We start from the raw sequence: 61519 nt of genomic DNA on the forward strand, positions 1-61519 counted from the left end.
TATGAATCTATGTATTTCTGTGTTGTCTGTTGTGATTTCTCCATTTTCATTTCTAATTTTGTTGATTTGATTCATCTCCCTTTTTTTCTTGATGAGTCTGGCTAATGTTTTGTCTATTTATTTATCTTCTCAAATAACCAGCTTTTAATTTTGTTGATTTTAGCTATAGTCTCCTTTGTTTCTTTTTCATTTATTTCTTCCCTAATTATTATGATTTCTTTCCTTCTACTAACCCTGGGGTTCTTCATTTCTTCTTTTTCTAGTTTCTTTAGCTGTAAAGTTAGGGTATTTATTTGATTTTTCTCTTGTTTCTTGAGGTAAGCTTGTATTGTTATGAACCTTTCCCCAGCACTGCTTTTATTGAATCCCATAGGTTTTGGGTTGTCATGTTTTTGTTTTTTTCTATGCATATTTTGATTTCTTTTTTGACTTCTTCTGTGATTTGTTGGTTATTCAGAAGCATGTTGTTTAGCCTCCATATGTTTGTATTTTTTATAGTTTTTTTTTCCCTGTAGTTGACATCTAATCTTAACACATTGTGATCAGAAAAAAATTTTTGAAATTATTTCAATTTTTTTGAATTTACCAAGGCTAGATTTATGGCCCAGGATGTGATCTATCTTGGAGAATGTTCTGTGTGCACTTGAGGAAAAGGTGAAATTTATTGTTTTGGGGTGAAATGTCTATAGATATCAATTAAGCCTAACTGGTCCATTGTGTCATTTAAAGTTTATGTTTCCTTGCTAATTTTCTGTTTAGTTGATCTATCCATAGGTGTGAGTGGGGCATTAAAGTCTCCCACTATTATTGTGTTACTGTTAATTTCCCCTTTCATACTTGTTAGTGTTTGCCTTACATATTTTGGTCCTCCTATGTTGGGTGCATATATATTTATAATTGTTATATCTTCTTCTTGGATTGATCCTTTGATCATTATGTAGTGTCCTTCTTTGTCTCTTTTCACGGCCTTTATTTCAAAGTCTATTTTATCTGACATGAGTATTGCTACTCCTGCTTTCTTTTGGTCTCCAGTTGCATGAATTGTCTTTTTCCAGCCCTTCACTTTCAGTCTGAATGTGTCCCTTATTTTGAGGTGGGTCTCTTGTAGAGAGCATATATACAGGTCTTGTTTTTGTGTCCATTCAGCCGGTCTTTGTCTTTTGGTTGGGGCATTCAACCCATTTACATTTAAGGTAATTATTGATAAGTATGATCCCATTGCCATTTACTTTGCTTTGGGTTCAAGTTTACAAACCTTTTCTATGTTTCCTATCTAGAGAAGATCCTTAAGCATTTGCTGAAGAGCTGGTTTGGTGTTGCTGAATTCTCTCAGCTTTTGCTTGTCTGTAAAGCTTTTGATTCCTCCTTCGTGGCACTAGGTTTTCTTCATGTTCAGTTTCCACCATGGGGGCTTGCGCTGAGTTGGGCTTCTGCTGTGCTTGGCCTCCATCTCGCAGGAGCCAAGCTGAGGTTGTTTCAGATAGGTTAAATTCAAGAAACAGCACCATAGATGTCAGAGGAGTGTGTAATATCCACGATTCTGTCTTGCTGCAGCAAAAATTTGAAGTGATGGATGGATTGGTGTTACAGCTCAGTTTTATTTGGAAAGCAAAGGAAAATACATCCTCAAGGAGTGAGGACAGACTGATCTAAAAGACACGAAGAGAAGAGAAGCCAGAGGCTCAGTTTTGGCTCCTCTTTTTATATGTTTTTCTCCTCCCCCTGAGCTTGCCTTGTGTAAACTGGGCTAGCTAGGAGGGCTGTTTTCTTCACCTGAGGTTCTCACTCCAGTCCTCGGAACTTCCTTTGTTCTATTTTCATGGGTTTTTTCCTTTCTTTGTCTTTTAGCCACTGCTATTTTGGACTCCTTTTTCCTATTCTAACTACTTAACACTTACATTTTGTGACAAAGGAGAGATGATTTAAATTAAAAAAAAAAAAAAAAGCCAACAACGACTCTGGAGGCCCAGGTCTGAGCTCTGCCTTCACCTTCACCCTCCGCTATGTGGACGGGGAGATCCTCCCAGACAATGCTAGGTGCTCCAGGAAGGTCAGCCACAGTCAGCGACAGTCAATGATCCAGAAACCACTGCACCATGAGTGTCTCTACGCTGAGCCCCACCAGTGCCTTGGGCAGTGTCTCAGGGCTTCTGCAAGTGATCTCCCTGCTCGGCCTGGTTCTGCCTCTGCTCAAGGCAGTACAGCTTTACCTGTGCAGACAGTGGCTGCTCAAAACCCTTCATCAGTTCCCATCTCCTCCTTCCCACTGGCTCTAGGGTCACAAGCAGGAGGTAGGATGGAGCTGTACTGGGGATTGGAAGGGCCACTAGGGGCAGGGATGTAGAGCATGGTTATGGTCAATGAGTTCATACCTTGTCCTATGCTTGTCTGGAAGCACTGACATCAATATGATGGATCAGCCCTGTGGGTTCACTGCCCGGCAGACAACAGAGAGATATCTAAGACAGTGTCAGGTCACAGGACAATAGCTCACCTGCTGGGTAGTGTTATGTCAGCTATAAGACAAACCTGCTTGCCTTGACCAGACTGAGGGATTTTGCAACTCGTGATTTCAGTTGTTGGCACACAGGAGCAAGGTTTCCAGGATGGGGCCCGGTAAAGAGAAATGACATTCGAGTTTCACCATCAACAGGGTGAGTTTGCCTGCCTGGTGTCCTTTCTCTGGATTATGAACTCTTGGAACTGAGCCTGTAATCCCCTTCACCCCCAGCACCCAGCACAGAGGGGTGTCAGACCATTGTGTGGAGGGACAGAAAGAGGAAAAGGAGCAGCTTTCAGGCTAGGAGGGGCAGTATTGCCACACTCATTGGCAGCACTGGCCTGTGAGGTGGGGGATCTCTGAGCAAAGTCAGATGGAGAGGGTTCACCAAGGGTCTATGGCTTAAACAAGTGTTTGGCGACAATCACAGATTGCAGAGAGCTGAGGCCCCTCTTTCTTGGCTGCATGATTAGCGCAGAGTGGAGACAAAGACAAGAACTGGAAACATCTAAGTCCCATGAGGGCTGGCCCAGTATCTCTCTCTCCTTCCTAATTTCCTGCACCGCAGGTTACTCAGGGTCCACCCCACCTGCCTGTGCATTCCAGCCTCTGGGAGTTGGCTCCCATGGGCCCTCTCCTTGGAAGGACCTTGTCCCTCTTTTCTATTCACCAAGGCCCAACCCCAAGCCATCTCCTCTTAGGTATTTTTCTTGGTCACCCAGGAGTGAAGAGGAAAACTCTTTGTCTTTTGCAGATCCTTCTCATAAGGCAGAGCTGACTAGATTCAGCTATTTCTATATGCAATGTCATAGCTATGAGCTCCTTCTGGGAAAGCCTGCCTCTGGTTCATCTTTGTAACCCAAAAGCATCTTGGTAGATGATGACTTGATTAATGAGCAAGTTCAGGACAAAGAGCTTTCTAAGACGGGTCTGAGTTAAGCACCCTTCCCAAAGCTTCCCTGAGGCTTCGTCTTCCCTCCATGATGAGATTCATGATGCCCTCCTGTTGTGGCCACTTGATCTCTCAGTCTGCTCCACTCCCCTGCAGGCTCCAAACAGACAAGCATCTAGAGCTGCATCCTAGTTCAGTGCTTTAAATCTGTTCCTGGCACATAGTAAATGCTCAATAAACACAAGCTTAGTGAAAGAACATGACCCACAGTAGACAAATTGCCTCAGAGCTCCTGAGTCCTGATGGGAGAAGGATGCAGGCAGAGATCAGATACAGAAGTCATTGAAGTAAAGACGATTTGACTACAGAACATGCTGGGGACCAACCGCTGATGAGAAATCCAGATGTAACAAAACAAAGCTGAGACTCCAAAGTTGAGGAGAAGCAGTTGCTCTGTGGTGAAGAGGACAGGCCACCAGCTAGAGGGAAGAACATAAGCAAAAGCCTTGAGAGTGAGCAGGTGGAGCCAGTGCAAGGAGCGCTGGCAGCAGCATCGTGGGGGCAGAGCAGTGGGTCCTGTGAAATTGCCAGCCCTACAAGGGCAACAATAGAGACAGTAAAACATAAAGGAAAGGGATTTGTGGTCCACACTCAGGAGTTTACAAAGATTCCTCTAGGCAATGGGAAGTGCACAAATATTTCTGAATATTAATAAATGATATGAGATTTAAAAATCCAACTATTTTCACAATGCTATTTCAAAACCATTTTCATATATACACCCTGAATCTGTCCCACAACTATGCACACACTCAATATGTAAAATAATATTATACACACATATAGTTTAACTTTTTTCACTTGGCCACATATATTCTAAATACCCTTTCATATTAACATTTACATGTATGCTGTGACAGTATTGAAGATATATAACAGTCAGTATGGCAAAATGAAATTAAATCATAGCTTAATTTTTTAAATATAGTCTATTTTTTCTTCTTCAAATAAACAAAATAAGACAAAACTGTTTACCAAGTGATATGAATTATCATTAATTGCTCATGCAAATTTTATCCAAATGACTTTCAAAAGTTTTGTGCACCAAGGAATCAACCCCTGATGTAGGTATCTGTGAGCAGTTTGTAGTGGTGGCCTAGGTCTACTCAACAATGGGAGAGAATCTGGTCTAAGCATCAAAGATGGACAGCCAGCAAGGTCTGGATCAGAGCCCAAGTCATAAGAAATAGTTCTAAACTCTTAGTTCTGCTGATGGATCCAGGGTAATCTCCTGATATCCTTGACACGACTCCAACCCTGGCACTGAAAGAAGGGTTTTATTGATTAGTCTTTCCTTTGCTTACGGTTCCAAGATGACAGTGAGCTGCAAGTCCTACTGAAAAGGGTAGAGAAATACCTGAGTGCATGTGTTCGCTGGCTGTAGGGGACAATGGCCATAGTTCTGATCTATGACCCTGACTATATGAAGATGGTCCTGGGGAGATCAGGTGAGAGGGAAACCCTCAGCAGGAGAAAATCTTCCCTTGAGTACATGCCCCTGGGTGTGAAATTTCAGAAGAGACTGGCCCTTCAGACATCAAAGCCTGAACTCTTTCAAACATTCTTCAACCCATGGGCCAGACTAAAAACAATATTATTTACTACTTCTAAATGCTCAAACACCTGGGTGAGGCTGCTTTCTCTTTTATTTCTTACTTTCTTTCTTATTACAGCCAAATTGAGGTGATCCCAGATCTGAAAGACAATTCCCTATCCACACTGATCAAGGTTGAGCACCTCTCACAGTTGCTTCTCCTTGGTCATGGGATGGACAAACCACCATAAATTATAGTACACCCACAGGTTCTGTCTTATTCTAAGGCATTGAACAGAGCTAATGTTTCATGACAATTCACCATTCTTGGTCCTGTGGATGTTCTGTTCCCAGAACACTGAGTCTGCTTTCCTGGGCTCACAGTGACTATCCGGACAGAGAGAGTCAGGGATGGGAGGTAAGTGGGGGGTATATTGAGACAGACTGCCATCTGACAAGCACCAGAAAGGGGAGGAAGCCCATGGCCTGGACCTCAGCTGCTCTGGGGGCTCCCTGACTTTTTTGATCCCCTCAACTTTTCTTCCTTACTTTTCAGGCCCAAAATCTCATAATATCTACAGATTCCTGATTCCCTGGATTGGTAAGTACATTTAAATACAACAATGTTCCCCCTACTAGTTAGGTTAAAAAGAGCTTCCACTTTGCATAATGGAGAACTGCTGCCAGGCACCCAGTTACCACCTCCATCTCTGAATCAAACCTATTTCTCTTCTTCCAACACAACATTCATCCTTTGTAATGGTGCTGAGAGCCCTCCTGAAGCTGAGCCTCTTCTTCATCTCTTCTCTGCTCTTTCCAATGTTCTCAGCCTGAATTTTAGATAAGTACTTCTATCACCTGCCCCACCCCCCACTACTGTTTATCCACTTCTATCTCACTGCTGTCATAATCATGTCAGCATGATTATGGGACAGACATACTGGAAATTCACATCCTTGAAATGTACTGCCTTTCCAACTCTTGCTTTTCATGAGCCTTCTCCTGACATATTTGGTTCCTCCCAAGTTGGCCCCAGTGTCCCCGATGCCCATACACACCCATCTGTGGTCCAGGGAAAGCTTTGCTGCTGTTGGAGCGGCAGACATTGTTCTAGCATTGGTGGATGCTGACCCCAGCCTTCCACTATGGCATTCTGAAGCCCTACATGGGACTCATGGCCAACTCTGTCCAAAGGATGCTGGTGAGTTCAACCCTTGTTGCCAGTACCCACTCACATTCAATAAAATTGACAAAGTTCACTTTCAGACACTTGTGTCCCTCAGACAACCATCAGATACAGTCCCCAGAATGATGAATTTAGAAATTCATAAGAGACAGTGCCCACCAAAACTGAATGGGACAGAGGAGCACTCAGGCACCAACTTGGATCCACAATTTGTTCCTCAACAAAGGAAAGGAGGTTATTCAGGGTGCACATTCCTCTCATCTCCAAGTCTTCAACACAACAGACTAGAAAAAGGACAGCAGCACAAATTGGCCATGACTGGCTTGAGCAATGACAGATTCCGTGTAAGAGTAGACTTCCCAGAATGTTACTCAGGTGGGCTCTACGTGGGTTCAGGGCTTCTTAGTAGCACTGAGTCACTCATGGGAGCAAATAAAATCAGGTCTACACTCAAAGAGTTGGGTCCTCACAAACGTCATCTCTGATCCAGACCAGGTACCACTTGGGCTCAGCTAATATTGGATAAATGAAAGGAACTGAAGTAAGTCAAGCCCCTTCCTAGGAGCCCTAAGAGAGCTTCTTAGGCTTTTCCTTGCCCTTAAATATTTGCTTACTAGTGTCAGACATCACCTGACCAACTGTTGATTTCAATTTCCCCTTTGTCCCCAAGAAACTATGCTTTTTGCTCTGCCACAAGATGTTTACCATCATAAGTTACTGCTAAAATTCAGAATTAATTCAAATATTATGAGAGAACATGTCAATTTATATAGTAAAATATTCATAGAAAACTGGCATCATATCACACACATATGTTACAGCCTCAGTTGCTAAAGCACATCTGCTTAGAGAGTGAGGAAATAACAAGCAAATAAGTAGAGACAGAGAGGGACTGGCCTTGTCAGCACAGGCCTTCTGGGAGAGCAGAGCAGAGTCAATCCACCTCCCTCCACAGGACAGGTGGGAGGAACTCATCAGACAGGACTCACATGTAGAGATCTTCAGACATGTCTCCTTGATGACCCTGGACACCATCATGAAGTGCACCTTCAGCCTCCAGGGTAGCATCAATACTGACAGGTCAGTGACAGCACTTCAACGGCAGGGTCCCATTGTCACCAGTTGGGGAGGACTTATCTGAGAGCCAGTAAGGTCAGCAGGGATGTTTCTCAGCACAAAAATTAATGTAGAGAAGCATGGATCATGGTCAAATACCACTTAGACTGTTTTTTACTCAGTCACAGGTCTCTGATTCCTACACAGGGAAAAGCCTGGCCCCTCAGGACTCTTGTAAATACTGAGGATTTTCAAGGGTAAGACAGAAATGACAATGCCTCAGTGTTGCCTGTCCCTACTGACTGAGGAGTCCTCGATCCAGAGCCCTAATCCCTCTTCAGGTCAGAGGCCCCTCAACTCCAGTCTCTTCTACATCCTCTCCCTTCAGGAATTCCCAGTCCTACTTCCAGGCCATCAGGGATCTCAACAATCTGATATTTTGATATATATTGAACTCAACAGTTCTGATATTCCAAATGAAAAATATACTCCACCAAAACGACTTCATCTACAGGCTGACCCCTGAAAGCTGGAACCATCAGGTCTGCCAGCTCGCCCATCAACACGCAGGTTCTTCTCCTTCTCATGGGCTGTTCCACACACCTTCATCAGGCACATGTGAAAGGGCCTGGGCTTGACCCCTCAGGCAGAGCCCAGACTCCTGCTTCCTCTTCAGGAGTTGACACACACCTGCATGCTGCAGGGACCGGGAACCCAGAGGTCAGGGTGTCAGGTATTGAATAGGGAGTTCCAGGAGTTACCATGTTGGTGATGACTGAGATCCCCTCCCAGCAGCATTCTGACAGAGCATCCATGGGCTGTGTTACTGCAGGGATTGCTGCCTGGAGTAGATGATGCTGGAGTTCTCAGTCCTGACATGCTCACCCAGTCCCACCCTCACCCATATCGACCTGGCACCCAGATTGGGCCTGAGGGGCAGATGGGTCTATGGGGATGGCAGATGGCATATGGTCCCCCAGAGTCCTCAATTCTGGCTGGGAACCACTGTTCTGGGACAGACACAGTGATCAAGGAGAAGAAGGCTCACCTGTAGAAGGAGGGAGAGCTGGAGATAGTGAGGAGCAGGAGGCACTTGGACTTCCTGGACATCCTCCTCTTTGCCAGAGTGAGTGTGGGCAGGAGAGGCCTGAGCCTTTGGGCAGAAGTACACAGGAAGGGCAGACCCTGCACTCTGGCCCTGCCTCCACAGATGGAGAATGGGAGCAGCTTGTCTGATGAGGACCTCTGTGCCAAAGTGGACACGTTCATGTTCAAGGGTAACAGCACTACAGCCAGTGACATTTCCTGGATCCTCTATACGCTGGCTTCCCACCCTGTGCATCAGCAGAGGTGCCAAGAAGAGAGCCAGAGCCTCCTGGGGGATGGTGCTTCCATCACCTGGTGAGTGTCTAGGAGATGGAAGAACACTGTCCCACCTGAGCTAGGGAGAATCCCTGGTTGTCCTATCCTGTCCACCCATAGATGCATTTCTTTTCAGGGACCACCTGGACTAGATGCCCTATACCACCATGTGCATCAAGAAGGCACTGAGACTCTATCCACCAGTGCCCAGCACAGCCGGAGAGTTGAGCAAGCCCATCACCTTCCCTGATGGACTGATGGACGCTCTTTACCTGCAGGTATGAACTTCACCTCACCACTCACCTAAGTCCACTCCAAGATCACACAGGACCTCAGAGCCCCACATGGGCTCTTCCAGTTCTGGAATGGCATGACTGTGTTTTTGTCTCAAGATAGTTAATATTTGCTTTGAAGTATGGACGACTTTTGAAAAGTGCTTGATGCAGAATCTGAAGCAGCAAATGCTCAATAAGCAACTGATGGACTTTGAATGCGGTCTTGTAATGGAGTCCTAGAGTTCTAATTCCTTGAGTTGTAAAGGCTTGAAGCAAAAGCAGAGAGAAACAGGTGGAGATTGTTTTTTCCATATGGGGTCTAAGGAGGGAGTTCAGTGAAATCACCGCCAGGGGTCACACGGACTTCTTTTTGAGGCCTTCCTGTGGATGGTAGAGAGCATCTGATGATCTGCCATGGCTGGAGGCCAACCATCAGCTCCCCTCCCAGTGGGCCTGAATCCCAGCCCTGCCACTTCCTAACTATGAGATCATAGACACATCCGTTAACTTCTCAAGGCTCAGGTGCTTCTTCTCCACCTGGGGATAAGATGGCCTTCCTTGAGGGCTGTGTGAGTACTAAATGAGCTACTGCACATTTCCAAAGGGTCGTGATGGCACTTGATAAATGTGACTTGTCATCTGAGTTGCTCTTGTATGTAAGTCTCCAATTCTTTAACTTCTCAGTCCTGGGTCCTGGTTACCTACTCCTAATCAGTGATCATGTGATTTGTCACGCCCAGCCCACCAGTCTTGCAAGAGCATCATTTCATTCAGAGTGATGGAGAGTGATCCCAGACACTTTGTGCCATCGCAAGTCCGCTGTTCCATGGGGACCATCAGGTTTCTCTCTCTCCTCCCTTCCCCACAGGATTCATACTGATCCTCTCCTTTTATGGGTTTCATCACAACCCAAAGGTGTAGTCAAACCTGGAGGTAAGATGATAGCGGGAGGAGTGAATGGGATGCTCTCTCCACACCAACCCCTTCTCCTGCTCCTCCTCTGGGATTCTTGTCCCCTGGTAGATTGAGGCAAGGAGCTTGACCCCATCTGCCCTGGCCCCGGTGCTCTCTCTGCAGATGTTTGACCCATCCTGGTTTGCACCAGGTTCTACTTGACACAGCCATGCCTTCCTGTCCTTCTCAGGAGCATCCAGGTGAGGCCTCTCTACTTGTGGAAGCAGTTGTCACTGGTTGCTACCCAGTATGTGTGACTGTCTACATTCAGATGTGGTGCATGAAGTTTTGTCCTTGTATGTTGATGTGTTGAGAAGGAGGCATGGGTCTCCAGGTATAAGAAGGCTTTCAGGACCCGCCACAATGACTTTAATCTCCTGACTTCTGCAATGACTGGCTACATTTCCATGTCAGTGCTGTTTCAAAGTATTCTGGGGATTTCCTCACTTTAGGAGGATCACTTTTCAGCATCAGAAGTTTTCATGAAAGTTAATCTTCAGATGCTTATTCCTTTGCAATATCAGTTACCTTAAAAGGTAGATGACTCTTCTCTCTTCCCACATTCCTAGTCAGAGCACTACCTTTTCTGCTTAAATCACCAATCAGCCTCTCATTGTATATATTATCTTTTTTTTTTTTATCATGGGTAACTAGTGGACCATACTGAGCAGATGTAATTCTAGTCAAAAGCAAATAAATTTTGTTTTGGTTAACATGCAGCTATAGATACTTAAGGGCTTCCCTGGTGGCTCAGACAGTAAAGAATTCATCTGTAATTCAGGAGACACGGATTCAATCCCTGGGTTGGGAAGATCCCCTAGAGAAGGGAATGGCTACCCACTCCAGTAGTCTTGCCTGGAGAATTCTCTGAACAGGGGATCCTGGTGGGCTACAGTCCCTGGGGTCATAAAGAGTCGACATGACTGAGAAATGAACACAAAGGTGCTTAAGATGAATAAACTGAGTTTATTGAGATACTGAGATGGATGTTCAATCTCTATACTTGTACTCCGTTTATGAACACATCATTGTACTTGGACTAAGTTGTTTTTTAAGAAAATATATTTACATTTATTTGACTACATCATGTCTTCATTGTGGCATGTGGGACCTTTAGCTGCAGCATGCAAAACTCTTCAGTTGCCAAATATGGGATCTAGTTCACCAGTCAGGGATCAGACCTGGGTTCCCTGCACTGGGAGCACTGAGTCTTAGCCACTGGCCCACCAAGTCCCCGGACTAGGTTTTATTTTATTTTTTTTATGTTTCCATGGATTTGGACTCCCAGCTGTCTTCCTTCTTCCCAGCTGTCCTGGGGGTTCAAATCATATTAGTGATCAGTTACAATTGCCCTTTGAAGAAAGTTACACAGTCAGTGTGTTCTCTATTTCTGTGGGGGACCCTAACAAATCTTTGACTAAATATTCATATAAATGTGATACCTTTTCAAGTTTCTCAAATTCTTTATATGTATGGTGGGTTATACACTGCACTCCCAAATTATACAGTGTCTAACGTTGGCAAAAAGCATAAAGTGGAGGACAAGTAAGTAACTGTGAGAGAAAAACCCACTATTTTGTATTTAACACAAGCATTTGAAAATTTTTTGCATGTAAATACAAAGCACACTTTAAATGATAGTTAAGGTGAATGACACATCCAGAATAACTATGGTGAAACTTATAACTTCATCCCCTGAAGCAGTAACTTTCATAACGCAACTTCTTAGCAAGAACCAGTTTTTTCTTTTTTTCTGAATCTAAAGTTCTGTGAAATTTAAATTGGTGAATCAACCTTCACAGAACAGGTTTGAAGCCACTGTCTTCCTGAATTGGTTCTAGGATTTTATTTAAACCAGCGTCCAGCCCTTCCTTGTAGACATGACTGCATGTCATGCAGTTGCCACTAGAGGGCAGGAGGGACTCAGCAGCTTGATTCCTAGGTCAGAATTAATACATAACATATTGTCACTCCGTTTAGGTTGTTTTCAATTCAATTCAGTTCAGTTCAGTTCAGTCGCTCCGTCACGTCCGACTCTTTGCGACCCCATGAACCGCAGCACGCCAGGCATCCCTGTCCATCACCAACTCTCAGAGCTTACCCAAACTCATCTCCACTGAGTCAGTGATGCCATCAAACCATCTCATCCTCTGTCATCCCCTTCTCTTTCTGCCTTCAATCTTTCCCAACATCAGGGTCTGTTCAAATGAGTCAGCTCTTCACATCAGGTGGCCAAAATATTGGAGTTTCAGTTTCAACATCAGTCCTTCCAATGAACACCCAGGACTGATTTCCTTTAAATTTTGTTTAAATATGAAAGTATGTATTAAGCATGTCTCCGTGTGCCAAGACCTGTGCTAGGAGATGGGAACACAGAGATGATAACGCTGTCCTCCCTCAGAGCTCACTATCAAGACAGACATCATTCACACATCCACTCTTTCACTCATTCATTCATTGAGCAGACTGTAGAAGGTTCGAAGATCTTGGCACTGTGCTAGGCACTGGATGTGATATGTCCTTGAGTTAACACTAATGGTGCCTTGAGGTGCCTTGTGGAGGGGAGAGGTGCAGTGAGCAGAGGTGGTGAAGGTGGTGGTCACTGGATTGAGCCTTGAGCATGTGGTCTGTGGAGGTGGGGGAAGGAACCACAAGAGAAGCTGAGTTGAGGAAGAGGAGTTGTGATAGCTTACAGTAAACTGTATTGGATTCGTGATCTCTGAGGGAGAGAATTTCGTTTTGAGACCAGAGAGGTGGCTTCAGTCACTCAGAGCTTTGTGTGGCAAAAGTTTTATTACTCTCACAAGGGACAGAGAAAGCTTTTGACATAGACATCAGAAGAAGGCAGAGAGTGTTGCTAGTCTTAACAAGGGATTTATATACTTTTTCAAAAGAATGTCTCAAGGTTGTAGAGGTCTTATCAGACCCACTTCCACAACATATATCTTAAGATAATAGGATTAGTCAGAAGGTTCCTGTTAAGAAGGAGAAACATGTTCTGGAACAAGATACATTGTGTTATGCAATCATTAGTACAAGCTTAAGGAAAAACACCCTTGAGCAAGATTTGGCCACCTTGTGAAGAGTTGACTCACTGGAAAAGACCCTGATGCTGGGAGGGATTGGGGGCAGGAGGAAAAGGGGACGACAGAGGGTGAGATGGCTGGATGGCATCACCAGCTCAATGGACATGAGTTTGAGTAAACTCCGGGAGTTGGTGATGGACAGGGAGGCCTGGCATGCTGAGGTTCATGGGGTTGCAAAAAGTCTGACACGACTGAGCAACTGAACTGCCTGACGACTGAGCAAGACGTGTTTTGTTTTGTTTTGTTTTCTGTAATCTTTAGCTCTGGGCTTAAAGAAATTTAGTCTTAGGCAATTTAGATTGTTACCATAACAACTCAGAGCTTTAAAAAAATGTCTTATGTAACTAAGATGAAGGAATGTAAGGGGAAAAAAGAGGTCTGTCCCTTTCTCCTCCTCCTTAAGGGCCCTGGTATCCTTATCAACCTGCGTAAGAAGTTGTTTCCGCTGGACAGGACCCAGATGAGTAAGGAGCAATGCAGAGAGAGCTGTGATGCAGCTGTGGCACTGGGTGGTGTCCTCCTTGTGATGGGGCACAGAGCAGGCCTGGAGCTGCTGTGACTTCAGTAGAGAGAAGGGATGCAGGGAGGCTGAAAAGGTCAGGTAAGGAGACCAAAGGATGGTTAGGGGGTCACTTCTAGGGTAGAATAGGAAGATTCCAGAACAAATTGACTGAAGGGCTGAGGGGAGACAGGAGACCAGTCCATTAATTAACTGGGAGGCAAATGGTCCAGCAGGTTCAGGGTCACTAATTCGTGTCCCAACAAGGAAGTTGTCTGTTGCCATTCTGATTCCTTGCACAATCCTCTCTTGTCCTCTCTGGAAATGGGAACCCCTATTTGTCTGCTATAGAAGGTAAGGACCTGAGCATGCAGCCCACCCGGCCCCATAGAGTGGCCTGGCCTGGCCTAAAACCAGAAACTGCCTGTGAACCAGTGAACAAAGTTCTAATTCACATTTCCTGACTTGCTTGACTTGATTCTGTGCTTAGAGCACAGGTGCTCCCCAACAGGATTTCCTGCTGAGAGCAGAAAGAGCTAGTATTTAGAGAGGTGGGCTTTGTCAGAAGACAGGGGGAGAGTGTGGGCCAAGGCCTAGGTGGCAAGTTCAGTGTGACCTATAGGGAAGGGATCACGGCTTGGTCATGTGGAAGACAGCCCTGAATCCCTGTCTCCAGCAGGGGTCAGAAGCCTCTGCTCACTTCCTTTTCCCATCCTGACCCAGAAACTGCATCGCGAAGCAGTTTGCCATGAATGAGTTGAAGGTGGCTGCGGCCCTTTGGTTTGAACTGGGACCAGATCCCTCAAGAGTCCCAGTGCCCATTCAAAAAACTTGTGTTGAAGTCTAAAAATGGGATCCACTTGTGGCTCAGGAAGATCCTCTGATCCTTTTGTGGACAGCACAAGCTCTGAGGGCCCCTCCTGCCAGCCTGCCCTGCTGTCTCTCTCTCCTGTCCTTGCCTCTTTGCCCACTTCCTGCTTCCATCTGCCCACCTACCAGCCCACCTCATCTCCTGTTTCCTGCCCAGAAGATTTTCTGCCCTTCTCCTCTCACTTTTCTGTAGGCTCCCTATCTGCTTATCTCTCTGTCTGTCTCTGACCCCCTGTATCTCTCACTGTCCACCTGAATCCCAATCATCAGCCCTCCTCCATTCTGTCTACTTTCTCCCTGCGTTTCTCCCCTTCAGCCTGCCTATCTGTCCCTGTATTCATTTCCTTTTGCTGATAAAATAATGTATCACTGCCTCGGGGAATAGGCTCTGACAGCTCTGGAGTGAGATATCTGAAATAGGTTGACCTTGAATAACCAAGATGTTGGCGGGCCCTCTCTCCAGGGATCTAGGACAGGGTCCCACTCTTTGCCTTTTCTGCATTGGGAGCTGTCATCCTTGCATTCCTTGGCTCCTGGGCCCTCCTCCACATTCAAATCCAGCAGCATCTTCAAATGTCCCTCTGCTTCTGTCTTCGCATCATGATCTCTTTAATCATGAATTTGTGATTAGATGAACAATTCAGATAAGACAGGCTTGTTCTCCTGATCTGGGGTTGAGGACAAGGACATCTGGGCAGCTGTTGCTGGACCTGCAAAGTCCTATGTGACTACCATCGGCCTGTCCCCCGCTCTCTCCCATGTGTGATGAGTCTTCCCATGTATCACTCATATGGCTTCCCCTCTCTCGCCCTCCCTGGATAAAGTTCACAATGTCATATGGAGTGTGTGTGTCTTCTCTGAAAGGAGCTGGGAAGGGAGAGGGAAAGGATAGGGAAAGGGAGGGAAAATAGCGGAGAGGACGAGGGGAGATAACACCTACTCTGTGGGACTGGAACCCCAGCAGGGAGAGTATGTCTGACCCCCCTGCAGCCTCTCACTCTGGGTTCCCTCATGCCCCACACCCTGCCCAGCATCTGAGGCTTCTGTGACAGCTGAGTCAGGAGAAAATTCTCATCTTCAAAGGCTCAGAGGGAAGATGATCACACCAGCACCTGTCGGGGAAGGAACCACCCTGCTCTTCTGTGGTAGCTTTCTCACCACATCTGTAGAGGGGCCCAGCCAGCACCCACCCTGTGCTGAGCAGGGAAGACTTTACAGACTTGTCCAGGCACAAAGATCTCCACCCCAGAAGAGATTTGAAAAGAGCCCAGCCTGGCCATGTCACCAGCCCCCTGGCAGCCTTACCTCACAGGCAGAACCTCAGGTTCCTCAGAGGCCACAAGTGATGGGGGCATGTGTGTACTGGACGGCCTGGGAGGAACCAGGTGGGCACAAGTGTTGGCTGCTGGGAGAGGATGTCCGATCCAAATCCAGGACAGCTGGTGGTACCTCCCACACAGGAGAGCACCTTGGAGTCTCTGGTCTTTCTCCTCAGCCACCATGATGGAGGAGGGCCTTCTTCAGCCCTGGTATTTCCAGAGACTAGGAGGGGGTAGTCCTCCTGACACAGGCACTGACCAGAACAAGGCCCGTGCACTCCTCCTCCAGCCTCTCTGCACCCAGCCCTGCTCTCTTCTGGCTCTGTACCCAGGTCCTCCTCCCACCCACCCCTGCCCTTCCTAGCCCAGGGCCCTGGTGCCAGAGGAGACTTCCTGAAGCCCTGGGGCTGCGCTGCTATGGTGCCATGTGCCCCTTGAAGGGGTCTCTCCCCAGCCAGTGCCTGAAGCTGGAACCCTCAGACCAGTTTCCCTTTTCCCCCACTCGCCCCAGGCCCTAGGGCTCAGCGCTAGTTCTTCTGCTGCAAGAATGGGCCAGATGGACATTCTGGGCTAGGTGGAGCATAGGGCAGGAGAGTTGACTGGGAGGGTCCTAGACAAGAAGCTTCTCAGGCCCCCTGGTGTCAGGAGGCACAGAGGGGCTTTAGTTGGTCACTCTGAGAGCACATGACAATGGACTCACTCTCCTTTCTGTTCTTAGGGCTGAATCAAGATGCCGAACCAATAAAGGAAAATCTAGTCACTTAGAGTGTGGGGAGGAAGAGCTTCAGAACCTTGAGAGGAACCCAGGACAAGGAGGGGATGGATGGGCTGGGAGGGGGTTGAATGTAAGTGGTTACCCGCCCCTGAACTTTAGTTTGGACAAGCCCCCAAAATGTGGCTCCATAGGTTGTACATGAACCACCTATCAGGAGATCAGGCATTCAAGGAGAGTGTTTGGGTCAGAGTTACATAGGGTGGAAGAACAGGTCAAGAGGAATCTTAAGGCTCCTGAGAGAGCTGGCTTCCAAGTAGATTTCATGGAAATCTTTGGTGTTTTACTTGGAATTGTAGGCATTGGATTTGATCTTAACGGAGAGAATTATGAAATAGTGATATAAGTCACTAAAGATGAAACTTCCCTCACCCCTTCCTATTTTGCATCTGATCTCCATCTCTTTTCAGTACCCACTGCTCTAAAAGCACTCTCTACTTGTTGAACTCTTATTCACCCTTAAATGCCCCATTCTTTTTTGGTCAGGGGAGCAGGTCAGTGTTTATTCCTGGATCACAAGAATTATTTTTATTGTACTAGGGTAAGTTTCTACCTTTAATACAGCCTGTGAGCTCAAGAAATATTTGATGAGTGAATGAATGACTGAAAGACCATTCCTGGGAGGTATGTAGGAAATAAATTAGTATCCCACCTTTCAAAATAGAAGCTGAGGCTCAGAGAGGACAAGTCACTAGCTTCATAAGTAGTAAAATTGCCCTGGGACTGGGCCTTCTGGATCCAAGGCCAGTGCTCCGTCCACTGGCACAGTCATCCAGGACACACTCCATAGTGGACGGGACAAGCCCTGGGAAACTATTCAGAGGAGCTGAGGTGGGCAGTTGAGATCCAACAGAGAAGGATTTCAATTTCACCGAGGTCTCTCAGAGTCTGTTTTCTGCTGACAACATCACTTTTCCTCTCTGAAGTTAGTTTTTCTCTCTGAAATGGGGATGATAATAAAACAAACCACATCTACTGAAAGTCTGCCAAACCAAACTGTGACTGACTAGTTTCAAGTCAGCTCTACTTGCAGCTGTGTCTCAGCACCAGACAGATAACATGGCACATTGCAGCTTCTCATTAAATATTTGGTAAGAAATAAGGAGAAGGAAAAGTGGGGGTATGCCTGGCCATTGTCACTGTCAGCTATGAAAGCTTTTCTCCCACTCTTCCCCAAAGTGTATCCTGCACAATCAACTCTGGAGTCCCAGGTCTGAGCTCTGCCTTCACCTTCACCCTCCCCCAGGTGGGTGGGGAGATTCTCCAGACTGGGTGTTCAGGGAAAATCAACCACAGTCAGGGAGAGTCAACAATCCAGAAGCCACTGCACCATGAGTGTCTCTGCACTGAGCCCCACCAGAGGAGCCCTGGGCGATGTCTCTGGGCTCCTGCAGGTGGTCTCCCTGTTCGGCCTAGTTTTGCTTCTGCTCAAGGCAACACAGCTCTACCTGCACAGACAGTGGCTACTTAAAGCCCTTCGTCAGTTCCCATCTCCTTCTTCCCACTGGTTCTATGGGCACAAGCAGGAGGTAGGATAGAGCTGGACCAGGGATTGGGAGGGCCGGGAGGAGCGGGGCTCTAGGACACGGTCATGGTCAGTTAGTCCATGGGACAAAGGCTTGCTGTGTGACCAGCACATGACTCCATGAAATAACCCAGCTAACCTCTCAGGTCTTGGCTCCTCACCCAGTCCTGGGGGCTCATTCCTCCCAGGCCCTGTGCTGGTGTCCACGCATCTGTCAGACACTGCCTCCTCAGGGAGATCTCAGGCTGTCCTGGCAACCCTGCCCTTTGAGGACAACGGCTGTTCCTTCCTGAGTCTCCCCGTTCTCCAGGCTGAGCACCTTCAGGTGTTCTCACAGGCTTCCAGATACTTCCCTGCCCCATCCCTCAATCCCACCCTCCCTGCCTGGCCCTGAGCTTGCCTGGGAGCACAAATGTTAGTCTGACAGATCAGCCCTGTGGGTTCACTGTGTGTGGAGACAACAGACAGGAATCTAAGACAGTGTCATGTTTCAGGAAAAGAGGCTCACTTGCTGGGTGGGGAATTATATCAGCTATAGAGACAAACCAGGTCAGTTTGTTCAGACTGAGGGATTATACGGTCTCATGATATCAGTGCCTAAACCCTGACATGTTCCTAGCACAGAAGAGTGAAGCTTCCCAGGATGGGGCCAGGTGAGAAGAACTGAAATTTGAGTTGCCTGCCTGGTGTCCTGTCTCTGGACCATGAGCTCTTGGAACTGAGCCTGTAATCCCCCTCACCCTGAGCACCCAGCACAGAGCCTGCATAGAGGGGTGTCAGTCCATTGTGTGGAGGGACGGGAAGGAGGGAAAGCAGCAGCTTATAGGCTGCGAGGGCCAAGCAGCTCCCCACCCAGCACTGGCACCACTAGCCTGGGGGTTGGGAAGCTCAGAGCAAAGATAGAAGCCACGTGGAGAGGGGTCGCCAAGGATGTGTGGCTTAAACAAGTGTTAGGAGACAGTCAGGAGTTGCAGAGAGCTGAGACCTCTCTTTCTCTGCAGCACGATTAGAACAGAGTGGAGCCAGAGACAGGAGCCCAAACCCCATGCGGCCTGACCCAGTACCTCTCTCCTTCCTAATCTCCAGCACCCTAGGTTACTCAAGATCCTCCCCACCTGCCTATGCATTCCAGCTTCTGAGACTCTGATCTCATGGGCCCTTTCCCTGGAATCCTGTTGTCCCTCATGTCCATCTACCAAGGCCCAACCCCAAGCCATCTCCTCCAAGATGGGTCACTCACAAATGGAGAGGACAACTCTTTTTTTCCCTTGCACGTCCTTCTCCTAAATCAGCAATAACCAGATTTAGTTATTTTAGTCTTCAGTCCTCTAAAGACTATTTTAATCTTTAATCTTCAGTCTTCAATACTATGAGCTTCTTCTGGGAGAGCCTGCCTCTGGTTAAACTTTGTAACCCAAAAGCATCTTGGTAAATGATGAGTCAAAGAATGAGCAAGTGGAGGAAAAAGAGCTTTCTAATGTCCAAGTCTGAGTTGGGCCCCCTTCCCCAAAGCTTCCCCAATAGGCTCTGTCTTCCTTCCATCACACATTCATGACCCCCCTCCTATTATGACTGCTTAATTTCTCAGTCTCCTCCTCTAGCCTGCAGACTCCAAACAGATTAGCCACATCTTAATTCTGTGCCTTAAATTAAAGTCTGGCACAGAGTAAATGCTCGGTAAACACAAGCTTAGTGAAGGTACATGACCCACAGTAGACAGATTGCCTCAGAGCTCCTGAGTCCTGATGGGAGAAGGATGCAGGCAGGGATGAGATACCAAAGTGCAGAGGGTTGCTCTGAGTTACACAGAAAACACTGAAATAAAGATGATGTGACTACACGGAACATGCCTGGGACCAAATGTTGGTGAGAAATCCAGAGGTGACCAAATAAAGCTGAGTCTCCAAAGTTGAGGAGAGACAGTTGCTCTCTGGCAAAGAGGACGGGCCACCAGGTAGAGGGAAGAACGTGAGCAAAGACCTGGAAGATGAGCCAGTGAACCCAGTGCAAGAAGCGCTGGCAGCAGCATCTTGGGGGCAGAGCAATGGGTCCTGTGGAATCGCCAGCCTGTCAGGGCAAGAATAGAGAGAGTAAAATCAGAAAGGAAAGGGCTTGGTGGTCAACATTCACGGGTGTACAAAGATTCCACTACAAGATGGGAAGTGCACATAAATTTCTGGGTATTAGTAAATTAAAATGAGGCCAAAAGTTCACATATCAAAATCTTAGTTCAATACAATTTTTATACGTGTACATCCAGAAACTGTCCTGCAACTGTGTACATACTCAATTAGCAAAATAACATTATATAGATACAATTTAGTACTTATTTTTTAAAGTAGCCATATACATTCCAAACATTCTTTCATATGAACAAATGTTTACATACATACTGGGATAATATTGAAGATATATAACAATTAATATTGAATTTAAATATGAATTTAAATCATAAGTTTAAGTTTGCCATTTCTTCCTCCACGGAATCATCCCAACCCAGGGATAGAATCCACGTCTCCTGTGTCTCCTACACTGCAGGCAGATTCATTACCTGCTGAACCATCAGGGAAGCCCTTTAAAATATAACCTATTTTATAATCTAAATAAAATTATATGACAAAACTACTGACCAAGTGATATGTTTTATCATAAATTGCTCATGCAAATGTTGTAAAAATAACTTCCAAAAGTTTTGTACACCAGGGGTTTTCCTGGTGTAAGTTTCTGTAGGTAATTTGTAGTGCTGGCCCATAGGTCGACCAGACAGTGGGACAGAATCTGGTCTGAGGACAAGGATTTCAGGTGAGAAGAAACAGTTCTAAACTCTTAGTTCTGCTGGTGCATCCAGAGTGATCATCTAGTACCCTCCTGCCCTTCACCCCCACTCCAGCTCTGGCAGTGAAATAAGGGTTTTATTGACTTGTTTTTCCCTTGGTGACAGTTCCAAGAGGAGATCAAGCTGCAACCCCTACTCATACTGCAAAGGGTAAAGAAATACCTCAGAGCCTGTGCTCACTGGATGTGAGGAACTAACGCCCTGACTAAATGAAAGTGGCCCTAGGAGATCAGGCGAGATGGAAACCCACATCCAAGCAGGAGTAAGTCTCCCCTCTTGGGTACAAGCCACTGGGTATGAAATTCTACAAGAGACTGGCACTTGAGACATCAAGGTCTGAACTCTTCTTTTATTAGCTATGTGTAAAGCCTCCTCAGACAACCACTTTGCTTTCTTGCATTTCTTTTTCTTTGGGATGGCACTGGTCATTGCCTCCTGTACAAGATTACAAACCTCCACCCATAGTTCTTCAGACAATAGAGTGTCTAATCCTTTGAATCTATTCATCATTTCCACTGTATAAGGGATTTGATTTAGGTCATATCTGAATGGCCTAGTGGTTTTCCCTACTTTCTTCAATTTAAGCCTGAATTTGGCAATAAAGAACTAATGATCTGAGCCCCAGTCAGCTCCAGGTCTTGTTTTTCCTGACTGTATAGAGCCTCTCCATCTTCGACTGCAAAGAATATAATCAATCTGATTTAGGTATGGCCATTTAGTGATGTCCATGTGTAGAGTTGTCTCTTGTGCTGTTGGAAAAGGCTGTTTGCAATGACCAGCAAGTTCTCTTAACAAAACTCTGTTAACTTTTTCCCTGCTTCATTTTGTACTCTAAGGTCAAACTTGCCTGTTACTCCAGTATCTCTTAACTTCCTACTTTTGGATTCCAGTACCCTATGATGAAAAGGACATCTTTTTTGTGTGTGTGTGTGTGTGTGTTAATTCTAGAAGGTCTTGTAGGTCTTCATAGAATCAGTCAATTTCAGCTTCTTTGGCATTAGTGGTTGGGGCATAGACTTGGATTACTATGGTGTTGAATGGTTTGCCTTGGAACAAGCCAAGATCATTCTCATTTTTGAGACTGTACCCAAGTACTTCCTTTTGGACTTGTTTGTTGGTTATGAGGGCTACTCCATTTCTTCTAAAGGATTCTTTCCCACAGTAGTAGATATAATGGTCATCTTACTTAAATTCACCTATTCACATCCATTATAGTTCACTGATTCCTCAGATGTAAATGTTCACTTATGCCAGCTCCTCTTTGACTACATCCAACTTACCTTGATTCATGGACCTAACATTTCAGGTTCCTGTGTAATATTGTTCTTTAGAGCACTGTACTTAACTTTCACCACCAGATATATCCAAAATTGAGTGTCATTTTTGCTTTGGCCCAGCCACTTGATTCTTTCTGGACCTATTGCCCTCCACTCTTCTCCAGTAGCACATTGGACATCTTCCTACCTGGGGGGTTCATCTTCGGGTGTCATATTTTTTTGCATTATCATACTGTTCATGGGGTTCTTGCAGCAAAAGTACTGGAGTGGCTTGCCATCCCCTCCTCCGGTGTATCACATTTTGTCAGAACTCTCCCCTGTAACTCATCCATCTTGGGTGGCCCTGCGTGGCATGGTTCATAGCTTCATTGATTATAAAAGCCCCTTCAACACAACAAGGCTGTTATCCATGAAGGGAAGATATCTGCTCAGTTCAGTTCAGTCGCTCAGTCGTGTCCGACTCTTTGCAACCCCAGGAATCACAGCACGCCAGGCTTCCCTTTCCACTGCTACATACTGCCAAATAAAATTCAAGATTATCAACTTATATGAGAGATCTGAGAACAAGGAAATACTTACCAAACTCATTTGGACTCTCCGAGGAGTGAGACAGGCACAAGAAGCCTCTGCTGATCCCTTGGCTCCAGTTCCTCATAGCTTTAAGGCAAAGAAGAGAAGCCCACTCTGGGTCCTTTGTGGTCACCATCAACTTAAAAAGTGCACAACATAAAAGCTGCGAGTTAAGTTTTGTCTGGATCAAAATGAGGACTGCAGCACAGGAGAAAGCACCTCAGATAGCTCTGAGAAAGTGCTCCAGGGAAGCATGGTGGGGAGCTATATATATATATATCAGAAAGTTTCTGGTAGTTACAAGGAACAGTCATTACCCAGAAGGGCTTTAGTGCTTTTCTAAATATGAGGAGACACAACAATCGAGCTCATAAAATCAGCTCCTGAAAATATGTAACTATCTGATGATCTGTTCTACCAGTTTTTCCCCAAGTACAGAGTTCTTCATTTCTTCTGTCTACCCTGAACTATTTTCAGGGGATACTGAAGATCAGCAGCTGTGGGAGCACATGATTTAACCCCTGTAGAAGAAGATGGCAAGTGCCAATGACACAGGCCAGTTTGCAGTTGACAATATAAATACATATATGACACCTTTTCTAGTTGTCATAATTTTTTTAAATTAAAAAAAATTTAGACTGTAATGAGCTGACTGCAGGATTTTAGTTTCCCACCAGGGATGAATCTAATAGACAGAGTGCCTGAAGAACTGTGGATGGAGGTTTGTGACATTGTACAGGAGGTGGCGATCAAAAGCATCCCCAAGAAAAAGAAATGCAAAAAGGCAAAATGATTGTCTGAGGAGGCCTTACAAATAGCTGAGAAAAGAAGAGAAGTGAAAGGCAAAGGAGAAAAGGAAAGATATACCCATCTGAATGCAGAGTTCCAAAGAATAGCAAGGAGCAATAAGAACGCCTTTTTAAGTGATCAGTGCAAAGAAATAGAGGAAAACAATAGCATGAGAAAGACTAGAGATCTCTTCAAGAAAATTAGAGATACCAAGGGCACATTTCATGCAAAGATGGGCCCAATAAAGGACAGAAACAGCGTGGATGTAACAGAAGCAGAAGATATTAAGAAGAGGTAGGAAGAATACACAGAAGAATTAAACAAAAGAGATCTTCATGACCCAGATAACCACCATGGTGTGACCACTCACCTAGAGCCAGACATCCTGGAGTACAAAGTCAAGTGAGCCTTAGGAAACATCACTGTGAACAAAGCTAGTGGAGATGATGGAAATAGCTGAGCTATTTCAAGTCCTGAAAGATGATGCTGTTAAAGTGCTACACTCAATATGCTAGCAAATTTGGAAAACTCAGCAGTGGCCACAGGACTGGAAAAGGTCAGTTTTCATTCCAATCCCAAAGAAATGCATGCCAAAGAATGTTCAAACTACTGCATAATTGCTCTCATCTCACATGCTAGCAAAGTAATGCTCAAAATTCTCCAAGCAAGGATTCAATAGTAAGTGAACTGAGAACGTCCAGATGTTCAAGTTGGATATAGAAAAGGCAGAGGAACCAGAGATCAAATTGCCAACATCCATTGACTCATAGAAAAATCAAGAGAATTTCAGAAAAACATCTGCTTCATTGACTACACTAAAGCCTTTGACTGTGTGGATCACAGCAAACTGTTGAAAATTCTTCAAAAGATGGGAATACCAGATCACCTTACCTGCCTCCTGAGAAACCTGCATGCATGTCAAGAAGCAACAGTTAGAACCGGACATGGAACAACTGACTGGTTCCAAACTGGGAAAGGAATATGTCAAAGCTGTATATTGTCAATCTGCTTATTTAACTTATATGCAGAGTACATCATGTGAAATGCCAGGCTGGATAAAGCACAACCTGGAATTATTAAGATTGCCAAGAGAAATATCAATAAACTCAGATACACAGATGACACCACCCGTAGGCCAGAAAGCCAAGAGGAACTAAAGAGCCTCTTGATGAAAGTGAAAGAGGAGAGTGAAAAAGCTGGCTTAAAACTCAGTATTCAAAAAACAAAGATCATGGCATACTGTCCCGTCACTTTATGACAAACAGATGGGGCAAAAATGGAAACAGTGACAGACTTCATTTTGGGGAGCTCCAAAATCACTGCTGGAGAAGGAAATGGCAACCCACTCCAGTATTCTTGCCTGGAGAATCCCAGGGACAGAGGAGAGCCTGGTGGGCTGCCATCTGTGGGATCGCACAGAGTTGGACACAACTGAAGTGACTTAGCAGCAGCAGCAGCAGCAGCAGCAAAATCACTGCAGATGGTGACTGCAGCCACAAAATTAAAAGATGCTCGATTCTTGGAAGAAAAGTTATGATCAACCTAGACAGCATAATAAAAAGCAGAGACATTGCAAAACAAAGCTTTGTTTAGTCAAAGCTATGTTTTTTCCAGTACTCATGTTTAGATGTGAGAGTTGGACCATAAACAAGGCTGAGTGTCAAAGAATTGATGCTTTTGAACTGTTCTGTTCAAGAGTCCCTTGGACTGCAAGGAGATCAAACCAGTCCATCCTAAAGGAAATCAGTCCTGAATATTCACTGGAAGGACTGATGCTGAAGCTGAGGCTCCAACCCTTTGGCCATCTGATGCAAAGAACTAACTCATTGGAAAAGATACTGATGCTGGGAAAGATGTAAGGCAGAAGGAGAAGGAGATGACAGAGGATGAGATGGTTGCATGGCATCACTGACTCAATGGACATGAGTTTGAGCAAGCTCCAGGAGATGGTGAAGGACAGGGAAGCCTGGTGTGCTGCAGTCCATGGGGTATGCACAAAGAGTGGGACACAACTGAGAGACTGAACAACAACAGCAGGAGTTCGAACCTGTACCCCTTGCATTGAGAGCACAGACTCTTAACCACTGAGCCACCTGGGAAATCCCATGTCATTATCCCAGGATCTGGAGTCTAATCTTGGCAGAGAAAGAATAAAATGGAGGGATACCAAGCGCTTTAGAGAGACTATTTTGTATTTGACACATGTATTTGAAAAGTTAGTGGCATGTAAGATACAAAGCACACTTTAAATAACTGTTGTGCAGAGTGATACACTCCAAAATGACTGCTGTGAAAGTCTTCAAGGGCTACAGATACTCCCTGAAACAGTCATTTCCATAACTTTGTAACTACTTACTAAAACAAGCTTTTTCTGAGTCTATAATTCTGTGAAATTTTCCGTTGGTGAATCAATCTTCACAGAACAGGCTTAAAGCAGTTTCCCAGAATTTGCTTTAGGATTTGGTTTCTACCAAGGTTGTGTTCTTCCTTGTAGACACTGGTTGCAAATCAGGCAGCTGCCACTTGAGAACAGGGGATATTACATAACTCAGTTCCTAGGGCACAATTAATATTTAATTTTTTTCAATTCATTTTGTTCAAATATAAAGCTATTTATTAAGCCTGTCTCTGTATGCCAAGTCCTTTCTTAAGAGATGTGGGGGGTGGGGGGGGGGGGATGAAAGGCATTTTCCCTGCTTTGAAGAGCTCACAATCAAGAGACAAATACTGCTATCTAAGACAGATAGGCAGCATTCTCATGTTGTAGAGGTTCTACCTTATAAGACAGAAATCATATGTTCATGACTTCTTTACTCTTTCATTCACTAAGCAGATTGTAGAAGGTTCCATGTTTCTGGCACTGTCCTGGACACTGCATGGTGATGTGGCCTTGAGTTAACACTAATGGTGTTTGGGGTCCAGGAAGGATGAGGTGCAGCCAACAGAGGGGATGGGAGTGGGTGGTCACTGGCTTGGGCTTTGTGCATATATGGCTGGCAGAGGTCAGGGGAGGGGACCTTAATGGCAGTTGAGTCAGGAAGAGGAGCTGGGCAGACCCCAGGTGAATGAGGAACAATCCAGATAAGGCTGTGATGCAGCTAGGCACTGGGATGTGTCCTCTCTGTGATGGAGGGCATGGGAGGCCTGGAGCCACTATGGCTTCAGTAGAAGGTAATGAGGCAAGGAGACTGAAAAGGACAGATGAGGAGACCAAGGGATGGCTAGGGGGTCATTTCCAGAATAGAATAGGAAGACTCCAGAGGCAGATTGACCGAGGAGGCCAAACCATTAATTGGGAGGCAAATGGTCCAGCAGGTTCAAGGTCACTAACCCGTGCCCTCTCCAGAAAGTCTCGTAGTTGCCATTCTGATTCCTTACCTAGCCCACTCTTGTTTTCTCAGGGGATTTGGAACCCTGTTGGTCTGCCTTCGATGGTGACAGCCTGGAAATGTGGCACTTCTTACCCCCTACACTGCCCTGCCCGGCCTGAAACCAGAAACTGCCTGTGGGCGAGTGAACAGAGCTCTGATTCACATTTCCTGATTCACCTGACTTGCCTCTGTGACCTAGTGTGCTGATCCTCTCCAAAAGGATTCCCTGCTGCTGAGATCGGAAGTAGGAGTTAGGAGTCCTCAGAGACATAGGTATTGTCAAAGGTCACAGGGGAGTGTGGACCAAGGCTTGGGTGGCGAGTTCAGTGTAGTCAATAAGAAAGGGATCAGGGCTGGTCCACATGGAGGACAGCCCTGAATGCCCTGTTTCTGGTCAGTGGCCAATGCCTACCTAACTCAGAACAGGGTTTGAGACCACTTCTCATTTCATTTACCCTGCTGGCCCAGGAACTGCCCTGGAAAGCAGTTTGCCATCAATGAGATGAAGGTGGCCATGGCCCTGACCTTGCTTCACTTTGAGCTGTTACCAGATCGCTCCAGGGCCCATGTTCATTCAAAGACTTGTATTGAAGTCTAAAAATGGGATCAACTTGCAGCTCAGGAAGCTCCTCTAATCCTTGTAGGAACAAGGACAATCTCAGAGGGCCCCGGCCTGCCATCCTGTCTTGCTGTCACTCTCTCCTGTCCTTGCCTCGTTGCCCACTTCCTGCTTTGATCTGCCCGCCACCAGTGCGCCTCATCTTCTGCCTCCTGCCCAGCTGACTTTCTGTCCTCCTCTCACCTTTCTGGAGGCTCCCTATCTGCTCATCTCTCCATCTGTCTCTGACCCTCTGTATCTGACCCACTGTCCACCTGTATCCTGATTGTCTGCTCTCCTCCAGTCTGTCTAGTCTTTCCTGTGTTTCTCCCCTTCTCCCTGCCCGTCTGTCCCTGTATTCACTTCCTTTTGCTGATAAAATAATTTGCCACTGCCTTAGGGACTTAGAACAACACAAAGTTATTCTCTGTTGGCTCTGGAGTGAGAAGTCTGAAAGGCGTTTCCCTGGACAAAATAACATGTTGGTGGGGCCCCTCTCCAGGGATCTAGGACAGGATACCGCTCCTTGCCCTTTCTGCATCTAAAACTACAATCCTTGCATTCCTTGACTCCTGGACCCTCCTCCCTACATGAATCCAGCAACATCTTCAAAGGTCCCTTTGCTTCTGTCTTCACATCACCTTCTCTTTCATCAGGACCTTTGTGATTAGATGAACAACTCAGATAAGACAGGCTTGTTCTCCTGATCTGGGGATGAGAACGAGGACACCTGGGCAGCCGTCGCTGGACCTGCTAAGTCCTGTGACCACCATCAGCCTGTCCCCCACTCTTTCCCGTGTGTGATGGGTCTTCCTGTGTGTCAGTCACGTGGCTTCCCCTCTCTTGCCCTCCCTGGATATAGACTGTGTGTGTCTTCTCTGAAAGAGCTGGATGAAACAGAAGAGAGAGGAGGGGAGGGAAGACAGTGGAGAAGAGAAAGGGAGATGACATCTGGGGATGTCCTGGCCCCCCTGCAGCCTCACACTCTGGGGTCTCTCATGCCCCACACCCTGCCTGGTATCTGAGGCCCCCGTGACAGCTGAGTCAGGAGAAAGGGCTCGTCTCCAAAGGCTCAGAGGGAAGATGCTCACACCAGCACCTGTCAGGGCAGGAGCCTCCTGCTCTTCCGTGGTGGCTTCCTCACCACATCTGTAGAGGGGCCCAGCCAACACCCACCCTGTGCTGAGCAGGGAAAACTTTACAGACTTGGCCAGGTACAAGGGTCTCCTTCACCCCAGAAGAGATTTGAGCAGAGCTCAGCCTGGCCAGGTCACCAGTCCCCTTCCTCACAGGCAGGGCCTGATTCCTCTGAGGACAAGAGTGGGTGGCTAAATTGGAAGGCCTGGGAGGAACCAGCTGGGCACAAGGCTTGGCTGTTGGGAGCAGATGTCAGATCCAAATCCAGGACAGCTGGTGGCACCTCCCCCCACAGGACAGCACCTTGGAGTCCCTGGCATGCGGCCTGGCCACTCTGAGTGAGGACATGCTTCTTCAGCTCTGCCATTCCTGGAGACCATGTTGGGGCCTGTCCTCCTGACCCTGGGCACTGACCAGAACCAGGCCCCCTGAACTCCTCCTCCAGCCTTTCTGTACCCAGCCCTGCTCTCTTCTGGTTCTGCACACAGGTCCTCCTCCCTCCCACCCCTGCCCTTCCTAGACCAGGGCCCTGGTGCCAGAGGAGACCTCCCAGCAGCACTGTGCTGCGCAGTGACATTGCCATGTGCCTCCTGATGGGGCCTCTCCCCAGCCAGCGCCTGCAGCCGGGACCTTCAGACCAGTAATCCTCTCCCCATCTCCAGGTTCCTAGGTCTCCAGGCTAGCTTATTCTGCTTCTAGAAGTGACCAGGGGAAGGCTTCCTTCTTCAACAGGGTTGGATCACACTCTCGCTTGCTCTCTTTCTATGCCCATCTTGGTTCTGCACTCCCCATACAAAACACCCAGTGAAGCCACAGAAAACGTCCCTGCCCTAGAGCAGGAGTTGCCACAGTCCCAGGCTGAGACAAGGTCTGGAACAGAAACCAGAGCTTGAGAAACAGGATTCTATGCAAGCAACCACACAAGCCCAGCTGGCAGCAGCAGCTGAAACTGATGAACCAGTCAGTAAAGCAAAACAGAACTGGAGTGAAAAGAAGGCATGGAAGGCTATGTCAAAACTAGGTCTTCACCAGGTACAGGGGTTACTAGAGTGACTAGCCAGACATCTAAGAATATCCTTTTTGTCATCAAGAAACCAGATGTGTACAAGAGCCCAGGTTTGAATACTTAGTTTTGAGGGAAGCCAAGATCGAGGATTTATCTCAGCAAGCACAACTAGCAGCTGCTGAGAAATTCAACATTCAAAGTGAAGCTGTTTCCAAAATTCAGGAAAACACACAGATTCTAACTGTATAAGAGGAGAGTGAAGAGGAAGAGGTTGATGAAACAGGTGTGGAAGTTAAGGACATAGAATTGGTCGTGTCACAAGCAAATGTGTCAAGAACAAAGGCAGTCTGAACCCTGAAGAACAACAGTAATGATATGGTAAGTGCTATTATGGAATTAACAATAACCATCTGAATAAAGGACCTTTTTTGGTGCTTCAAAAGAGTAACTTCAGCTGACTTTGAAGTTTGTCCTGTTTCTAACATTAATAAAGTTAAAGATTCTTGTTGAATGAAAAAAAAAAAAAAAAAAAGTAGCCAGTTAGACACTGTGTTTGACCAGGAATGGAGCTGTAGAGTTAGCTGGGTATGCCCTAGACAGGAAGTTTGACGGGTCCCCTGGAGCGAAGTGGCACAGAAGGGGTCAGGTTTGTCACTCTCAGAGCATGGGGCAACAGGAAATTTTTCTTCTATGTGGCCAGCCATGAACATGAATTGTAAACACAGGATTTTACAGGAGCTGAAGAGAATGACTAAGAAGAGACCCAGCTTGTTCCAGGCAGTAGGAAAGACCCCAGTTGCATCCATACTCCTACGTGCATCTGCCAGGAGTATGGATACAACTGGGGTTGTACATGTCATATACATGTATCAACTGGGGTTGTACATACACAGACATCCCTGTGCAACCTCAAGCTATATGTGCCCCTTACACATTCCACACTCTGCTCACACACACGTGCACAAACCCTGGAGCCTATGAGGCAGCAGGATCTCTTTGGAGAGCTGGTAGGATTAAATGGAATTCACCTTTGGTGCCCACTGGTCCCCCAGCTCACCTCTCACAGAGACCTTCCCCATTCCCTCTGACTCCAGAGCTCTCAGGGGCATGTGCCCTCAGAGAGAGATGCAATTCTACCCATAGAGTCTTAGTCAAAAGAGGGCAGAGTCAGGTTCTTTCCCTTAGTGTTTAAGTGGGATAACAAGTTCTTCTAGCCCTGCCTGACTGGCCTCCTGGCAATCCAGGGATCAGAGGAGTAGATGCACCTTAGACTTGAGTTCCACACATGGGTCAGATATGGATGGTACGCTGAGCTCTGCTCCCCAGGGATGCCTACTGAAACCATTTCTTCACTCGTGCAGAGAGTTCTATCCAGGGCCAGGACAGAGGGGAAAGTGGGTGGCATGGGAGACACTCTGGTGAGGCCTCAGCATCCCAGCCTCAGGTAAGCAAGGAGATCTGAGTTTTGACAAGGCTTTGTAGGAGTGAGCATGAGGCCCATGGCCCAACTCCCAAGGCTGTGACCTTCTTCTCAGACCTTCTTCATCAGCAGCAGGAAGGATGTGTCTCCAGATGGTCTATCCTCAGGGCAATATAAAGATATCCTCAAGTCCCAGGGCCAGAATTCCCCCTCTCTTGCCTCTCCCCTAAAGCTCAGTTCCCTTCCTTCCACACCTGTCCAGTTCCTGGACTGAAGCCCACTAATGGCTTTAGACTTGAACCCTAGAGGTGTATATGCCCCCAGCCATCAGGCAGGGACTACTTTGGGAACAGTGCTAATTCCCCACATGGTCCCAGCCTGAGTCCTTCTCCAAAAGTCCCTCTTTGCATCCTCATACCTCACCCTGCCTTAAAGTCTGATTCAAGCACCATCTCTTCCAGGAAGTCACCCTTTAATGTCACTCTGCCACCTTCCCCAGCCAAAACTGACATGCCCAGGGCACCAGGCAACAGTGATACAGATGCTGATGATGGCAGGCGTGCACCAGAGACCCATCTCAGAAGGGGCAGAATTTACAACCATGAAACCATAGTCCATATTCCTCAACCTCAACAGTGGTTACCAGGGAGTTTTCTCTAAAAATTCATTCTTATGTAATTTTGGTTTAAGCAGTTTTTCCTTATGTCTATTATATTCCAGACACATACATACAAAGTTAAACAAAGAAACAGATCTCGGTGAAGGGGGCAAGCCCTGAAAGCCATCTGTCTATCATGTGGAGTGGATGAGTGTCTGATCATAACCACCAGTCCCAAGGCACAGATTCCATGTGAATGCTGTGTAAATTTTAGAAAGATGGACAATTATGGGAGATCAATAAAGAATCTAGAAGCAAGTAGGTATTCAGCATGTTTGTTAAATGAATGAGTGAGCTCTGGAACACATGTGCAGTAAGCATTTATAGACATACATGTTTACATGGCATTGCCTTTGAGGTGATTGTCTATCAGATGCCTATTCTGCTTCTAGTCCACAAGCCTACAGCAGAGAGGGGAACACAACTACTCTACAACCAGCTTGGAGAGGGCAGCGTCCAGGAAGAGGCCACAGATTGGGCTCTCTGGGGTCCTCATCTCAGCAGAGCTACTTCTCAGAGCCCGGGCTCAGCGGCTTCAGGTGGAGGTGGATGCCATTCTTGGAGCGTAGGACCAGTTGGGGCATCTGGATGGGTAGCCTCGAGGGATCCGGGGCAAACTCAAAACGGAGCAAGCAGAGGGCTATGACCACCTTTACCTCGTTCATAGCAAACTGCTGGCCAATGCAGTTCCTGCAATGAGCAGCACAAAATGACATCAGGCTATGAGATGGCCAGAGTGATGAAAACTAGCGCTCTAAGTGTCCAACAGAAATCAGTCAGTATGGATGAATCATTGGCTGATCGACTGATTGGCCTGGACTTCAGAAGCAGATCTTGGGGGCATAGTGAGGGTCCCAGACTAGGTAGGTTCACTAGGTGGGTTGTGACTTAGGGGTCTCTCTTGGAATGACTCACCCACCCCACCTGCCAAAGACAAGAGTATGCTAATGATAGGAAGAGGGTCCCTTAAACTTCCCTCACATCAGGGTCACCACACACGTGGCATGGCCCTCCTCATCCCAGAGTTCCCCCAAAGGATGTTCCATGACATCCTCCATCCTCACCTCTGGACAGGGACATTGGGCTCTCCTTACCTGGGCCCAGCAGAGAAGGGAATGAAGGCAAAGCTGTGGCGTCCGGCCACATTCTCAGGAGAAAAGCGCAAGGGGTCGAAGACCTGAGGGGACCAGACTTGCTTGAATAACCTGCCAAGTCCCAGGGCAGGCTGACCCCGCAGAAGCACACCCCCTCCCGAACTCCGAGCCCAGGGATGGCATACCTCAGGGTCAGGCCACACTGTATTATTCCTATGGAGGGCATAGATGTGCAGAGAAATCAGGCTGCCTGTGGGCAGAGCAGAAGCCTGGTGACCAGACAGTCCTGGGACAGCCAGGCCCACCTCCTCACAGGGTCAGAATCCCCTAACTGGTGCCCCTAACTAAGCACCAGTCCCTCCCTTAGCACTGCCAGTGACAGAAAGTTCATAACCATCCTCAACACATCAAAGTGTGTTGATCAACAGCACACCTACTTCCTATAGCCCCAGTACCAGGTGTAGGACCTGACACAGACATTTGTAGAACAGAAAAGGAAAAGAGGACTGAACCCACCCTACCATGAGGAAGGACAGGCAAGGATTATTACCCACTTTCTACTTTCCATTGACTGACTCTCAAGGGAAGTAGTTATTCATAATATTATGCCATCAGCAGTAACAACTACCATTCATTGGGTGCTTATTATGTGTCAGATCCAGAGTCAAACACTCCTTACGAAACTACCACACACGATTGTACAGCTTGTACATTGCCCAGCATTATAGTCTAAGTGAATGACTCCTCCTGAAGCTGTTCCAGGCACAATCTGCTTGGTGGCACATGACAGCCCTGATGAATACTGTCTCTTTAATCCTGACAACAGCCCTGTATGGCAAGGACCCTTCTCACCCCCAGTTCCTAGGAGACAGAGCAGAGGTGGAGAGGTTGGTGGATTTACCCACACACTGTGGAGCTAGGACTTTGATGCTGGCCGAGCACAAAGCCTGATCTCCTCCCCTCTGGTACATGGGTAGAGAGAGCACCCACAAGGACTCTGGTTCCACCCTGAAATCTGCCCCATCCCACCTGCAGGCAGAGAGCGACCATCCACAAAGTCGACAGGCTTGCTGAGCTGGCGGTACACCTGGGGCACAGGCGGGTACAGGCGGAAGCTCTCCTTGATGCACATGGTCAGGTAGGTCATCTCCGCCAGATCATCCCTGCCAGCAACACAAGCAGGTCTTTGTGGACTGGGGAGCAGCACAGTCCTGCAGGAAGGCAGGCCCAGCCAGAATCCCCACTTCACCGCCATCACACGTCAGGGAGTCAGAGGGACACAAGCACTCCAAGTGCCCAGGCCAGACATGGAGTGGACGCTCAGGTGCAGGGGCCTGGCTCCACTTTTCTCCATTCCTCCCTCATCTTCCCTGCTAGGAAGGGAAAGCAGAGGATCCTAGGGGTGTATGTGCACCTGGCCATCAAAGGCAAGGTCACTCTTTCAGTGTCCCACAGAAACCCCACAAGGGACAGTTCTTTAGGTTCTGCTTCATTCCCCATGGAGCTGGAATGGAAAGGGGTAGGGGCTGACATACATTGACTGAATGAAGTGATAAATGCCAAACAATAACGAGCTTGGAGGGGGTGAGTAACTACATATAAATAGATAGATGGATAGATAGATAGACAGATGGATAGATATTTCTCTCTTGCCACTAGGAAGTTCAGACCTCAAATGTGCTCCAGCTATAATGACTGTGCAACAGCTTACTACAGAGCCCCAAATTCTAGGGTTTATTCCCCCAGTCCTCATTTTTTATTTGTGTTCTACATTTAATTGAATGTGTCCTTTAAGTTGCTTCAAGATTGAGATGGAATAAAATGAAAATTAAATAAATGTTTCAACTCCCTCCCTTCAGGCTGTGTTCACACTGTTCCCCAACCCAGAGCACCCCGAGCACCCAACTCTCGCCCTTGGCCTTTCTGAGCTTCACACATCTCTTTAGAAAGCCAACTTGGGCCCACCACTTTTGACTCCTCTGTTCTGAACATGGGGCTGCTCAATCTTACCCCACTCTGTGGTTTTCTCTAGCTTTTTGGTTCTGCAAGTTTGTCCTTCTAAAAACTCCCCCAGGGCAGTATTGGCCACTCACCCTCAACCCCCACACTCCTAACAGCATCTGGCACTAGGCTGGACACCCTAGGATGCTTCCAACCTCTGACCAGTAAAACCACATCCTTCAAATCCCAGATCCTGGAATTCTAAGTCAGTCTCCCTCAGTGAATCTAAAGTTTCTCCCCTCAACTGAGCATTTTCTGTGGCCCCTGCTGTGTCCTGTCCCTGGGCTGCAGGTAACACAGGACTCGAAAGCCCAAGGGGAAGAGGCAGGCAGAGGTGGGGCAGAGGGCACAGGCAGGAGGGGGGCCAGTCAAAATTGCCAAAGATCATTCTCCAGAGAGAGGTCAGCATAAATCAGTGTCATGATAGTGAGGTCAAGCTTGAACAAAGAAACAAAATAGTTGTAAGTTTCTAAGTGATGAAGTTTGGGCAACAGCCTTTTCTTCTTCATCAGAGGAGTCTAGAGGCTGCACATGGCCATCCAAAAGCAGGTGGGAGGGAATCAGCTCTTCCTGCTACCCCAGCTCTGTTCATCCTCAGTTTTCAAATCCTTTCCAGTGCTCCCTGGGAACCCAGAAGGGTAGCCAGGTTCTGCCACCAGAGGGAGCCAACCCAAAAGTCAACCTCTTGACCACCTTTATAAGACACATCTGAAAATGGTCTGAGGTGAGAGAAAGGGCTCGGGGCTGTGTCCACGCATAGCTTCCCCCCAAAAGCCACAGTCTGGACGGGAAAATGACAAGGGCTAACTGCCCTCGCCTGGTTTCCAGGATGGTCCTGTAGGCGCAGCTCTTCCCTCGGACCGACTGGGCTCACCCACAGCCTCACTCACCACTTCAAGGAGTCCCGGTCCCCAAGAATCTCTTGAATCTCTTCCCGACAACGACGCTGGTGCTCGGGATACAGGGACATGCAGTAGAGAACCCATGAGATGGCACTGGTGGTGGTATCATGGCCTGCGAACATGAATGTGTTCACCTCGGCCCGGAGGTCTTCATCTGACAGCTTGATGCCTTCTTCATCCTGGGTCAGGAAAGCACAATGGGACAGCCCAAGGCATGTGAGGTAGGTTCCAACAAGGCCTCACAAGAGTAGCTGTCAAATGAAGGTCTGGGAGAGGGAAGGAAATTCCTTTTCAGACTAGGGGTTCGAACCATCCTCTTGATTCCTATCTGTTCTCCCAAGGCCAGCTTGGATGATTCCTACTCCAGGAAGCCTTCTTTGATCCCTCTGGCCAAATGACTTGTGACCTTACCCAGTCCTATCAATTTGGCTCACCTGACACACACAATGCCTTCTGGAGGAGGAAGAGGTCTTTGTCAACATCTACCTCCTGTCCCTGCCACCTGTGAGAGTCAGGAGGCCAGGGCTAGGGCTTTCTCAGTGTCTGCATCCCTAGCATGAGAACTAATGCAGAGTAGGGCTCAGTGAGCTTGTGGAGTGAAAGGACCAACTGAATGAGTGAATAAATAAATGTTGCTGCAGGTGCTCAGTCACTTCAGTCATGTCCGACTCTGTGCGACCCTATGGACTCTAGCCCCACCCAGGCTCCTCTGTCCATGAGATTCTCCAGGCAAGGGTACTGTAGTGGGTTGCCATGACCAACTCGAATGAATGAATGAGTAATGTATAAAGTCTAAGGTTCTAGGTTGCTAAGATTCTTCACAGTCTTCGAAGGCTGGAATTGGTCTTCTGTTTCATGTAGACCCAGTCTCCCTGCCACTACATCTCTCCCCAGCACCACACCAGTCACCTTCCCACCTCTGAGCCTTTGCTGATATATACCACGGGACAAGGGCTTCCCAGGTAGCTCAGCTGGTAAAGAATCTGCCTGCAATGCAGGAGACTCCAGTTCGATTCCTGGGTCAGGAAGATCCCTTGGAGAAAGGATAGGCTACCCACTCCAGTATTCTTGGGCTTCCCTGGTGGCTCAGACAATAAGGAATTCACCTGCAATGCTGGAGATCTGGGTCCAAGCCCTGGGTTGGGAAGATCCCCTGGAGGAGGGCATGGCAACCCACTCTAGTATTGTTGCCTGGAGAATCCCCCACAGACAGAGGAGCCTGGCAGGCTACAGTCCATGGGGTTGTAAAGAGTTGGGCATGGCTGAGTGACAGAGCACAGCCCAGCACCACAGGACAAGAAACAGGTCATATTTGCTGGGGAAAGAGGGAAAAGATGCTTAACAGCCCCTGCTGCTGTCCAAGGAGCCCTGTCCCAGGAGGACAGCCTGAAGACCCGTGTCAGGGACACTTTCTTAGGCAAGGGTGGGTGACTGCACACTCACCCGGACTCCCAAGAGAATGTCCAAGAAGTCTAGGTGCCTCTTGCTCTGTATCTTCTCCCGCTCTTTCTTGTTCTGGAGAGCTGCTTTCCGTTCCCTGATGACCTGGTCTGGGCCGGGAGCACAGGGTGTCACTGCCTGGGAACCCACCCTCTGCTCAAGAGGGGAACAGAGGTCTTGCAATGGGAGGGGTCCCCCTGGGGCTGGGAGGAGCTAGACCAGGACCTAGGCCTCCTGTGGGAGGGCGGTGCAGGAAAGGCCCACCTGTGTGGTCATGGGCCACCTGGCAGGCCCGCAGGAAGCGGCGGCCATGCGGGGTGAGAAAGTAGATGAAGTCATTGTGGTACTGGAAGGAATCGATGCGCTGCTGCATCAGCAGTGTGAGTTCACTGACTGCCAGGTAGTAGTTACTGTCCCTACACAGTGGAGGGAGGGAGAGATGCTGAGACCCTGACCCACAGCAGAGCCCCCGAGCGAGTGGAATCCAGTTCCAAGCACTGCACTCTCTGCCCGTCCTCTCCCCACCTCCCATGAAGCCCCATCAAGCCTCCCATGAAAGCCATGGGAAAGGCCCAGCTCCACCTGAGCTGGGGCTCCCTAGAGCAGGACCCCCCTCTCCTCTCAGACCAGGAGTCCTGTCACCTCATACGCCCACTGAGCCGACCCGGGTAGAGACCGTGGTCAGCCCCCAGGGCCCCCTGACCTGTCGTTCAGGCCGCTGGTTCCTTTGCCAAAGGTGCATTTCATGAGTGAGTCCAGCGCCATGTGGCCCACATCACAGAAGATGTCAAAGCTCTTTTGCTCACGAGCCTTTTTCTCCCATTTGTCCTAGGGCCCAGAGATGGAAGGTGATGTAGGGGAGGGAGCCCGCCAGGCTGGGTGTCCCACCTTGCCCGTAGGACCCACCACTGTCCTCCCCACACACGCTCCGTGTCCCTGGCTTGGCCTCCATCCTGCTCTTATGGGTGGGGAGTGGGGGGTGGTTCAGGCTCAGAGGGCAGAACCCGCAGGCAGCCTCACCCAGCACACACAGCCAGGGCAGCTGTGTATGAGGGAAGAGGAGGGCCAAGAGGTGGTAAGCTCCCCAGCACAGTCTGTGTGCGTCAGGCCTGCAGTGATGCTGGGGGGTCAGGAAGGGGGTAGTCTCTCGCAAGCGGAAAGGCTAGCCCAGGTAATCTCGCGGATTATCCAGCTGTGAGGCTCTGAGCCTAACTCCTGACCCCTGACCCCCAGCATCCATTTCAGAGTTACTCTTGACAATATTTCAGGCAGTTGTGCTAGGCCAAGGATGAGGAGACACATTTTAGATATGAAAGGTCTTCCTAATATTCTCAAACACAGGCAGCCCTCCAGTCTGCTACAGTAGGAGCTTTCTTAGGGGTCTTGCAGAGGCCCTTTGATGTGGGAAGAGGAAGTGCTGGTCTCCCGGTGGAGACAAAAGCTGGGGCTGTCGGGCAGCCTGGGGCGTCAGCACGTTGTCAGCACACAGCAGGCAGTAGGTATCAGGCAGAGCAAGGCTCATACTGCTGCTGCAGGCAGAACAGGGCCTCGGGCCTCAGCAGTTCTCCTCACTGCCCTCTCCCAGGAGAAAGTGGGGGCGGGGGGCTGGCCCTGCAGCACAGCCTCCAGGATCCTGGCACAGAGAGCTCACCAGCATGACATGTGCGGACTCGGCGAACACAGCCACGTAGGGCTTCAGCACGTCATAGTGGAAGCCAGGTGTGAGCAGCTTGCGATGCTGGAACCACTTAGGCCCTTGGAGAACCAGCAAGCCTTTCCCTGGGGAAGGCGTGGGAGAGGGACTGCTGGTCAGTTCACACAATCCTGCCCCACCCCTGGCAACCTGGGATCAAGCACATGCCACCCCGCCTAACCCTACTCCCATCCTCCTGATCAGCCTGGCATCCAAACCCAGGTCTGCCTTTCAGTCACCCAGCCTCACGGCCTCTGGTGACATCAGCCTGGGTCCTGTCTTTCCACGCTCCTTTCCCCAGGCCCTTGCCCCAGCCAGCACCACCAGTAAAATCTCCTCCAATCACCTGCAGTGCCACCTCCTCCAGGAAGCTGTTCCTCACACTAAAACATTGCCCAGAGCCTTTGCCCTGCCTGCCCAGGAAAGAGGACACCCTGGCAGGACAAGTTGCCTGAGCTCCACCTCTCAGGCAGCCCGGAGTTCTCCTGCCTCCTCTGCTATTTCCTACTAAGAAGCTGAGCTTAGGGTGGCAACGTGGGGCCAGGTGGTCTGGTGGATGGAGTAACCGTAAGAGTGGACACTGGGCAAGGAGGGATCAGGCAGGGATGGCTCCTGGTCACCCAGCACCAAGGACAGGGAGGGCAAGTGCCTACTCACCAATCCACTGGAGAAAGAAGTCATACAAATCTGGGGCCTTAGGGTCTATAACAGAAAGAGAAGTTTGGTCAAATGGGGACTGGGGGATTCCTGGAGGATGTTTGGTGATTTATAGGGTAGGGACCTCACCTGCCCAGACTTAAGGTGCAGGCCCAGGACCCCTCCCCACATGGCGTCCTGAGCCCTCTGCTCTCAGGAAGCTCCAAATTCTCCCAGGAGTCCTCACCTCCTCGACTGTATACAGCTTTGGCATAGTCAGGATCATAGATGTTCAGGAAGCCAAGAAACTGTCCAAGCCAGAGTTGGTGGGCGTAAGGGAACTGGTGAGTCCAGGACACCACCTTGTCCAAACTCCCGGTCTTCTGGATCTGAAATAGCAACAGAAGGCCAGGCCACTCAGGAACCCAGCATCACCAGCCAGGCCAGCAGGGAAGAGAGGAGCCTGCCTGGGAAGGTGCAGGGAGCACCTCTCCCTCCTCCTGCAGGCCTTCCCTTCCAGCCAGTCACAGTCCTACACATCTCTGGGCTCAGTCCTCTCTCCAGCCCCAGAGCCACTGCTCTAAGTTCAAGCCATGCTTTATTGCCCCTGGGTGAGCACAGTAACCCCAAACTGGTCAGCTTACTTCCATCTGGTACCTGCCACCAACCTATCTCCACTGCAGCCAAAAAGAGGTTTCTTTCCGCATCAAAGTTTTCATTAGAAAGAGAATTCCATCTTGTTGTTCGATACACCTCAAAATCACCTCGGTTCCACCCCTAAATCATGGGGCACTTTTTTTTTTTAATTGAGGACATACTATGTGCAGAGCACTGACTAGATGTCTCAGGGAAATGAGATAAACATAGTCCTTCCCATTCACTCTAGGCGGGGGAAGAGTGGTAATAAACAAGTCAGCAACAAAGTAAAATGACTGCAGACAGTAGTAAGTACTTAACAAGGAAATAAGCGCAGTGCTGGGAGAGAGACTTAACAGGCAGACCCTACTGAAATAGAGGAACCCAGGAGGGACTCTTGTTGGAGAGGACATTCAAGGTCACACTGAAGGACGATACTGGAGCTGACCGTGTGAAGAGTAAGGGAGAGCACTCTGAGGCAGAGGGAGCAGCAAGCAGTGTCTAGAGTAGGAAAAAGTGTGGTGTGTCCCAGGAGCTGCCACTAGATGGGGCAGTGGCCAGAGACGAGGCGCGAGAGACCAACTTTGGAGGTTTTTCTGACCACATCTACTCACCCAGAGCTGCCTTATGTGAGTGCGGTATATGATAAACACCTTTCCAAGACATGCCTTTTTTATTTAAGATATTTGATGGCTCAGACGGTAAAGCATCTGCCTACAATGAGGGAGGCCCGGGTTCGATCCCTGGGTTGGAAAGATCCTCTGGAGAAGGAAATGGCAACCCACTCCAGTACTTTTGCCTGGAAAATCCCATGGATGGAGGAGCGTGATAGGCTTCGGTCTATGGGGTCGCAAAGAGTCGCACACGACTGAACGACTTCACTTTTTTCACAGTGTTTCCAACAACTGCCTAGTATTCCACTTCAGGGGTATACCATTATGTATTTATCCATTTTCCCCTATTTTGAAGGAGCCTTTTAGAAGTACACTTTAAACTCTCCAGTGGCCTGCCCATGGGTTAGTGCCATAGTTTGGGAGACAGTATAGTAACAACTTATCTTCATTAAGCACCTGCCGTGTGCCAGGCCTTCTTTTAAGCACCTTACAACTTGACTCATCACATCCTCAAAGCCATTCTTCCCATTTCAGGGAAAAGTGAAGCTTTTCAGTCCAACTGTGTCCAACTCTTTGTGACCCCATGGACCATATCCCACCAGGCTACACTGTCCAAGGGATTTTCCAGGCAAGAATACTGGAGTGGGTTGCCATTTTCTTCTCCAGGGGATCTTTCTGATCTAGGAATTGAACCCAGGTCTCCCGCATTGTAGGCAGACGCTTTACCATCTGAGCCACCAAGGAAGTAAGAGGAGCCTGAGTACAGAGATCTGAGGTTGCTTCCCAAGAACTCACAGCAATCTTTGGAGCCTGACAGACCTGGGTTTGAATACTGATTTCCCCTATTTTTCAGATGTGTGAACTTGGGCAAGTCACTGTGGCATTAATGAACACACAGGCAGGCATGTCATTAGTTGAGGTCATGTGGATCCTGGGCAAGGGAAGCCCTTGACTGACCAGAAGTTTCCTCTCCTTCAAACCTTCCCTCCCATTCCCAGTATCTTCCTCCAAGCCTCATCCCTGCATCTCCTGCACACATCCTCCTCCTCAATGCCCCTAAATTGCACTAAAGAGTATGGTCTGAACATGCCCTGAGGTACTTCCAACTGTGTGTAAAGCATTCACCAAACTTTGTCTCATGTTACAAGGTAAACTGACCCTTGAGTTACACTCTCCAACCCATTCCCCCGGAAACTTGACAACTGTAGAACATCAGCTGTGTTGCTAGGCAACACAGCTACGGCCAAATGAACCCTGGGATGTAAATAACATCTGGACTTGGAAGAACCATGAACACCTGATGAGAGCACCATGCTTTGGGCTTCTCTGAGTGTGGTGACTCTGGTAATGTGCATGACCTTGCAGGACACTTGGGACTGCTAGTGGACACAGGGATTCGGTTGGACTTGGAGATTCAAAAACAAGCTTGACCCACATCCAGGATGGGGAGCTTTTCTCCCTGCCTTTGGCTGGCCCCTGAGGAGCAGACAGTGGCTGATGGCTATGAGGAGGTTGTGAGGAATGCCTGATGTCGCCTTGCTGGCTGGCTGCCCATATCCTTGGAGGAGATGGATGCTAACTGTGCCTCTGGTAGCCTTCTGAGTCTGAGTACTTGAAATTAAGTTGACCTCTTGGGGTGTGGCATCATCTCTGAGCATTTGTTACATACCATTCCTCGCTCTTCGTACACCCTCTACCCAAGAAAGCCCGTTGATGTTCTGTCTGTACCTTGGCATCCAGTCTGAATGACCTCTCCAGGGACCTCTCTAACCTTCCACCAGCTGACATCTCTGCCTCCTCTGGACCTCTCCAGCCCTACTAGGGCCTTACCCGTATTCTGCCTTGCTTTTTATCTAAGACCCAAAAAATTTAATAAAACTAACATTTGGCATTCACTGAGTATTTGATGTGTTCAGATACTGAGCTAATGCTGCATGCAAATTCTTTTATTTAACTCTCAGGAAATTCTATAAGGTAGGCACCATCATAATCCCTACTTCAGAGTTGAGAACAAGTCAACTATGAGAAGCTTAGTCACACAGCTGGTTCTCAATAGACCTGTGATTCATACCCAGGACCCCTGACCTGACCCCACCTGTGGGCCGTGAGTTTTGCAGGAGCAAAGATCATGTGTGGGGCATCCTTGGGTCACTATGGAGCTCGGCAGGGGGCTCCGGATACAGAATATACTTGATAAACAGTGTGCTGGATGAACAGAATGAAAAAGGAGCTGACAAAGAAGACCAGAAAGGAGGGAGAAAGCATACAAAACATCTGGCTAGTCTAAACATTGGCCAGAGATAGCCCATCTCATGAAGAATCAATCCAAGTCTCACTCAATCTGGGGAGTCAAAGAAGAAAGGCCACCATTAGCACTTCCTGTGTGGTAAACAGTACTGCAGATTTTTGTTTGTTTGTTTTCCCAGATGAACCTAGCCTGCCTACCCTGGCTAAAGTCCAGATTCACTGTTCATTTCCACATTCTTTCTCACGAAATAGGGGATGGGAGGGGACAGATATTATTGTGTATCTCCCATAAGTCAGGTGCTACAGGAGTGAATTCATAGATCAATTCAGGTACCTAATACAGAGCAATTATTCCCATCTTACAGATGAGAAAACTGAGGCTCAGAGGTGTGAACTGACTTACATTTTGCTTGTAGGTTAGTAGTACTCTGACTCGGGTTAGAGACCCACGTTCTCCTCCCCATACTGAAACCTGTCAGGGTTGGGTTGCTGTGTTCAGCTATATAAACTGTACACTGCACAATCCTAGGGTGTGCCGTTCATGACAAGGTCTGTGCAAGGACTGGCCCAGCTTTTCCTCCTTGTAAAGTTTCTTTTCATAGTCCTCACCCACTCAATTAATCTATGTTGTATCTTCCAGGAAACAACCGTGAAGAACACAGGACATTTGAAAATTTAGCCCCAGGAATCCTTGTCTAGACCAAGCCGCTTCTCCCAAAGGGGGACTGGGCTTGGCTACTTTGGCCTCCAGCCAATCATCTGTGGTTTTTCTAGGGTTCCTCTCCTTCCAGGCCCTCTGTAGAGTCCTGTGTAATCTCCCCATTGAGCCTTTCCCCCTCTGCCTCTGAACTCATTATTCTGAGTTCAACCCAAGGGAGTTTTAAGAATTTCACTGCCCTGGTGAACACAATGTCCAAAAGATTACAAGTGAGCAACATAATCTCTGCCTATCAGTAAAAGGGAACCTTCCTTCTGGTGTCCCTGACCTCTTTCTTGCTTCCCTCTTGTTTGGTATCCCTGGAAATAATCCCTTCCTCCCGTGTCCCTCTTATTTTTCCATCTGTGCTCCTGGGTTTTCCTTGCTGACTTTTTGATTACCGTGACAGTGTCCTTTCTCTCCATCCCTCTCAAGTTCAATTGACAGGGGACAAAGAGAGGCTTAAATCACAAATTCAGACTCACAGAATCTCAGGGTTGGAAGGAACCCTTGGCTGATCTGGTTCATCTGTGCCTCATGTTTCTCTTCATTAGCTGTGAGTATCCCCCTGGCCCGCAGCATCCCCACCCAGGACGGAAGATTTGACCTCATGCTGACACATAGCACACACAGCACATACACAGCCTGAGCAAGCTCTGCCTCCTCACACCCAGATTTCTTCTGCATGCCCTTGATCACCCCAGGAGCCTTGCAGGAGTGAGGATAGCTCTTGGTACCTGGCCCCACTAGTGGAGCGGTTGCCCCATCAAAAGGGCTGGGGCTTCCTCTCTCAAGGGGTTATGGCTGCTTGGCTAGCTTCTCTGGCTTACATAACTGGACATCTCAGATCAGTCCTCAGATGACCCAAGTTGGGACGCCTACAGGACTCTGAGGTCTAGGCCAGCTTGTTTTTCTCCAAAAGGAAGGAAGCAGGAAAAGAGCAAGTCATGGAGATAATTCACTGACCCTAGCTCCAGAGCCACATGACACTCATTCTCACATTTGCAGCCATTGTAGACATCACCAAGAATAAACAGGAGAGAATGGGAAGAGCAAGCATGGGCACCACTTTCTTCTCTACCTCCTCAGAACTGGAGGAAGTTTTGCTCTGAGGAGTAGATCTGAAAGAGACCTCAACATTGCCACACCACAGTCCTTCTTTATGGGTGGGAATGGTACATTCCAAAGACAAAGATGACCATTCCACAGGAGTTAGGCCAACTGGGATTCTGACAGAGGCACTTTCTGCTCCCCCTCCTTTTAATGAGCCTGCCCAAGTCGTCAGTCAGTTGAGCCAAATCTCAGAGGGTGAGTGTTCAAGAAACAAGAAACCCGCTTAGCCAGTCTGCTGCAGCCACAGCTCTCCCATGGGGAACAAACAAATCTGTTCACAAAATGGGGTAGCAGTTCAGAAAAACAAATTGTTAAGGAGGGGAGGGGATGGGCTTTCCTCTTCCTCAGCCTGCGTGACTCCCTTGAGGCAGGTCATGCTGATCTCCAGTTCCCAGAACCCAGAGTTGCCTGGCCCAGCTCCTTCACCATGTGGGAATTTCTGCCCCCAGAACTTGAACATCTCAAGCAACCAAGAACTTACAGCTTTTCAAAATGTAGTAGTCCCAACCATCTCTGGATCATCTTAATTCTTACTTCCCTGGCAGTCCACTGCTTAAGACTCCCCACTCCCAGTGCAGAGGGCACGGGTTCAATCCATGGCCAGGGATCTAGGCTCCCCCATGCCACACAGTGTGGCAAAAAAAAAAAAGAAAGAAAGAAAAAGATTAAAAAATTAAATAAAATAAAAATTAAAAAAGACTCCTTAGTCACCGAACTAAAAGCTGCCAGCTTGTGGCCTTCCCCATGAGTGTGCAGTCTGCTCTCTGGGGCTACACAGGATTCTACTGTCACTTGGGAGTTGGGGGCCAAATCCTCCTGGGTATGCTCTCCTCCAGTATGGACATTCCTAGATGCCCTAGGGTGCTATAGTCTTCCCCACTCCATGCACCCTGCCCCGCCCCCCACACACACCAGATTCATGAGCACTCAGCATGTTTGTGAGCCCCAGGCAGTGTCAACGACAGCAAATCTGTGTAGTCAAAGCCAGAGATGTTGTGAGTGCTTGACAAGAAGCAAAAATTGAGATGAGGCAGCATCCCTGAAAAAAACATGAAAATCAGTGAGAAAAAAAAAGACTCAATTTACACAAACTCTTTGGAGATTCAGCTATGAGAATGAGCAGGGAGCCATGGGGAGCTTGGAGGAAGGGATCTATGCGTGATGCTCCAAGGAGCAGAGAAATGGTTTCCCCCAACTCTAGAGACAAGTAAGTGACTTTATCCTCCGTCTTCCCTTTCAGAGACAAGTATACTACTGCACACGTATCTGTGAATGTATGTGAATGCATAACACATGGCAGCAACTCCTGGCTCAACAGAAGGAGCTTGGGAAGCTTTGGATGAGGTTGACACAGGTCACCTCGACTCTTCTAGCACCACATATTGGCTGGGAAGTATGGTGGGCCTTGCCCAGTAGCACACAACTCTCAAGTCTAGGTTTTTCAGTCCCAAAGCCTGCGTATGCTTGACCTCCAACACCTGTCTCTGTCTTCAGCACCAAAGATGAACTCCAGCACCAGGAATAACCAGGTTGGAGCTTCGAGGCCCCCAGATAGGAAAAAAAAAAAAAGAGAGAGGCCAAAAAGGCAGGCCCTAAAAAATATCAGTGCGCTTACTGCAAAGAACGGGAGCACTGGAAAAAGGAGTGCCCTAAGAGGGACCTGAAGAGAGAGAATTTCCCCTAGAACTCGAGTTCTATATGCGGACTAGGGGAGTCAAGACTCGACACCCCTCCCCGAGTACTAGGTAACCATACATGTAGAGGGGAAACCCGTTGGCTTCATGGTGGACACTGGCCCCCAACACTCTGTTTTAAATCAAAAACTGGGACCAATGTCTAAAAAAAAAACCAGCTTGGTGAAGGGAGCCACGGGGACAAACAGATATTTTGGACCACAGAATGGAAAGCAAATCTGGGGACCCATCAGGTGTCCCATTCGTTTTTGGTGATACCAGAATGCCCAGTCCCTCTACTTGGACAGGACTTGTTGACTAAAGTTAATGCTCAGATCCATTTTGACGTTGGGAAAATGTCAGTCACGGATGGACTTATACATGTCTTGTCTCTAGCTTTAAGAGATGAATACAAACTTTTTGTGCCTAAGCCCTCAGAGGTTACAACACCAGATATACAACCGTGGGTCCACAAATACCCGTTGGCATGGACAGAAACAGCAGGAATGGGACTGGCTAAGCAGAGACATCCGGTCGTCATCAAACTAAAAGCCGAGGCGACTCCTGTGAGGATGAGACAATACCCTATAAGCCAGGAGGCTCAGCGGGGGATCACTCCCCATGTTTGATGGCTCATGGATGCCAGAATTCTCAAGTGGTGCCAATCCCCTTGGAACACCCCCTTACTACCGGTGAAGAAGCCAGGGAGTACGGATTACAGACCTGTCCAGGACCTACGAGAAGTCAACAAGCGGGTGAGTGACATACACCCTACTGTCGCCAACCCGTATACCCTCCTGAGCAGTCTACTGCCTGAGTACACTTGGTACACTGTGTTGGACTTAAAAGATGCTTTTTTCAGCCTACCCCTGGTGGCCCAGAGCCAAGAAATATTTGCCCTTGAGTGGACTGAGGGAGAAGTCCAACCGGTAGTACAACTAACTTAGACCCGCCTCCCACAAGGATTCAAAAACTCCCCTACCTTGTTTAATGAGGCTTTGAGTGAAGACCTCTATGAATATCGGACTCGCCACCCAGAGGTCATCCTGCTGCAATATGTGGATGACCTTATGTTGGCTGGAACCACAGAGGAGGCATGCAGCTGTGCCACCGGTGACCTCTTACAGACTCTATGCACCTTGGGATATCGTGCTAGCGCAAAGAAGGCGCAAATATCCTGGCAAGAGGTCACTTATTTGGGGTATAAGATCAGGCAGGGGCAAAGGTGGCTAACTCAAGCCATGAAAGAAACAATATTGCAGATACCAGAGCCCAAGACCCCCCGCCAGGTGAGAGAGTTTTTGGGGACTGTTGGATATTGCAGACTGTGGATCATGGGGTTTGCTGAGAAGACCCGGCCCTTGTATGAGAAAAGTAAAGAGACCCCAAACTGGACTTGGACTGAGCCAATGAGACAGGCTTTCCAGACACTCACACGGGCCCTACTAGAAGCCCCAGCCCTTGCCCTGCCTAACCCAAATAAGCCATTCCAGCTGTTTGTAGATGAAAAGCAAGGAATAGGAAAGGGGGTCTTGACGCAACAATGGAGACCATGGAAGTGGCCGGTAGCATACCTTTCAAAGCGATTGGACCCAGTGACCTCTGGGTGGCCCCCTTGCCTCCGCATCATTGCAGCCACTGCCCTCCTCGTCCACGACGCCGACAAGCTGACATATGCACAGCAACTCTGGGTTTACACCCCCCATGCCATCGAAGGGGTTCTAAAGCAGCCGCCAGATCAACGAGGATACCACCCTCCAGAAGGATGACAAAGATAGATGGTATCGAGATCAAAACAACAACCTGATATTGCCTGCCATCCTGGTCGTCACCTATGTGAACACCTGCACACAACTACACACTTGGGAGAGAAAAAGACCTTGACTCTTCTCCAGACAGCCTACCTGAGGTTCCCTCGACAGAGAAAAGGCAACACACTGGAACGAGGTACCGAGGGGAAGAGCCAGGGCAACACTGGGAGATAGATTTCACTGAGGTAAGACCAGGCAAGTACAGGTATCGCTATCTGTTGGTTCTGGTAGATACCTTCTCAGAATGGGTAGAAGCCTTCCCCACTAAGGGAGAGACAGCAACAGTGGTTGCTAAAAAGATCTTAGAGGAGATAGTGCCTAGGTACGGGCTGCCAGTGACTATGGGCTCTGATAACGGACCTGCCTTTGTGAGCCAGATTGTACAAGGGCTGGTCCAAGCTCTGGGGACAAAATAGAAGTTACATTGTGAATATAATCCCCAGAGCTCAGGACAGGTTGAGAGAATGAATCAGACCCTAAAAGAAACTTTGACAAAGTTGGCAATAGAGACTGGCGGGGACTGGGTGACCCTCCTTCCCTTCGTGCTCTTTCAAGTGCATAACACCCCTTATAAACTGAATCTTACCCCTTTGAGAGTCTGTATGAAAGACCCCCTCCTGTGTGTCCTATATTCGAGGGAAAATGCCTACCACCCCCTACCTTGGGACAATTCCAGCAATCACTGATGGCATTAAGCAAGGGGCATAGCCATGTTTGGAAATTAATTCGAGAGATACACAAAGGTCCAAGCAAGGGGACCATCTCCTCACATAATATTGGCCCGGGTGATTGGGTTTGGGTAAAACGACACCAATCTAAAGCATTAGAACCTAAATGGAAAGGCCCTTATGTTGTTCTCCTTACCACTCCTACTGCTGTTAAGGTCGACGTGATCGGGCCCTAGGTTCACTGCAATCACGTGCGGCAAGCCACTCCAGAAGAACAGGAAAAGATGCAAGCAGAATGGGAGGCAAGACCTCACCCGTCAAACCCTTTGAAACTGAAACTCGTACGACGGGAGCCCTCTTAACTTTCCTGCTGATGACAGTTTTCATCGGCCCAGGAGCAACCAGCCACAGCCCCCATCAGCCGGCTAACCTGACTTGGGTGATCTACAACCCTGAGACTGGAAAAGTGCTTAATTCGAGCTCCAACGTGGACCCCAAAGAGACATGGTGGCCAGTACTGACCTTTGATTTGTGCGTGCTGGCGGCTGACAGTAATGGATTTGGTCCCCACCAACTGACCAAGTTCTTTGCCCACGGCTCTTTCGGTCTGTTCACCCGTAACTGTGAGCAAAAAGGCCCACAGTACTATGAACAGGTGCATGTCTATGTCTGCCCGGGGGGAAAAAGGGATCGGAACCAAATTGAGAAGTGTGAGAGAGTTGACTCTTTTTATTGCGCCGCTTGGGGTTGCAAAACTATGGGAACAGTCCATTTCGCACCTCCAAGAATCCTTGAGCTTCTTGGCTGAAGTAGTGTTACAGAATAAGAGAGGTTTAGATTTGTTGTTTCTGCAACAAGGAAAATTATGTATAGCACTGGGAGAAAAATGCTGTTTCTATATTGACCATTCAGGGGTGGTACAAAAATCTCTCCAAAAAGTAAGAGAGGGACTAGCCCAGCGAAAGAGAGAACGAAAAGCCCAACAAGGCTGGTTTAAATCTTGGTTTCAGTGCTCCCCCTGGTTGACCACTTTGATTTCCACCCTCCTGGGTCCACTTATAGTATTAATATTGTTACTGACCTTTGGTCCATGCATTTTAAACCGTCTGGCCTCATTTATTAGGTAGCACCTAAATACCATCCAAATTATGGTATTGAGACAACAATATCAGTCAATTTCACAGGGTGACGAGAAAGATTCCTCTACAAAAGTATAAAGACAGGGGGGAAATGTGAGGCTGTCACGGCTAACGTCATGACAGGCAGCCTAGAGTAGGAGTAGGCCTGGTTTCCCGGGGTAACATAATTATCAGGCCTCCTGGAGCCAGCCAATCAACATATGCCTAGCCAGAAGAAAGGGAACCTATCAGGGGAAAGCTGAAAGCCCCACGTAGGGCCAACAAAAATTACCTTGCAACTGTGTAACCAATCCGCTTATGCCAACTACCCACTGTGTAACCAATCCGATTGCGCCAACTACCTGCTGCTTGTTTTGACCTAATAAATACCCGAGAGAACTGGGGCTCAGAGCCTTTCGTCCTCACACACCTGGTGAGGGCGGGAGGCCCTAGCTCGAGTCAGTAATGAATTCCCCTATTGCGAGTTGCATTGTTTCGAGGAGTCTTCTTTCCCGACCGGGGACTCGGACTACGGGCAGAACACTCCTACCTCTCCCGATGCCCCATCTCAGCAGCTCCTCACCTATCATTTGTTAATCAAAAACTGAGGCTTCCCAAAGTCCAGCCTCTAGTCTGCTCCCAAGCTGCACCTTCTCCCTGAAGTTTCTCACCTACTTCCATTGCCTCCTCTGGCATCTACCTGACTGGTTCCTAAATGGATCTATCATCCCAGCTTACCTTTCTCCTGAGTTCCAGAAACATGACCAGTCACCCCCTCAATATTTCTGCATAACATCCTCCAGGCCCCTCAAGCTCAGCATTTCTGAATGTGAACACAGCATGTTTGCCCCCCAAATCTGCCCCTCCTCCCGTACCTACGGATGGAAACACCATCCATGCTGATACCAACCAGAAACAAGGAATGATGTTTTCTCTGAGATTTATATTAATACTGAGGGAGACGCCCTGTGGAAGCTGCCCCTCTCCCCTGCAGATCCACGAAGAGACTTATACATTGGAATCAGCTAACCAGAATTCAGAGAACCAAATGTAGCTCTTCTGGGGTTGGGGGCTGGTGTGGGGAGGAGGGAGGTCCTGCCAAGAAACACCCCAAATCCAGAACCTAAGGTTCCCATATCCAGACACTGACAGGTGCTGTCAACCCCTAAGCCCCTGCTTCCTGGGTCTCAGATCCCCACATTTCTACACGTAGACAGACACAGAAATTGATTCCTCAAGGCTACATAGCAGTCTTGTGGCTCAGGGGTCCTTTCTCTCTTTAGGTTACTTTGCCAAATTCTGCTCTGAGTCAGCTGTGTTGATGCCACAGTCTAACAAAGCTGCCAGAGCAATCCTATGTCCCCCTTCTCCTGGTACATGAAGGGAGTCTCCCTTACATCTCATATTTGGCCACGGTGAAGGTGTCAATGCCTCCTCTCCCCCCATGCCCACAACACCAAGACAGCCTGCTCTGCCTCTCATTTCCCTCATCCAGCTGGCTCACGCCATCAACATTACCCCATCCTCCACCCTGCTCTCCCTGCCAATCTAGTCTTCACCCAGAAGCTAAAGTTTATCTTTCTACCACACAAATCTGAGCTCTTCACTCCCTTGCATTAGTCCACTCCTTTCTTCCTTGTTGTGCTCACAATAAAGCCTTTTGACCTGGCCTGTGAGGTCCCATGTGATCTGTCTCCAACCCCACTCCAGTTTTATTTTCTCCTCTTTGCCCTCTCTCTCACCCCTCCAGAAGCACAAAACTACCCACGCAGGCACATAGAAGACTTTGAAAGACAAACATTTGTTAAATAAACTAATTTCTTAAACAAACAGTGCTCCTTGTGGCCTCTCCCTTTGGTATCATTATAGGTATCATCTTCCTCCCTTCCTTCCGCACTTTCATGGACTGCTATGTCCAGATTCTTCTCAGTCTCAGCACAGCAACCCCTCCCTGGGCCCTAGGATCTGGAACACTGTGCTGTGTTATCTCTCTCTTGCAGACCGGGTTCCCCTAGGGCCCAGCTCCAGTCTTGTTCCTTCCTCCTCTGGCCTCAACATAGGGCCAGACCCAGAGTAATTGGTCAGATAATGCTAGCTGCTTGGGAACAAAAGGACCTTATCTGGCTCCCGAAGACTGGGTTGATTTAGGAGGAAGGAAGAGGATGAAGAAAGCAAGTGCTTCCTTGTGTTTTGCAGCAGAGTCTGCCTATGGTGACTGACACATGATGTCTATCTGCCCAGCAGTTTGCAGGGTGAAGTCACTCAGTCGTGTCCGACTCTTTGCGACCCCATGGACTGTAGCCTACCAGGCTCCTCTGTCCATGGGATTCTCCAGGCAAGAATACTGGAGTGGGTTACCATTTCCTTCTACCTATACTTTATCTCTGTCGATCCTCTTTCAACCCAGCAAGGTAAAAAGGCTTTTCTCAATGTGGAGAAAAGGAAATGGAAGCACAGAGAGGAAGCATGGTGAAGGCCCATGATCAATGTCTTTTGAGTGAAAATAAGCCACATCCCCAGGCCAGCGCTCTTCACTAACCTGAACATGGTCAAGGGGACCGTCCCAGCATTGAGCAGGACCAGGGAAGAAGGCTTTTACAGTCTCAGGAAATCACCTGCCCTGGGCTTGGAGTTGGCATTCTCCTTTCTCTCCTTCCAACATAGATTAGAGCCTTGGGCCTCTCCCAGGGGCCCCAACTTCCAGTCAACAATATGGCTGAGCACCTATTATGTGCTGGATCCTCTCTGGGCCCCGGAGTGGAATGAGGTAGACCCTGAAAGAATCCCCCTGCCTCAAGGTGATGCATTCTAAGAATTGAGGGGGCTGACGGGTAGAGGACAGACTATAACTGGCAGCCAAGAGGGGAGAAGTGAATCCTGATGGACATCTCTTCCCAGCCCCTGGGGCCCTTCCTTTTACCACCAGTCCTCCTCTTTCCTTTCCTACTTCCGTCACCACGAGGCCCGAGAATCAAACATGCAGTTACTCTGTACAGACTGACCATGTCCTGATCAGTCATGGATTGATCAGCAGACAAGTTCATTCAGCTGAGAGCAGAGGTGCCAAGCCCTGGAAGAATGCAGGGGTGTTGAACCTGCCATGGTTCCCCAGGAAATAATTGTTGTGTCTGAGAGAAACCACCCCTCCAGGCCTTGCCCACCCTTCCTGGCGCCAAGGCCCTTCAGATACTTGTGTGAGAGCCAAGACGCCAAAGCTAAGTTGTGTTCCAGGTCCTTAATACATTCTCAAGGTGAGGGCAGGAACATCCAGGGGAAAGAGGGCAGACAGCACTGATATGAGGTTCACGGAGCAAGGTCTCTGTCCTAGGAAAGCCCACAGGCTGTTGGCAAATCCAGCTTTGATGGAGGCAAGGAGAAAAGGAGGAGACATGAGTGCAAAGGGATTGAAGGTCTCTCTAAATGCTTCTCTTTTCCGCATTAGGGTCATACCTCAACCTTCCCATGAAGAGAACATCCCTGTACTTAAACAGCCCCCCCAGATAACTCCTGGCCCCTCCACTTGTCTTCTCCATCATTGTCTCCTCTGTTGATACCCTGCCCTACTCACCTATGTTCACTGTCTGTTCATACAGTGATACCTGCTTTGGGGAGGCTTGTGCTGTACCCTGAGGGGACAGGGAAGAATCAGACCAAATCTCCATGGTCAAGTGAGGATGATGAACAAGCAAACAGAAGATGACAACCATACAGGACAAGCACTGAAATACCAAACCCGGGGCTGATGCAAAACACTGGTGAGGCACCCCAGCCCCTAGGAGCCTGGTGGCAGCAAAGGCTCTGGTGTCTGTTTTCCCTCTAGAGAATAAGCTCTTTGAGAGCAGAGCCTGGGTCTGATTCATCTTCCAGACCTTTCTGTCCTTTTCTGGGTGTGTCTAGGATGCAGGTATGTTACTAGGCCATCCTAAGATGACAGTTATTTGTAGAGACTTCTTACCTGGCCTTCCCCACTGGTTCAACAGTAAAGAAACTGCCTGTCAGTGCAGGAGACGCAGGTTTGATCCCTGGATTGGAATGGTCCCCTGGAGGAGGGCATGGCAACCCACTCCAGTATTCTTGCCTGCAGAATCCTATGGAAAGGGGAGCCTGGCAGGCTGCAGACCATAGGGCCACAAAGAATCAGACACAACTGAGCGACTGATCACATTCTTGATCCCACCCGGAGGTAAGGCTTATCCTGAGTGTCAATCATGAAGGAAAGGCATTTCCCTAGACTCCTTCTGGGAAAAGTTTACTCAGGACATAGTAGAAGTCTATATTCCTCCCTCAAAACCTTAACTTCTGGCAGCTATACCTACTTTCCCAAGCCTGGCTGCAGATCAAAACACTTGGGGACATTTTTTAACTCAGACCCCTAGCTCCAAAATGTTAGAGTCGTCAGGGCTCAGGGGCCAAGGAATCTGCTTCTCCCAGTTGATTCCAATGCAGCTGGCCCTTTCTGTGTGTTCAGAAACCTCTACTCTAGATCCTCATGGAGGTAGGAACTAAGAGCTCTTCCTGACAAGGGGTGCTAAGGGTCCCCACCGCCCTGAGATAACTGGGAAGGATGAGTCAGAATCTGAACCCAGGAAGTTGCCTAGCCCCTGACCCAGTTCATAGGCATGGCAGAGAGAACTCCACCTCTGGGGGCACCAACTTTTTAAATGGTTCAGGAGGTCTCTCAGAGGAGAGCACTTGTCCCATCTTCACTTCTATTTTCTGCCCTCAAAAGGGAAATATTTACAGTGTACAGAACAAGAGGATACTGGTTAAGCTCTAAACGAGATTGCCTAGTTGGATCAGACTATCTGGGGAATTTTTTCCCAGATTATCCCTGAGTCCTTAGCAGAGCTCTCTCTGAACCTTGGGCCTCAAAATGATGGGGAGGAGTCTGTGGCCCTTCTGGATTCCAGCTTTTAAATGCCACCCCCCATTCCCTACCCCCACCTGAGGCCAGCTTGGAAAGTGAGAGTGAGGGGGAGACCCAGTGGGAAAGGTGAATTGGAATCACGGCTCACAGAACCCCATTCCTCTGCCCAAGCATAGGATCTCCTTCCATGGCCCCCAGCAGCTTAGGCCAGACTCCCAGACGGGAAGGAGGCTGGTTTCTTTCTCTATCCTCCGCCCAGTCACTTACCTCAAGGGCATGCCCAAACAGCCAGTGGGTGGGGGGCCCTGAGAATCTGTCCATAGCCCTGGCTAGCATCTGCCTCCGCAGCAGCAGGCGAATGAGCTTAAGGAAGACTAAGACCGAGACCAGTCCAAAAGCCCACAGGCTCAGGTGGGAGAGACTCAGGGAGAGCAAAACAGGCACCATGGCTGGAGTTGCAGTCGCGCAGGTTTCTGCCTGCCTCCTACTGTCCTCAAGTTCCCTTATACTATGAGCCCAGGCACCCTGCCAGCTCCCACTCCAGCCACACCCTGCAATCAGAGACAGCCCAGGCTGGGCTGAGCTCCACAGGGCAGAGACAACAGTCCCCAAATTCACAGACAACAGAGGAGACAGCCTGGCTGATTTTTACCAAAACTCAAATGAAGAAAACTAGATAATGGGCTTCAAAGAAACGAGGCAATGTGTTCCTTAGAGGAACAAAGAGAAGGCAATGCTTGGTATGATCACTGGCATGATAATGACTACCTTTTCATGTAAGCCACCTTGGATGTTTCAGGTACTTGCCACACACTATCTCATTTAACCCAAACAAGGTCAGAAATGTTTGTACACACAAGTTTGTATTATGATCTTGGGAGTGGAGTTGGCCTTTCTCTGACCTAGGCTCTCCCTTCTGGGGCTTGAACCTTGCCCCTGAAGATGACTCAACGAAACAAAAAACAAAAAGGACTTAAAGCATCATGAGCCTGGTGTAAATGCAAGCTCTCCCAACAGTCCATGTTCAAAGGGAATAATGGAAGCTCTCTTGCAAGAAATAACAGGCAAGCCGAGCCTCAGTTTCATTATCTGGAAAATGAGTTTAAAAAGCAAGTACTGATGACCTTCTTGTTTGAGTTAAATGAGATAGTGTGTAACATTCAAGGTAACTTGTGTGAAAATGTGGTCATTATTATGCCGATGGCTACACAACTCGTCACATATCCTGCTGTTCACACAGTAGCTGAAATATGGCAACCATCCTCACTTCTAGCACCAGAGAGAGGTCACCACATTGCCAGAATCTGAGACTCGCCAGCATTTAATTCCTAGGCCCTGATCCTACCAGTTACCCCTTGAGCTACCTTGGCAGTGTGATTCTTGAAACCAAAATGTGCCTTCCTGGAGCTTTCACTGGCTATGCCCTCAAGGACCCAGTAGAAAATGTCAACTGCAAAGAAAAACTTAGAGATAACCTCCAATCCAGTGGTTACCTGGGTTAAGGAGATAGAGACATTGAGCCTCTGCCTTTACCCAAATGCTTTCCAAAAGCTCTTCTCCTCCAGAAAATCTTCCTTCACACCCTTCCTCCATTTCAGAAACACAAACTAGAGCCAGTCTTCTAACCATTTGCAACTCTTCTTGGGTTTGTTCACATTTTGCCTTGCAGCAATTGTCTTATCTAGAATGCTTGTCTTAGCCTCAAATCTCCCCATTCTACTGCGTCAGAAACATCTGATATCCTCAATGGATCCCCACCTCTGAGCTCACCTGCATCTGTCTTCTGCTCACATGACCTTCTTCATGGGGCTGTGGTGAGGATCCTGAGAGCGTGACAATGGTCTGTGCTCATTGCTGGTTTTCTCTGCTAGTCAGAGCCCAAAGTGAGTTGGGGGAGGTGGGGGGGGGGGGGAGGCAAGGGGGATGGCTCCTCTACCTGTCATCTGGGACTCCCAGATCTGTGTGGTCAGCCCAGGTCCTTCCACTTGTGCTATGTTTGCTCACGAGCATTCCCAACCAGCTCTGGCCAAGTATCTTGGTCCTGAAAGTGTGAGATATAGGGGAGGCAAGTGTGAAGCGTGTGGATGGGGAAGGCAAGAGGAATGTGACAGGGTTGGGCTGGATCAAAGTTGGTTGTTCCGCAGGCTCTGTTCAGAGAGAGGTGAGGTTATTCCAAGGTGTTCTGATCCACCCAAAGATGGCTTTGTCACAAGGACAGCTAAGGATGCAGCATATTGGAGGAAGACTTGGCTTAGAACCCCTGATCTTCCCAGGACGCCAGACCCTAGACCTTTCACCTAAAACAGTATGGTAATTTAGGTTCTGGGTAAAACAGAGAGCTGTGTAATGTTCTGAAACAAAACAAATGAATAAGAGATGCCTCAACCTTGGGAAAGATAGATACAGTGTTGGCAAATAAGAGAAAGAGAGGTGGGGGAGCAGAACAAATAAAACTCAGCAGACACAAGTTACACACAGCAAATGAACCTGTTGGTGCCTGAGAAGATAAACATCAAAGAGGAGATCAGCAGACAAGAGGAGCCAAGAATGGTGCTAGTTTTCTCTGATCAGTCATCAAACTGATTCATTTGTTTTCCGACAGGTATATATTGAGTACCTTCTATGGGCAGATATTTCACTAGGTACTCAAATGATAAACAAAACAAACAAGGAGCTCACATTCTAACATTGTTCTGCCAAAAAAAATAAATAAAGACTTTTCCCAATATTCCCAAGAGCCTGGGTCCAGAACTCAATTCCCTTGTCTGCCAAGTGACCCTATTCCTGGGAAGATGGCTTCTAGGAAGCCCAGTAAACTGAAGATTCTTGAGAGAGAGTCAGGAAAAATGAGTTTTGGTTTTAATTCTGTCTGTGGGTCACTGAGTGACCTCAAATGAAACCCCACTGCCCTTGGTGACTCTGTTGCCCCCTGTCATTGCATTAGATGGTGTCTGGGGGTTTGTGGGGGTGTGGTGAAGATCCTGAGATAATCACAATGCTCAGTGCTCTCCAGAGGACAAGTGATGGTACCTCTGCTCCAGCAGTTTGTTTGTTTTTTTTTTTCATTTATTTTTATTAGTTGGAGGCTAATTACTTTACAATATTGTAGTGGTTTTTGTCATACATTGACATGAATCAGCCATGGATTTACATGTATTCCCCATCCTGATCCCCCCTCCCACCTCCCTCTCCACCCGATTCCTCTGGGTCTTCACAGTGCACCAGGCCTGAGCATTTGTCTCATGCATCCAGCCTGGGCTGGTGATCTGTTTCACCCTAGATAATATACATGTTTCAATGCTGTTCTCTCAAAACATCCCACCCTCGCCTTCTCGCACAGAGTCCAAAATTCTGTTCTGTACATCTGTGTCTCTTTTTCTGTTTTGCATATAGGGTTATCGTTACCATCTTTCTAAATTCCATATATATGCATTAGTATACTGTATTGGTCTTTATCTTTCTGGCTTACTTCACTCTGTATAATGGGCTCCAGTTTCATCCATCTCATTAGAACTGATTCAAATGAATTCCTTTTAATGGCTGAGTAATATTTCATGGTGTATATGTACCACAGCTTCCTTATCCATTCGTCTGCTGATAGTCATCTAGGTTGCTTCCATGTCCTGGCTATTATAAACAGTGCTGCGATGAACACTGGGGTGCACAAGTCTCTTTCCAGCAGTTTTTATAAGCCATCTCACTGCCTCTCTGCCTGCCAGTATGCTCTGACCATTTCTACAGCAGCCAGCTGCACACATATGTAACCTGTTGGCACCTCACCTCTTTCTCATATCTCTCATTTTCTGTTCTTAAATCTGCCAAGTGAGACACCTGGTGGGGGTCTGTGCAGTCGTGCCATCACAGGTGCACACACCTGTTTGGACCAGACAGCTAACCCTGGGGCAAACCTTGACTATGGGGGAAGGAGAACCTTCCCCCCAAACACACACCCATCTTGAGTTCTTGTGGCTAGACTAATAATAAAATTGATGCAAGACAGATTAACAGGAAAAAAAGAAACCAATTTGATTTCTGTGTTCAGAGGTCTCATAGAAATAGAACCTGAGAAGTGACCAAAGCAGGCAGCTTTTCTGATATTTAGACATAGAAACAATAGATTTGAGAGGAATTTGCAGGAAAGAAACTTAGGTTTGGGTGCTTAACTAGCAAGGAATTTCAGCAAAGTTTGGGCTTGGGTATAAAACTGAGCAGGATCCTATGGGGCCTTCCTGGGACAGGCCTTTCCCCCATATCCTCTGCTTTAGCTCCTCTCTGAAGTACCTGGATAGCAGTATTTGATGCACATTTCCTGAATTGTTTTACGGATGTGAAAAGCCCCCACCAGGGGCTTTCCAGATGGCTCAGTGATTAAGAATCCATCTGCTAATGCAGGAGACATGGGTTCAATCCCTGGTGCAAGAAGACCCCTCATGCCATGGAGCAACTAAGCTCTTGTGCCATAACTATTGAGCCTGTGCTCCAGAGTCTGGGAAGCACAATGACTGAGTCCACGTGCCACAACTACTGAGACCGTAAGCCCTGGAACATGAGCTCTGCAACAAGAAGCCAGTGGACCACAATTGGAGAGGGGCACCCACTCACAGCAACTAGAGAAAAGCCCTTGAAGCAATGGAAACTCGACACAGCCAAAAATTAATTAATTAATTAATTTTAAAAAACAAACAAACAAATCCAACCAAATGGAAGATGTTAATTTCTTGATGCCTAAGGACTGGTAAGGTTAACCTCTGTGACACCACCCTGTTCCCTCACCATCAGCCAGAGAGCTGTGTAAGCTGATCCCTTACCCTGTGACACCACCCCACCCCCCACCGCCTTTTCACCTGGCTTTTAAAATTGCTTTTCCAAAACCCTTCGGGGAGCTTTGGGCTTGTGAGAACCTGAGCCACCCATGTCCTTGCTTGCCTCTGCAATAAACCTTTCTCTGCTCCAAACTCTGAGTTTCAGTTTGTTTGGCCTCACTGAGTGTCAGGCACATGAACTTGGGCTAATCATTTTGGCAAGCCAGCCTAGGAATCAATCCTAGCTAGGGACAGCATCTTCCCTGACTGAGCCTCCAGCAGCTGCCCATGCCCATTTCACTCCAAGGATCTCAGAAGAACTATCCCCAACAGGTGCCAGCCATCCAGGACACGAGGCAGTTTGGAGTTGAGAAATATCCAGAGCTGTGGTCCATATTAGGTGTCATTGGGTGAGTTGCTCCAGCTTTCCCAGGCTGGGAATTCTCTCCATTCCATCAGGGCGGCTTCCCTTTCAGGAATTGAGCCACTTGGTCTGTTCTCTTTCAAGAGCCCGCCCAGTGTGTTTGGAGGCCTCTGTCTGGGAGTAGGAGTGGAATTTCAGACTATATTACCCCTGAATTCCTGTCTGTGTGCCTGTAGCTGAGTTGTTGTTTGTGTTCTTGTGTGTATCATTTTGAGGTGAGCCACCTGTGGTCCATTCTCTTTCAGGAGCCAGGCCACTCTGGGCCTCCGTCTGGGAATGAAAGTGGAAATTCTGGACTATGCCTTGTCTGATCCTCTGTTTTGGGACCTTATGTTTGTTGTTTGTGTGTGTGTTAGTACTAGCACTGACCAGTTGAGACATCTTTGGTAAATAAGGGGCTCGTGAATGACGAAGCCAGAGTATGTTCTCCATTGCATTGATTTTGCCTTTGGAGGAGCAATGGTTGGGAATTTTTTCCCTTTTGAACTAGCCTTGGTCATTCATTCAGCTTCATCTCCAATGCGGGGATTGGTTGGGGTTCTTCTCTTTTGGACTGATGGGGCACTGGTTGGGAATCTTTCTTTTGGGGGCTTGGAAACTGTGACCCCAAAAGAAAAATTTGGATTGCCATTTACTTGACATTTTATAAAATGGCTGTGAATAATTGTGAGTGATCAGAACTCTGTTCCCTCTTATAGCCCCTGGGAAGTCTTTGCAAAACTAGGAGCTCTATATGGGCTTCCCAGGTGGCTCAGATGGTAAAGAATCTGCCTGCAAATACAGGGAACCCGGGTTTGATCTCTGGGTCAAGAAGATCCTCTGGAGAAGGAAATGGCAATCCAGTATTCTTGCCTGGAGAATTCCATGCACAGAGGAGCCTGGCGGGATACTGTCCATGGGGTCGCAAAGAGTCGGACACAACTGAGCAACTAACACACACACACACACACACACACACACACACACACACACACAGGAGCTCTTTAGCTATGCTCCCTAAACAAAAGAAAATGCCTCAATACTCCCCAAGATCTGGAGAGCAAAGGTCCCTAACAGCTTGATTTTTAATCGAAGTGGGTCTTTTGTAATTGCTTTTATCTTGAGGCTTGGATTACCATGATATTGAATGGTTTGCCTTGGAAATGAACAGAGATCATTCTGTTGTTTTTGAGATTGCATCCAAGTACTGCATTTCGGACTCTTTTGTTGACCATGATGGCTACTCCATTTCTTCTAAGGGATTCCTGCCCTCAGTAGTAGATATAATGGTCATCTGAGTTATATTCACCCATTCCAGTCCATTTTAGTTCACTGATTCCTAGAATGTCGACATTCACTCTTGCCATCTCCTGTTTGACCATTTCCAATTTGCCTTGATTCATGGACCTAACATTCCAGGTTCCTATGCAATATTGCTCTTTACAGCGTCGGACCTTGCTTCTATCACCAGTCACATCCACAACTGGGTGTTGTTTTTGCTTTGACTCCATACCTTCATTCTTTCCGGAGTTATTTCCCCACTGATCTCCAG

At 48.0% G+C, this 61519-nt stretch overlaps 1 protein-coding gene, 1 long non-coding RNA gene and 2 pseudogenes across 2 annotated transcripts; 2 read left to right on the forward strand and 2 right to left on the reverse strand.

Moving 5' to 3' along the window:
* Positions 1–2096: 2096 nt before the first annotated feature.
* LOC136164380 (taurochenodeoxycholic 6 alpha-hydroxylase-like) lies at positions 2097–14288 on the forward strand (annotated as a pseudogene).
* Positions 11090–22820, reverse strand: LOC136152391 (uncharacterized). Its single transcript, XR_010660206.1, has 3 exons — positions 22583–22820; positions 19871–19957; positions 11090–11131 (listed from the first exon to the last, which is right to left on the reverse strand). It is a non-coding gene; the product is annotated as an uncharacterized lncRNA (long non-coding RNA).
* A 6412-nt stretch (positions 22821–29232) lies between these two features.
* On the forward strand, positions 29233–29825 carry LOC136150193 (nascent polypeptide-associated complex subunit alpha pseudogene; annotated as a pseudogene).
* A 1755-nt stretch (positions 29826–31580) lies between these two features.
* CYP4B1 (cytochrome P450 family 4 subfamily B member 1) lies at positions 31581–55249 on the reverse strand. Its single transcript, XM_065929284.1, has 12 exons — positions 55030–55249; positions 39566–39707; positions 39340–39384; positions 38641–38768; positions 37693–37817; positions 37254–37405; positions 36993–37099; positions 35538–35728; positions 33676–33809; positions 32832–32896; positions 32647–32729; positions 31581–32242 (listed from the first exon to the last, which is right to left on the reverse strand). The coding sequence occupies exons 1-12, from the start codon at positions 55207–55209 to the stop codon at positions 32059–32061; spliced, it is 1536 nt and encodes a 511-aa protein (XP_065785356.1). The 5' UTR covers positions 55210–55249; the 3' UTR covers positions 31581–32058.
* Between the last annotated feature and the right edge of the window lie 6270 nt (positions 55250–61519).

The sequence above is a fragment of the Muntiacus reevesi genome, chromosome 1 (assembly GCF_963930625.1).
Source record: "Muntiacus reevesi chromosome 1, mMunRee1.1, whole genome shotgun sequence".
In the NCBI taxonomy this organism is placed as follows: domain Eukaryota; kingdom Metazoa; phylum Chordata; class Mammalia; order Artiodactyla; family Cervidae; genus Muntiacus; species Muntiacus reevesi.

Excerpts from the sequence above, each read along its gene's own strand:
- CYP4B1 (XM_065929284.1), bottom strand. The coding sequence starts at position 55,209 with ATGGTGCCTGTTTTGCTCTCCCTGAGTCTCTCCCACCTGAGCCTGTGG. Across the intron at positions 37,818-38,640 it reads AGTCCGCACATGTCATGCTG|GACAAATGGGAGAAAAAGGC; the intron begins GTGAGCTCTCTG and ends TCTGGGCCCTAG. Across the intron at positions 32,897-33,675 it reads TGGTCGCTCTCTGCCTGCAG|GCAGCCTGATTTCTCTGCAC; the intron begins GTGGGATGGGGC and ends CTCTGCCCACAG.